Below are 70,027 nucleotides of genomic sequence, written 5' to 3'. Positions count from 1 at the left end.
CTTGTTGTGCTATTCTTATAACAAATGTAAAGCACTTTGGCCAACGAGAGTTGTTTTTTAAATGTGCTATATAAATAAATGTGACTTGACTTGACTATGATGATCCCAAACCAGCATCTGCAGCTCCTGAGTCCCACACAGACAGTACACGAGATGAACCTACGATGTCAGACACGTCCGGCCCGGTCAGCTCCCCCTTGCGTTGCCCCACGTTGTCCAGCACGGCCTGTGTGCGGGCGCAGACGGTGCCCATGTCCAGGCAAGGCCTATCGGAGTAGCCATCCCTCACATGGTCGTACAGGCTGCTCCTGCTACTCCTGCTGCTGCTGTAGCGGCGGCAACAGGCGGCCCGAGAGAGCCAGGGGCCGGGGACGAGCTGAGAGAAGGAGGAGACGCCGCCGCCGCGTAGCAACTGCCTCAACCTGCGGGCCGCCATCTTGGCAACCTTAAACCCCGCCCCCCCCCATGTGATGTGACCAAAGATCCTATGTGACCATTCAAGTCCATTCATTATTATGTGTGAGAAAGAACCAAAATATCATAAAAGATAATAGATTGACAATGAAAATAAAAAGGAGACCTTCAGTTTCAGATAAGGAAAGAGGAGCAGTGATTATTATTAGATTATGAGAAGGAATGGGTGACATTTCGGGTCGAGACCCTTCTTCAGAAGGTACAATACAATACAATACAATACAATTTATTTGTTGTCATTTGAACCTCATTGAGGTTCAAACGAAATTTGGTTTCTGCAGTCATATACACGAGGAAAAGAACCAAGACACAACACAATTTACACAAACATCCATCACAGTGAATCTCCTCCTCGCTGTGATGGAAGGCAAAGTCTTATCTCTCCCCTGCTCTCCCCATTCTCCTCCCGATGTCAAAGCCAAAGCCACCGGCGGGCGATGGTAAGTGTCCCGCGGCCATTAAAGCCGCGCCGGGCGATGCAAGGCCACGCTCCGGGTATTAATGGTATTAAATTGTTTAGTTTACTATTGTCATGTCCTACTCCAGCAATGTTGTGTCTTTCTTTGGTCTAAACCAGCATCTGCAGTTCCTTGCTGTGTCTATCTTCGATTTAAACCAGCATCTGCAGTTCTTTTTTGTGTCTATCTTTGGTTTAAACCAAATATACTAGCTCCTCTAGTATATTTGGTTTAAACCAGGTCCTGCAGTTCCATTTTGTGTCTATCTTTGGTTTAAACCAGCATCTGCAGTTTCATTTTGTGTCTATCTTCGATTTAAACCAGCATCTGCAGTTCCATTTTGTGTCTATCTTTGGTTTAAACCAGCATTTGCAGTTTCTTTTTGTGTCTATCTTCGATTTAAACCAGCATCTGCAGTTCCATTTTGTGTCTATCTTTGGTTTAAACCAGCATTTGCAGTTTATTTTTGTGTCTATCTTCGATTTAAACCAGCATCTGCAGTTCCATTTTGTGTCTATCTTTGGTTTAAACCAGCATTTGCAGTTTATTTTTGTGTCTATCTTCGATTTAAACCAGCATCTGCAGTTCCATTTTGTGTCTATCTTTGGTTTAAACCAGCATCTGCAGTTCCATTTTGTGTCTATCTTCGATTTAAACCAGCATCTGCAGTTCCATTTTGTGTCTATCTTTGATTTAAACCAGCATCTGCAGTTCCTTCTTGCACACTTGACTCTGACCTACTCCATCCAGCATTGTGTGTCTATTGACATTTGAAGGACAGGTCCCCATGCCCCCCCCCCCCCCCCCCCCACACGTGACGAGTGGAGCGGCTTCAGGGAGGAGGGAGGCAGGAAGTGACGAATACAGGGAGGGGGGCGAGCGGAGGGAAGTGACGCAGCGCTGGGGGGGGGGGGGGAGAGCGAGAGAGGGGGGAGGGGGCGAGCGGGGTCAGACATGGACAACTCAGCGAAGGAGCGGGAGGCGCTGGGCCTGGTGGCCGAGGCGGAGCGGCGCGTCCGCGGGGCCAAGTCCTTCATGGCCGCCCTTTTCGGGTGAGAGGAGGCGGTGGCGACTTCCGGGGGGAGGGGAGGGGAGGGAGAGAAGAGGGAGACAGACGTCCGACTTCCCCCTCCCCCCCTAATTGTTGAGGGTGCCCCTTCCCTCCTTATTGTTGAGGGTGCCCCCCCCCATATTATTGAGGGTGCCCCCCCTCTTGTTGTGGGTGCCCCCCCCTCTTGTTGTGGGTGCCCCTTCCCTCCTTATTGTTGAGGGTGCCCCCCCCCATATTATTGAGGGTGCCCCCCCCTCTTGTTGTGGGTGCCCCCCCCCTCTTGTTGTGGGCGCCCTTTCTCTCCTCTTGTTGTGGGTGCCCACCCATATTGTTGTGGGTGCCCCCCCCAATTGTTGAGGTGCCCCCCCCTCCAATTGTTGAGGGTGCCCCCCCCATATTGTTGTGGGTGCCCCCCCCCAATTGTTGAAGGTGCCCCACCCATATTGTTGAGGGTGCCCCCCCCCTTGTTGTGGGTGCCCCCCCCCCAATTGTTGACGGTGCCCCCCCCATATTGTTGAGGGTGCCCCCCCCATATTGTTGAGGGTGCCCCCCCCTCTTGTTGTGGGTGCCCCCCCCAATTGTTGAGGGTGCCCCCCCATGTTGTTGAGGGTGCCCCCCCCTCTTGTTGTGGGTGCCCTCCCTTATTGTGGGTGCCCCCCCTCTTGTTGTGGGTGCCGGGCCCCGGGCGGGCCACAGCTGGTCAATGAGCCCAGACCGACAGGGTGGGGCAGTGTTGTGTGTGGGGTGGTACAAGAGAGGGACATCATGGTGGTGATGTGGGTGGACGTTGCTTACAGTAGCGTCGGGTGGGGGAGGGGGGTGCGAGTAGTTTACATTCTGATGAAGGAGGAGGGGTGGGGGGGTGTGGTGAAGTGTTGTTGATGTGCGATGTGTTGTGTAGGAAGGAACTGCAGATGCTGGTTTACACCGAAGATAGGCACCACAAAATGCTGAAGTAATTCAGCGGGGCAGGCAGCAAGAAGTCTATAGAAGGGTTTTAAGCAGATTGTTGTAACATATGGTTGAAATCTTTTCTTTCCAGTGAAGAACTACACTAATCACATCAGTGTGTAGAAGCTAAAATGCTCTGTGTATTTCAGACTTAATTTTGTGAAATTAAACACTACTTTCTCCCAAGGGTCTCTCTATTTACTGAATTGCTCGTGACATGATCAAGTCTATCACGGTTCTTTGTAGAAAATACATCGCAGTCCATTTCTGTTACTCCTTTCCCATAATCATGTAGAATGTTTTGTCTATCCAATTTTCTTTTGATAGCCCTTTTATTTTCCTTTGGGGGACCCTTGTTATTTTCCAGCTTGTAACCTGTCCATGTACTTATTTTTATAAGAAAACCAATTTCCTCTCCTCCTATGTAGGAAGGAACTGCAGATGGTGGTTTAAACTGAAGATAGACACAAAGCTGGAGTAACTCAGTGGGTCAGACAGCATCTTCTCCTTATCTTTTGCTGATCACTGAATATAACCTTGTAGTGCCCGAGTCATTCACTGATGGGACCAACATTGGCACTGTTGGTGATATGGTTGCATTAAGTCACCGTAGTTACTTTCAGCAGTATCTAAACCATGATGTTTAAGAAGGAACTGCAGATGCTGGAAAATCGAAGGTACACAAAAATGCTGGAGAAACTCAGCGGGTGCAGCAGCATCTATGGAGCGAAGGAAACCTGTCTGAAGAAGGGTTTCGGCCCGAAACGTTGCCTATTTCCTTCGCTCCATAGATGCTGCTGCACCCGCTGAGTTTCTCCAGCATTTTTGTGTACCTTCTAAACCATGATGTATCGGTCCACAGACTATCTTTCGCTTCAAAGCAAACAACCCCAGTATTTCCATTCCAACATTGATCATCCATGCAACCATTACAGTCTGAAGAAGAGTCTCGACCCAAAATGTCATCTATTCTTTTGCTCCATAGATGCTGCCTGTCCCGCTGTCTTTCTCCAGCATTTTTATCTACCAACCATTACAGTAAATCTTTTATGCGCTCAAAGACCCAGAAAACCTCCAGGTGTGGTGACTAGCTTTACTAGCTGTCTTTCAACTCCTATCCTGACCCCTGGTGCTATCAATGTGAAGTTTGCATGTTCTTACGATCACAGGAGATTCCCCCGAGTGCTCTGGTTACCTCCCATGTGCCAAAGAGATGCAGGTTGGTAGGTTAGTTGGCCACTAAACTGCCCCGGGAAGTGTAGATGGCCAATGGAAGAGGTTGGTTTGCGTTATGGTTTAGGCCGCGTCTACAATTTCTTGCGGTTGTAGATGGCGCTGTTCCCAAGCCATACTGTGATGCATCCCGCTAAAATAAATTCTACGGCACATCTGTAGAAGTTGGTGAGAGTTGTTGGGGACATGCCGAACTTCCTAAGCCTTCTAAAGAAGTAGAGGCATGGGTGTGCTTTCTTGACCATTGCTTTGATGTGGCTAGTCCAGGATAAGTTGCTTGTGATATTTACACCTAGCAACTTGAAAGCTCTCAACCATTTCTACTTTGGTGCCGTCAAGGTATGTGTATCACCTTGCTTCCTGAAGTCGGATCACTCCTTTGTGTAGGAAGGAACTGCAGATGCTGGTTTATACCGAAGATAGACACAAAAAGCTGGGGACACTCAGTGGGTTCAACAGCATCTTTGGAGAAAAGGAATAGGTCCCTATCTCCTTTGTCTTGCTGACATTGAGAGAAAGGTGGTTGTCTTGACACTAGGTTATGAGGTTCTCAATCTCCTTCCTGTAGTCCGTCTCCCCTTTATTTGATATTGGGCCCACTACAGTAATGTATTTGTAAATTGAGTTGGATTTATGTTGGGCTGCACAGTTGTGAGTGTATTAGGAGTAAAGGGGGCTGAGAACACATCCTTGCGGAGCACTGGTGATGAGGATTGCAAGAGGCAGGGCGGTCATTTAAAGCTGAGGTATGTGGTGAATCCCTGGAATTCTCCATAGCAAATGTAAAACCATTTGTACTGAGCCATTGGGCAGTAAACCCCCTACTCATCGGCTCCAATAATGAACTGTTGGTGCCAGCTCTTGCTACTGAGTCTCAGCATCTGCCTAAGTCGGGAGGTCTGAAATATCCTCAATCATTTCCTGTTTTTCTCCCTTTTAGCAGGCTTCTTTTGGCATTTGTTCTAATATGTTGCTCAATGTCAAAGTATTACTGCCACAAAAGGGTGGCATGTGATTCTTAAGAACAGCACATTTTCTTCAAGCATTTTGTAGTTCTAAGTAAAATGCTTTGTGGTGCCTTGCTATCAATTGTTCTATAGAAATGCATAACATTGAGGTTAAGGAATCTCTCCCATCCTTTACTTTCCTATTTGACTGGTATGGTAATGTTCCTTGTAATCTCAACCAAACATTAATTTTCTCTTCCTTTCCTTGAACAAGCCTTTGACCCACCAAGTTCACGCTGACCATCGATCAGCTGTTCTTGTTAGTTCCGTTATCCCATTTTCTCATCCACTCCCTACATGGTAGAGGGAAATTTTAGCAGCCAATTAACCGAGAAACACATGTGGTCACAGGGAGAACATGCAAACTCCACACAGATAGTAGCTGAGATCAGGATTGAACTCTGGCCTCTGGTGCTGTAAGTCAGCAGCTCTATTAGATGTGTCACTCTGCTGTCCCATGTCTCTGAGGGAGCCATGCTCCAAAGATATACAGGATTGTAGGTTGATTAGCTTGGTATAATTGTAAATTGTCCCTAGTGTGTATAGGATAGTGTTAGTGTGCGGGGTCGGCGCGGACTCGGTGGGCCGAAGGACCTGTTTCCACGCTGTACCTCTAAACTAAACTAGTCGTACAGCATGGAAACTAATTATTTGGTCCAACTTGCCCATGCTGACCAAGATACCCCATTCACACTAGTCCCACCTGCCTGCGTTTGGCCAATATCTACTGTTCTGTGAATATGCCACATTGTAGAGCCAAAATCTCCCTTCAGATCTTTGTGTTAATTCAAAGTATTTCACTAACAAAGTACTTTTGAAGTATAGCCACTGTTGGAATGTAGGCCCCCCTCGGTCATGACTGACCATGGGTAATGCATCCTGGTTGGATGCAAGCCTGGGCGATATCATATGGAGGCCAGGCTGTTGCCCATGCAGCACGTCCCCCTCTCCACGTCGCTGATCGATCCAAAGGAACAGCAGGGCCGTTAGAGTTTGGCACCAGCGCCGTCGCAGGAGCTGCCAGAGCGAGGTTGTACACAACGACGAACTGCCTTACGGGCTCCGACTCCGGATTTTCTTGAGGTTTACTCCTGGAGCCTTTGGCCATGACTGGATATGGCCACAAGGCAGTGGAGGTTTTAAATCAGAGTTTTCCCTCTCCTAGATGGACTGCCTTCCCAGGCTGATGAGCCCCATCTGCCCGAGGCTCGAGGGGGCGGGAGCGTCTACCTTCCCCTGCAGGTCTATAGCACCTGCCCACTGCCCAGGATTAGTAGCCCTTAAAAGAACCGTTTGTTCTTGGTGGAGAGGTGGAGTTTAGGCGCGCTCCACGCGGATGCGGCGGGCCAGCTGGATGTCTTTGGGCATGATGGTGACTCGCTTGGCGTGGGTTGCGCACAGGTTGGTGTCCTCAAAGAGCCGCACCAGGTAAGCCTCGCTGGCCTTCTGCAGGGCTAGGACGGCCGAGCTCTGGAAGCGCAGGTCTGTCTTGAAGTCCTGAGCGATCTCCCGCACCAGACGATGGAAGGGTAGTTTGCGGATGAGCGGCTCGGGGGATTTCTGATAGTGCCGGATCTCCCTGAGAGCCACGTTGCCGGGCCGGTAGCGATGAGGCTTCTTCACTCCGCCCATGGCTGGAGAGCTCTTTGGAATATAGTAAATAATAAAAATGATGCACAGACAGCTGTGTGTTTTGCACAGTAGTCCGAATGTGGCTGGATGCTCTACCTTGCAAGTTGCAAAGGAATAGAGGATGGCAAGAACGCCGGAGATCTCTTGCCCTCTGGATTGCAGTGTCTTAAGTTTTGAACATCCATTGAAGTAAAAACTTTGTGACAAGTCTCCATAAATTCTTAACGGTTATTAACAGAACCAGAGTTCATAAACTCTTGTTGTTAATATATGATCCAAACCATGTTGCTCATTCACAATCGTGTAGGAAGGAACTGCAGATGCTGGTTTAATCCGAAGATAGACACAAAAGGCTGGGGTAACTCGGGTGCCCCGCTGAGTTACGCCAGATTTTGTGACTAATTCACAATCCTCAGTCTTTGCTTTCTTAATGTAGGATCTAGAGACGGTTTTCACATCTTGATTTTGATCTTTCATTTTGTTTTAGAGGGTCTTCAAAACTGGAAGAAGCATGTGAATTGTACGCCAGGGCTGCTAACATGTTCAAAATGGCAAAGAACTGGAGTGGTGAGTGCAGATACTAAATACTCCTTTCACAATTGTACTGATCAGCGTCTCTAACAATGAATGAATAACACGCGTATTGCCTGAATTGAGTTTGTAGAAATGAGATCATGTTTGGATCAGGCATGCCTTGCCAATTGTGCGTTTGCCCGTGTTTCAAGAGCTTTTATCTGTTATAGGAACCAGAACAATGAAACAATGACTTTAGAGATACAAAGCGGGCCCTTCAGCCCACCGTGTCCGCACCGAGCAGTGATCACCCTGTACACTATCCTACACACACTGGGGACAATCTTACAACTTACTGAAGCTAATTAACCTACAAACCTCTATGTCTTTGGAAGAAACTGGAGCGCTTGGAGAAAACCCACGCGGTCACAGGGAGAACGTACAAACTCCGTACAGGCAGATCCTGTAGTCGTGATGGTACACAGGTCTCTGGTGCTGTAAGGCAGCTCCTCCACTTTGCCACCCACAAATAAATTCTTATTTGCTGTAGCTTTACAGTCCAATCCTCCCCTCCCCCCCCCCCCCCCCCCCCCCAAACCTCCAGCCTTCAAGAGACAACAATCCAAGTCTGTTCAACCTCTCCCTGTAGCTAACACCCCGTCAGACTGAAGAAGGGTCTCGACCCGAACGTCGCCCATTCCTTCTCTCCAGAGATGCTGCCTCACCCGCTGAGTTACTCCAGCACTTTGTGTCCACCTTCGATTTATACCAGCATCTGCAGTTCTTTCCAACACCCGGTAATCATCTATAAAGGGGCCTCGTTCTGGTAAACCTCCTCTGCCCTCTTTCGAAGTCTCTCATATCCTTCCTATAATGGGGTGGCCAGAACTGCATGCAATATTTCAAATGTGGCCTAGCCAAACTCCTATAAAGCTGCAGAATGGCAAGAATCTTTTTTGAAGTGTATATGTCAGCTGCCACTTCCACTTAGCACGGTTCCCTCACCTGAAAGAACAGTTAAGTGAACACACAAACATGCTGGAAGAACTCGACTGATGCTGGTCTTGACCCGATACGCCAATTTAACCTTTTGCCTTCCTAGAACTCCCGCTGAGTTCTTTCGGCATTCCTTTGTTTGTTCCTGATTCCGGCATCTGTGGTTCAGTGACCTGCTGGTTTTCAACTGAGTAACAAGGCAACCTTTTACAACATGGCTCAAATTGAGAGCTTTATCAAAGCACCTGCTTGCCTGCCCCTGTATTTGAATTCTACTGGCAGCTCTCTGCAGGCTGGCTTTTATTTTGTTCTATGGGGAAGGCAGATGGTGTGAAACTCAGTTGACAGCCACATTAATCTAGCGCTGTTTCAGACGGCTTTGAGAAATAGTCTGGTTAACACGGCCTGGCTCATTTAATCTGTCCTGTGTTGCGTGTGTGTGTGTACATGTCCCGGGTTCATTCCCCGGCATCTCCACTGGTTTATGGGATGACAGATGGCACAATGGGCTAAGTGTTCGGAAGGTAGCCGGTTCGAATCCCGCTTGGAGTGCATACTGTCGATGTGTCCTTGGGCAAGACACTTCACCCACCTTTGCCTGTGTGTGAATGTGTGTGAGTGATTGGTGGTGGTCGGATGGGCCGTAGGCGCAGATTGGCAGCCACGCTTCCGTCAGTCTTCCCCAGGGCAGCTGTGGCTACAGAAGTAGCTTACCACCACCGAGTGTGACTGAGGAGTGAATGAATAATGCGATGTAAAGCGCCTTGAGTATTAGAAAGGCGCTATATAAATCCCATCCATTATGGGATTTGAGTTATATAATTATTATTATTATTACATTTGCAATTGTTCTTATTCTGCTGATACCCACGCATGATGCTTTGTCTTCAGCCGCAGGCAATGCCTTTTGTGAGGCGGCTAAACTCCACCTGCACTTGCAGAGCAAGCATGACGCTGCAACAAACTTTGTGGATGCAGGAAATGCCTTCAAGAAAGCCGATCCTCAAGGTAACTTTTACACCATATTTAACTTGCAAGTATTTGTCAGGAATGCCAAGCAAGACAAATTCTCAATGCTTAAAATTGACCGTTTTCCTGAAATAACTCTCAATAGCATTGTATTTACAATGCACCGTGGAATCAATATCAATTTACAAACTTTAGAGATACAGCGCGGAAAAGGGCCCTTCGGCCCACCGAGCACGTGCTGACCAGCGATCGCCCCTTACACTAACACTTCATTACTCACTTGACACACAGTTTACAATTTTACTAAAGCCAATTGTTCTTGGGGAATGCAATTATTCCACAGTTTTAAAATATCTTTTAATGAGGATGCTTATTTTTTACAGACTAATAGATTCCCTAACTAATATTTAGTTAAATTGTGCACCAGACACATATTATGAGGAAACGAGGGGCTGATTGCAATTGGCAAATTGCAACGGTGAATAAAGATCGCTTAATTAGGTTATGCATTTTTTAACTGATGTTAAATCTGTTTTCTCCTCTAGAGGCCATTAATTGTTTGAACAGGGCTATAGAGATTTATACAGACATGGTAAGCAACTGTTGTCGAGTAAACATCAAATCTATTGCTTGCATGTTTGAACTTGCTTTCATTGTCCCAGTGGTTTGCAATGAGTCCAAAGGCCAAATCTAAGTTCTGATTAATGTATCAATATTCCAATCTGAATGGAGTTCTTATCCTGAGACAACTGCCCTGTGTTGGAGTTTCTTAGTATTAGAGATACAGCGCGGGAACAGGCACTTCGGCCCACCGTGTCCGCACTGACCAGCGATCCCTGCACACACTAGGAATAATTTATACTACGTCAATTAACCAACAAACCTGTACGTCTTTGGAATGTGGGAGGTAACCGAAGATCTCTGAGACTACCCATGCAGTGAAGGTACAAACTCTATACAGACAGCACCCGTAGTCAGGATCGAACCTGGGTCTCTGGCGCTGTGAGGCAGCAATTCTACAACCGCTCCACTGTGGTTGTGTACTTTCCAGTAACGGAAATGGCCTCAAAGTTTACCCTGTCAAACTCTTTAAATTTCCTTTCTGTGAGATCACCCCGATGGCAGCTATGGCTGTTAGCTTTTTCAACAGGGGATTCCAAGTTTTGGATATTCGTTCTGTTCTGATATCCTGAGACTAGATGTTATTGCATCCCCCGTTTCCCCCAAGTGCTGACGTGTGTTCGTTTGTGTTTAGGGCCGGTTTACAATTGCAGCAAAGCATCACATATCGATAGCGGAGATCTACGAGAGCGAGCTGGTGGATATTGAGAAAGTAAGTATCCGAGACACTCTAAACCTTCTGCAGATGCACCACAAGAAACATACTAGACACAAAATGCTGGAGTAACTCGGCGGGACAGGCAGCATCTCTGGAGAGAAGGAATGGGTGACGTTTCGGATCAAGACATGGAAAACATTCTGTCAGCTTGCATCACAACTTGGTTTGGGAACAGCTCTGCCCACAACTGTAAGAAGCTGCAGTTATGGATGTATACCAGTCTATCACAGAGACTAAACTCTCCCACCATTGACTCCAGCTACATTTTACTGTTCCTTAATGCTGTCAGTTTGTGAAATTAGTTTCAAAAATGCATGTTTTTCATAATTGTATTTATGATTTCAAGCTGCTCCAGTCTTCCTTGTGAAATATCTCGTGTTATGGGGGAAAATTCTTAACGGGCAATGTGTCTGTTCCGACCAAATGTACTCATTGACATGCTGTTATTTTTCAGGCAATCGCACATTATGAGCAGGCAGCAGATTACTACAAGGGTGAAGAATCCAACAGGTTAGTGACACGATCTCTTTATTTTAATGTAAGTGGTTTAACATTCATGATCTGGGCACTTGTATATTCTCTGGTGTTCCTCACTGTCTGTTTGTGACTGCAGTTTGCAAGTATAAGTACTAGGGTTCAGTTACCTCCCTCCGCTCAGTCCGTCTTCACGTACATGATCTCCCGGTGGCTCAGCACTTCAACTCCCCCTCCCATTCCCAATCTGACCTTTCTGTCCTGGGCCTCCTCCATTGTCAGAGTGAGGCCCAGCACAAATTGGGGGAACAGCACTTCATATTTCGCTTGGGTAGCTTACACCCCAGTGGTATGAACATTGACTTCTCTAACTTCAGATAGCCCTTGCTTTCTCTCTCCATCCCCTTCCCCTTCCCAGGTCTCCCACTAGTCTTACTGTCTCCGACGTCATTCTATCTTTGTCCTGCCCCCTCCCCTGGCATCAGTCTGAAGAAGGGTCTCTACCTGAATCGTCACCCATTCCTTCTCTCCAGAGATGCTGCCTGTCCTGCTGAGTTACTCCAGTATTTTTGTCTATATTCAGTTACACTTTCTATTTTTTGCAATTTATTGAAATGTTTATATGTAACTGACTCAAAGATCAAAGCGTGCACTGATGTTTAAAAACATTCTATACATTAGTTCATATGATTATTATAAAGGTGCAGATGTTCCATAGAATGTTCAAGAGTGTATTAAGCCTATGGATTGATTTATAGACATACAGCGTGGAAACAGGCCCTTCGGCCCAACTTGCCCAAACCAGCCAACATGTCGCATCTACCCTAGTCCCACCCTGCCTATCCCAATAAACCTATCTTATCCATGTACCAGTTTAAATGTTTCTTAAATGTTGCAATAGTATCTGCCTCAACTACCTCCTCTGGCACACAAAATTGCTGGGGAAACTCAGCGGGTGCAGCAGCATCTATGGAGCGAAGGAAATAGGCGACGTTTCGGGCCGAAACCCTTCTTCAGACTGATGGGGGGTGGGGAAAGAAAGAAGGAAAAAGGGAGGAGGAGGAGGAGGAGCCCGAGGGCGGGCGGATGGGAGGGTGGGAGGAGACAGCTAGAGGGTGAAGGAAGGGGAGGAGACAGCACGGGCTAGCCAAATTGGGAAAATTCAATGTTGATGCCATAAGGACGCAAGGACCCCAAACGGAATATGAGGTGCTGTTCCTCCAATTTCCGCTGTTGCTCACTCTGGCAATGGAGGAGACCCAGGACAGAGAGGTCGGATTGGGAATGGGAGGGGGAGTTGAAGTGCTGAGCCACCGGGAGGTCAGGTAGGTTATTGCGGACTGAGCGGAGGTGTTCGGCGAAACGGTCGCCCAACCTACGCTTGGTCTCACCGATGTAAATCAGCTGCATCCGCTGCTCTAGATGTCAGCTGATTTACATCGGTGAGACCAAGCGTAGGTTGGGCGACCGTTTCGCCGAACACCTCCGCTCAGTCCGCAATAACCTACCTGACCTCCCGGTGGCTCAGCACTTCAACTCCCCCTCCCATTCCCAATCCGACCTCTCTGTCCTGGGTCTCCTCCGTTGCCAGAGTGAGCAACAGCGGAAATTGGAGGAACAGCACCTCATATTCCGTTTGGGGTCCTTGCGTCCTTATGGCATCAACATTGAATTTTCCCAATTTGGCTAGCCCGTGCTGTCTCCTCCCCTTCCTTCACCCTCTAGCTGTCTCCTCCCACCCTCCCATCCGCCCGCCCTCGGGCTCCTCCTCCTCCTCCCTTTTTCCTTCTTTCTTTCCCCACCCCCCATCAGTCTGAAGAAGGGTTTCGGCCCGAAACGTCGCCTATTTCCTTCGCTCCATAGATGCTGCTGCACCCGCTGAGTTTCCCCAGCAATTTTGTGTACCTTCGATATTCCAGCATCTGCAGTTCCCTTTTGAATACCTCCTCTGGCATCTCGTTCCATAAATCTGCCACCCTTTGCATTTATAAAATATTAAAAAAACACTCAGATTCCCATTAAATCTTTCACCCGTCAAGTTAGACCTGTGTCCTCTGGTTCATGATTTCTCCTACACTGGGCAAGAGACTCTGCGTCTACCCGATCCATTCCTCTTATGATTTTATACACCTCTATAAGATCACTTCTCATCCTCCTGCACTCCAAGGAATAGAGTCATAACCTACTCAACTTCCTATAGCTCAGGCCTTCGAGTCCTGGCAACATCCTCGTAAGTTATTTTGAATTTGTGTCCACGACTTTATTGCTAAAGGAATTTCTTTTGCTCTTTAGTTCTGCGAATAAGTGTCTATTGAAAGTCGCCACATACGCTGCACAGCTAGAACAATATTTCAAAGCCATCGAAATATATGAACAGGTAAGTGTTTGTTTTCGCGTGGGTGATATTTGCCTCCCAGCTGTTCATGCTTTAGCTGAGGGAACCTGAAGCTCATCCTTCAGCTGAACTCAAAGACAAGCAATTGTCAAGGGAAGACGCAATGCTGGAGTAACTCAGTGGGTCGGGCGTCATTCTGGAGAACATGGATAGGTGATGTTTTAGGTTGGGTCCCTTTTTCAGACTGATTGCAGGGGAGGGTGGTGGGGGGTAAGAAACCTCGAAGAGTGGAGGGGTAAATCAAAGCATGGCAGGACATAGGTGAATACAGGTAAGGAGGGGGTTTTAATAGGCAGATCGCTGGGCAAAGGCCAGCACAAGGTGTGAGACAAAATGATCAGAATTGCAAATTGTGAAGCTGGAGGATTGGCAAGGTGCGAATTGTTTAGGAATGTAGATGGAGGCAGAAGGGAGAGATGGGTGCAAAGACAGTTGGGGCTCGAGAGGGAGGGTGTTTATGGGGGGGGGGGGTATTTTGTAGAGCTCGCCTAAAGTTTGTTACCAAGCAATTTTCAGTCTGGTCTGAGCCGTTGCAAACATCTAGGATGTGCTTTGAGACCACACAGAATGCAAGGTAGATTAGTAATTCGGCGGGCAGACAGCATCTGTGGAGAACACCGAAAGGTGACATTTTGGATCAGGACCTTCTCAGACTCAGTAAACGCTTCAACTCAGTTAGTACCAACTCCCCCTCCCATTCCCAATCTGACCTTTCTGTCCTGGGCCTCCTCCATTGTCAGAGTGAGGCCCAGCGCAAATGGGAGGAACAGCACCTCATATTTCGCTTGGGCCCCTTACACCCCAGCGGAATGAACATTGACTTCTCTAACTTCAAGTAGCCCTTGCTTTCTCTCTCTCTCTCTCTCTCTCTCTCTCTCTCTCTCTCTCTCTCCCTCTCTCCATCCCCTCCACCTCCCCAGTTCTCCCACCAGTCTTACTGTCTCCGACTACATTCCATCTTTGTCCCGCCCCCTCCCCTGACATCAGCCTGAAGAAGCGTCTCGACCCGAAACGTCACCCCTTCCTTCTCTCCAGAGATGCTGCCTGTCCAGCTGAGTTACTCCAGCACTTTTGTCTACCTCCGATTTTCCAGCATCTGCAGTTCCTTCTTAAAAACTGTTAGTCCAGCCTGTTTTACTGTTCTAGCAATATTGTGCTGCATCTCGTAGCTGAATAGTTTAATAATAATAATAATGGATGGGATTTATATAGCGCCTTTCTAATACTCAAGGCGCTTTACATCGCATTATTCATTCACTCCTCAGTCACACTCGGTGGTGGTAAGCTACTTCTGTAGCCACAGCTGCCCTGGGGCAGACTGACGGAAGCGTGGCTGCCAATCTGCGCCTACGGCCCCTCCGACCACCACCAATCACTCACACACATTCACACACATTCACACACAGGCAAAGGTGGGTGAAGTGTCTTGCCCAAGGACACAACGACAGTATGCACTCCAAGCGGGATTCGAACCGGCTACCTTCCGGTTGCCAGCCGAACACTTAGCCCATTGTGCCATCTGTCGTCCCGTTTGAGTTACCATGTAGATGCCAGGAACTGCAGATGCATTCTGGTGAAGGGTCGGGGTGCAAGGATACTTTCCTACCCCTTTCCCATCCTTTTATGGCCATGAACTAGGTTTGAAGTTGATGTCTTGATCGCTAGAATTCCATAGGATATCCGAAATTACCTATGGTCACCAGCTTGTTGCAGTCTGGGTTTGACTGTACAAAGGTTGCCATGTTCGCTGGTCTTTACCTCCTGTCCTTTCGTTTTGCATTCCATGTACATTCATGGCTTAATACCTACGGTGAATTTGTACTTGTCTGCTCCGCAGGTAGGCACAACAGCCATGGACAGCCCACTACTCAAGTACAGTGCGAAAGAATACTTCTTCAAAGCTGCTCTCTGCCATTTCTGTGTCGACGTGTTAAATGCTAAGGTACGCGAGTGTTGAAGTCCCTCTGTTTGGACAGGAGTGCAGCAGTGCAGTTAATGGAACTGCTCCCTTGGATCCAATGCAACCCTTGGGTTCAATCCTAACCTCTGCTCTTTTGTAGAGTTTGTACATTCTCTCTGCCTGCAAGGGTTTCCTACCAGTGCTCCAGTTTCCCCTCAATTGCCAGGATCACTAGTCAGCTACTAAATGTTCCCTAGTATGTAAGTGAGTGGTGGAAACAATGTGAAAACTGGGGATTAGTGTAGATGAGCAATGGTCAACATGGACAGAGTGGTATATGACTATGTGACTAATATTATCATCTGAATGATTTAGTGCGGCACTGGGGCGCAGAGGTAGAGTTCCTGTCTTACAGCGCCAGAGACCCAAGTTTGATCCTGACTACGGGTGCTGTCTGTAGGGAGTTTGTATGTTCTTCATGTGACTACAAGGGTTTTCTGAGAGTGCTCCCATACTCAAAAGGTGCACATGTTTATAGGTTAATTGGCTTCCACAAAATTGTAAATTGTCCCTAGTGTGTGTAGGATTGTGTTAGCGTGCAGACTCGATGGGCTGAAGGGCCTGGTTCTAAGCTGTATCTCTAAACTAAACCATACATAGTCTCCTTCATTGTCCACTATATTACCAATTTTGATGCAATCTTTTAATACTATCTTTTTTTCTCGAATTTATGTGCTTTTTGTTTAATCGATTTTGTGTCTCTTCTGATTGAGAATGGTAGTGGTTTGGTTTGCTTAGCAGAATAGGCATTCACTTTGTACCTTTTTGTAATCGCTCTGCCCGAGATTGTCTTTACCTCGTAAGAATAGTTTTCATCCAGAAATCTTTCTCATTCCACAGTTGGCTGTAACCAAATACGAGGAGATGTTTCCAGCCTTCTCAGATTCCAGGGAGTGTAAACTTGTCAAGAAACTCCTGGATGCTTTTGAAGAAGAGAATGTTGATGCCTACACTGATGCAGTAAGTGTTTCGAGATTGCAGCCAATATTTCCATTGCACCAAGTGACATATGCACATACTGAGAGTGAAATAAGCAAATGTTAGAATATTCAGCATGTATGGAAAAATTAAACTGCTAGTGTTTCATCAGATATAATCATTTGAACTGAAATGTTATCATCGCATCGTGTTCCTAGGAAATGGTTTGATATCTTGGACAGCAGTGTCTGAACTGGGAACAGTCTGGTTAAACATAGAAACATAGAAAATAGGTGCAGGAGGAGGCCATTCGGCCCTTCGAGCCAGCACCGCCATTCATTGTGATCATGGCTGATCGTCCCCTATCAATAACCCATGCCTGCCTTCTCCCCATATCCCTTGACTCCACTAGCCCCTAGAGCTCTATCTAACTCTCTCTTAAATCCATCCAGTGACTTGGCTTCCACTGCCCTCTGTGGCAGGGAATTCCATAAATTCACAACTCTGGGTGAAAAAGTTTTTTCTCACCTCAGTCTTAAATGACCTCCCCTTTATTCTAAGGCTGTGGCCCCTGGTTCTGGACTCTCCCCACATTGGGAACTGTGGGCCGAAGGGCTTGTTTCTATGCTGTATCTCGAAAGTCTAACGGTACTGGAGTAACTCGTCAGGTCAGGCAGCATGTCTGGAGGATGGGCTCGGTGACATTCATGTTGATTGCAGTATCGGGCGGGGAAGAAAGCTGGAAAAGAGTTGGGGTAGAACATAATCTTGCAAGTGCAATTGGAAGTGTTTGAACATTAGTCTGGGTGTCAGAGGTCATGGGGAGAAGGCAGGAGAATGGGGTTAGGAGGGAGAGATAGATCAGCCATGATTGAATGGTGGAGGAAACTTGATGGGCCGAATGACCTCATTCTTCTCCTATCACTTATGATAAGTGGTGGGTGGATATAGATGGGGAGAGTTTTCATTGGCAGGTGGGTGGACAAAAGACAGGTGAGAAGGAGACATGGGTGACATTGCTTTTCACTGTACCTCAGTACACGCAACAATAAACTGAACTGAACGATGGAATGTAAAGCCAGAGGGAGGGATATAGGCAAAATGGGGTGGGGGGGAGAGAAGAAAGGGGAGCAGGACAGTGAGAGAAAATGATGCGCCCCAGGGTGGAGGGCCACACAAGTCAGTGCTTTAGTGATGATTATGAGTTTCTATTTGAAAGTAACTCTTTCTCCTTGCAGGTGAAGGAGTACGATTCCATCTCGCGGTTGGACCAGTGGTTGACGACTATGCTGCTGCGAATCAAGAAGACCCTTCATGCAGAACCGACTGACCTATGTTAGGCAGAACTGTTAACAACAATCTCTGGTCAAAATCTGGAAGGGGGGGGGGGGGGATGGGAATAAATGGTTTTTGATTTTTTTTTTTTTTTTTTTTTTTAATCTGCAAATTGGAACGTGAAGATGCATTCCAGAATTGGAAGTGTTTGAACATTTTTTTTGCATTTAAGATAAATATTCTGCTTGCAGGTTGGACTATAGTAAGCTGTAATTTTTGAAGCAACCATAATTTTTCCCCCAACCATCCTTTTTCCTCTCTCCTTGCAAGAGTTCTCTGTATAAATGCAAGTTGCCCTCTGTGTGGCTTTAATGATTATTATATTATAACTGTAGCAATATAAACTAATCCAGCGCATGAAGATTGGGCGAGTGCCTCGTGATCATCTGGTTTGCTCTGCTCAGGTTAGTCTTCCTGCGTTTTGCTCGTCATTCTGGCGCTAGCTGCCTTGCAGACCCTTGCAGAAAATACAGGACCAGATCAGCCTTGGCTACGATGCCTTCTGCAGTTGAACAGCTGGCCATTGTTACCTTGGGTTCCCCCAGGGATCAACCAACTCAAAGTAAATATAGTTTTATTTCTGGAGGTCGGAGGGGAGGTGGGAAGGAGGTGTGGATGTAAGTAGGTCAAAGGGTTTTGGAATATGTTAAAACTATTAGGCAAAATATTTTAACCTGAATTTCCCTGTCTATTTGATTAATCAGTTGTACACTTAAGTTATTTTGGGAGGGTTTTTATAGTAGCACTTGTCACAGATGTGTGGGACATGTACGCTGTCTAAATAAGCCAGCTAAAGGTCATGTATATTCACTGCACAGGTAGCCAGCCGAGAGGGAGGTTGTTCCGTGTGGTTACAAGCTGAACTAGTTGCACCCATGTATAAATACACATTATAATTTTTAGATCTGAATAAATAATGGCAGTTGTACCACCTTGTGTCGTTTTAGAGTGATTATTATTTATTCTCAGAGGAAGGGTGCCATTGCAAGACCTGTTATTGAAATTCAAAATTGCAAATGCTGGAGGTTGATCAAGCGACACTGGACAAAGGAATGCAGGCCACACTCAGCTGAATTCCAGATATTAAAGATATTCTTTCCTACCCTAATAATAAACTGCTTTTGGTATGGTGGTAACACACAGTGAGACACCAAACAGTAGTATTTAGTTTCATTTTAGAGATACAGCGCGGAAACAGGCCCACCGTGTCTGCTCTGACCAGTGATCCCCGCACATTAACACTATCCTACACACACTAGGGATAAATTTACATTTATACCAAGCCAATTAACTTACAAACCTGTACATGTGTGGAGGAAACGGAAGATCTCGGAGAAAACCAAAGTCACGGGGAGAAGGTACAAACTCCGTACAGGCAAGTCCCGTAGTCAGGATCAAACCCGGGTGTCTGGTGCTACAAGGCATTAGCTCCACCACTATGCCCCCCCCCCCCTTCATGGTCAAAACCTTGGTGAATTTTGCAGATCAGAAATACAATGGAATGAGCTGCCATTAAGCCCTTCAAGTCTGTTGCAGTTGTAGAAGACGTTAGTGAGACTGCATCTATAATATTGTGTTCAGTTCTGGGCACCATGTTATAGGAATGATATTGTCAAGCTTGAAAGGGTTCAGAAAAAAATTACGAGGATGTTGCCAGGACTAGACGGTGTGAGCTGTAGGGAGAGGTTGAGCAGGCTGGGTCTCTATGCCATGGAGCGCAGGAGTATGAGGGATGATCTTATAGAGGTGTACAAAATCATGAGAGGAATAGATTGGCTAGATTCACAGAGTCTCTTGCCCAGAGAAGGGGAATTGAGGACCAGAGGACATGGGTTCAAGATGAAGGGGAAAAGATTTAATAGGAATCCGAGGGGTAACTTTTTCACACAAAGGGTGGCGGGTGTATGGAGCTGGCTGCCAGAGGAGGTAGTTGAGGCTGGGACTATCCCAACATTTAAGAAACAGTTAGACTGGTCAAGTCAATCCGGTAGGCGGCGCGACTCTCGTCAGCTGCGGCCTCTGCAGTCCGTCTGCGTTTTTATTATTTTATGTCTATGTTTTTATGTAGTTTTTGTTATTTTTGTTGGGGTATGTGGGGGGGGTAACTTTTAAATCTCTCCCTGCACGGGAGACCCGACCTTTTCTTTGTCGGGTCTCCGTTGTCGTTGGGGCTGCAACGAGGACGGCCTCCAACAGGAAGACCGGGTGCTGTGGTGCCGACTACCCACCTCACCGTCGCGGAGCTGGCCGAGTCCAGAGCGGGTGGAGCGGTGGTGGACGCTGCTGCGGCCCGACCCCCGGAGATTCGTTGGCTGCAACTGCGGGTTTGGCGGACGGTATCACCGGGAGCCCGCGGGTCCCTGGAGGGAGACCGCTTTTCGGGGCTTCCGCAGCGGCGACTTCTCCCGCCCGAGTTGCGGGGTTGAAGAGCACCTGGAGCGGGGCCTTACAGCACCGCCCCGCGCGGCTTGGAATGGCTGCGGGCTGTGAGCGCACGCCGGGGGCTCTAACACCAAGACCCGGTGTGCGACCTTGCATCACCCTGCGTGGCTTTAATGGCCACGGGACAATCGCCATCGCCCGCCGGGGGCTTTGACTTTGACTCTGACATCGGGGGGGAGAGTGCAGTGGAGAGAGAAGTTTTTTTGGCCTTCCATCACAGCAATGTAATGGATGTTTATGTAAATTATGTTGTGTCTTGGGTCTATTTGTTTGTAATGTATGGCTGCAGAAACGGCATTTCGTTTGGACCTCAAGGGGTCCAAATGACAGTAAATTGAATTGTATTGTATAAGTCAAGTCAAGTCAAGTGAGTTTATTGTCATGTGTCCCTGTATAGGACAATGAAATTCTTGCTTTGCTTCAGCACACAGAACATAGTAGGCATTTTCTACAAAACAGATAAGTGTGTCCATATACCATAAATATAAATATATACACACATGAATAAATAAACTGATAAAGTGCAAATAACAGAAAATGGGTTATTAATAATCAGAGTTTTGTCCGAGCCAGGTTTAATAGCCTGATGGCTGTGGGGAAGTAGCCATTCCTGAACCTGGTTGTCGCAGTCTTCAGGCTCCTGTACCTTCTACCTGAAGGTAGCAGGGAGATGAGTGTGTGGCCAGGATGGTGTGGGTCCTTGATGATACTGCCAGCCTTTTTGGGGCAGCGACTGCGGTTTGGAGGGATGTGGCCCAAACGCAGGCAAGTGGGACTAGTGTACCCGGGCCGGTGTGGGCGAGTTGGGCCGAAGGGCCTGTTTCCACACTGTGTACCACTCTGTAGCTCTAAACAGGCCCTTCAGCCCATCTTGCTCATGCTGGCCAACAAAATGCCAGAGGCCACCATCTTTGATGCCAGAGGCCACCATCTTTGATGCCAGAGGCCACCATCTTTGAGAGGGGCAAGTAGCCGAGACTGCTGAGACGTCATTTTAAAGCGACAGTTGGGGGCGAGTTCCGTGCCGGCCGCCATCTTTGTGAGGGGCGTCCGAGCGTGGTTGCGTCATATTCGGGCGCCCCCGCCGCTGTTGAGGCCCCCCCGGGTGTAAGTGGGCTGTCGAGCGCCTGATTCCGGCCATGGACGGGCCGCCGAGGAGTCTGCGCGGCTCCTGCCCCTTTGTGGAGGACAGCTTCAGCCGCCTCTCCTCCCAGACCAACATCTACGGCCTGAGCGCCTTCCCCAAGCCCAAGGGCGGCTGCGACCTGCTGACGGCCACCCTGAAAGGGAAGGTCATCTGCTTCAGGTACCAGAGCCTCCGGCAGAAAATCCGGCCTGTGGCCAAGGAGGTGCAGTTCACCTACATCCCAGGTAATGAATGTTCGGCCCATCGTGCCCCTGCTATCCCAGCCAGGCAGCTCCCCAATGGGTGGCCGGTCTCCTGTGGCCCTGTCACCCACTTCCCAATCCCAGCCATGGATTTCCCAGACATTTATGGTCCTGTCACTACATTCCCAATCCCATTGGGAATTCCCAATCCCAGCCATGGATTTCCCAGTCATTTATGGTCCTGCCACCAGATTCCCAATTCCATTGGAGCATTCCCAATCCCAGCCATGGATTTCCCAGTCATTTATGGTCCTGCCACCAGATTCCCAATCCCATTGGAGCATTCCCAATCCCAGCCATGGATTTCCCAGTCATTTATGGTCCTGCCACCAGATTCCCAATTCCATTTGAGCATTCCCAATTGGAATCACAGGAGATCCCACCTGTGATCCAGCCACCAACTTCACAAACCCAGCCATGGATTTCCCAGACATTTATGGTCTTGCCACCAAATTGCCAATCCCATTGGGAATTCCCAATCCCAGCCATGGATTTCCCAGCCAGTTATGGTCTTGCCACCAGATTCCCAATCCCATTGGGAATTCCCAATCCCAGCCATGGATTTCCCAGTCATTTATGGTCTTGCCACCAGATTCCCAATCCCATTGGAGCATTCCCAATCCCAGCCATGGATTTCCCAGTCATTTATGGTCCTGCCACCAGATTCCCAATTCCATTGGAGCATTCCCAATCCCAGCCATGGATTTCTCAGTCATTTATGGTCCTGCCACCAGATTCCCAATCCCATTGGGAATTCCCAAACCCAGCCATGGATTTCCCAGCCATTTATGGTCCTGTCACTACATTCCCAATCCCATTGGGAATTCCCAAACCCAGCCATGGATTTCCCAGCCATTTATGGTCCTGTCACTACATTCCCAATTCCATTCGGAATTCCCAATCCCAGCCATGGATTTTCCAGACATTTATGGTCTTGCCACCAGATTCCCAATCCCATTGGGAATTCCCAATGGATCCCACCTGTGATCCAGCCACCAACTTCACAAACCCAGTCATGGATTTCCCAGTCATTTATGGTCCTGCCACCAGATTCCCAATCCCATTGGAGCATTCCCAATCCCAGCCATGGATTTCCCAGTCATTTATGGTCTTGCCACCAGATTCTTGGTCCCATTGGGAATTCCCAATCCCAGCCATGAATTTCCCAGCCAGTTATGGTCTTGCCACCAAATTCCCAATCCCATTGGGAATTCCCAATCCCAGCCATGGATTTCCCAGCCATTTATGGTCTTGCCACCAGATTCCCAATCCCATTGGGAATTCCCAATCCCAGCCATGGATTTCCCAGCCATTTATGGTCTTGCTACCAGATTCCCAATCCCATTGGAGCATTCCCAATTGGATCCCACCTGTGATCCAGCCACCAACTTCACAAAGATGTTCTCCTCCTCTCTCCGAAAAAGAAGGGTTTCGGCCCGAAAAGTTGCCTATTTCCTTCGCTCCATAGATGCTGCCGCACCCGCTGAGTTTCTCCAGCTTTTTTGTGTACCTACCAACTTCACAAACCCAGCCATGGATTTCCCAGTCATTTATGGCCTTGCCACCAGATTCCCAATCCCATTGGAGCATTCCCAATTGTAATCACAGAAGATTCCACCTGTAATCCAGCCACCAATTTCCCAATCCCAGCCATGGATTCCCAGTCATTTGTGGTCTTTTCATGTTGTAAACATGTTTACAACTAGGTTCCCAATAACAGTGTTTAAGAAGGAACAGCAGATGCTGGAAAATCGAAGGTAGACAAAAATGCTGGAGAAACTCAGCGGGTGCAGCAGCATTTATGGAACGAAGGAAATGGGCAACGTTTCAGGCTGAAACTATTCTTCAGACTGATGGACTAATCTTCATCCATGGACTAAATCAGTCTGAAGAAGGGTTTCGTTTCGGCCCGAAACGTTGCCTATTTCCTTCGCTCCATAGATGCTGCTGCACCCGCTGAGTTTCTCCAGCACTTTTGTCGACCTGAGAATTCTCATGGGAACGGGTGCTCTTCCAGGCGAGGCGTGGTGAGTGAGATTCAACAATACCAATAATCTGGAGAGTAAAGGGCGTGCACGCAAGTGGGAGCTTGTTTTCTGGCAGGAGGTTTGCAGTGTTTGATCTGAGAGTGTCTTCTTTTTATGCTTCCCCCCACTCCCGTCTCCGCGCAGTTGATGCAGAGATCGTGTCTATTGATGCTTTCAACAAGTCACCCCCAAAGAGAGGTCTGGTCGTGGGAATAACCTTCATCAAGGTGAGGTCACGTGCCAGCTGGCTTATTGTAATACACATCAAGGTGCAATAAAACTTATATGTTTGCATGAAGCCCTTACATGAGGGCTTACAGCGTGAATCAGCCTTCCTATTGTGAAGTTAATGCCACTGTGTGTTCCTGTCTGTACAGGACTCTGGGGATAAGGCCAGTCCCTTCCTCAACATTTACTGTGACTATGAGCCAGGCTCAGAGTACAACCTGGACTCGATCGCACGTGAGTATGTGATCGTAACGGGGGTTCAACTCATTGAAGATTTGATTCCAGGACCCGTATTCCTCTTGAAAAGCAGCAGCTTATCTGACAGTGCGGCGCTCCCCCACCCCCCCTCTCTCGCTCTCCCATGACTCCCCCCCCCCCACATCACCCAAGCCCGCGCTCACTCCCCCTCCCCCACATCCATATGTTCACCCACGAACCCCTGAGCCTTCAAACCCCTACCCCTCCCCCCCGCACCTTCATCCCCCCCTCCCTGGCTTTTATTCCCCCCTGACCCCTACCTTCCCCCACTAACCCCCCCCCCCCCCAGCCTGTACTCCCCACCCTCCCACACATTCCCCCCTTCTCCCCCACCCCTATCTCTGGCCTGTACCCCCCTCCCCCCATCTCTGTGCTCCTATCCCCTAATCCCCGATGCCCCCAGCCCCTATCCTCCTTCACCCCCTGACCCTATGTCTCCCTTGCTTTCCCCACCCCACCTCCAACCCCTGTCCCAATGTCTCCCCTGCTCCCCAGCACTACAGTAGGAGCATTAATACTGGTTTTATGCTCCAAATACCATGTCTGCCTGACTTGGGGGGGTAAGTTGTTGCACATCGAGACTTGTGGCAGGCGGGGACGGTTGGGGGGGGGGGGGGGCTCGTTTAGTTCCCCCTCACTCTGCCCCGTGTGTTTGCTCCGTGTTGGCGGAAGGCGGGAGGGAACCGGAGCGCCGTGCGGTGGGTCACAGTGTGAGAGAATGAGTTCCGACGTTTGTTTGCAGAGAGCTGTCTCAACCTGGAGCTGCAGTTCACGCCGTTCCAGCTTTGCCACGTGGAGTGAGTATTGCCGTTCGTTCATTATTACCGCGGTACAGTGAAAAACGTTGTGTTGGAAGGAACTGCATCGAAGATGGACACAAAAAGCTGGAGCAACTCGGCGACACCAAATGTCTGCCTCTAGTACCCCTCTCCCTGAGTCTAAAGAAGGGTCTCGACCCGAAACGTCACCCATTCCTTCTTCTTTTGTGTGGCGTGCGCAGCCTAAAGTTGTTGGACAACTTGTTCTATTTGATATTCCGTTTGTGCACGTCGAGTTGATTGTATTAGTCGAAACAGGGCGGACCACGTGAAGGTTGCAATCTTCCACCCCACCCATTCCTTAACCTTGAACCTCTGGATCTCTGGTCCTCGATTCACCTACTTTGGGCGAGAGACTCTGTGCCCCTACCTCATGATTTTATACACCTCTACAAGATCACCCCTCATCGTCCTGCGCTCCAAGGAATAGAGACCCAGCCCGCTCAACCTCTCCCTACAGCTCAGACCCTTTAGACCTGGCAACATCCTTGTAAATCTTCTCTGTGCCCTTTTCAGCTTGACAACATCTTTCTTCTAACATTGTGCCCAAAACTGAACACACTACTCTGAAGAAGGGTCTCAACCCGAATTGTCTCGACCCAAAATGTCACCCATTCCTTCTCTCCAGAGACGCTGCCTGTCCCGCTGAGTTACTCCAGCTTTTTGTGTCTTTCAGTGAAAAGCTTTGTTTGTGTGCTATCCAGGTAAATCACACTGCACATGAGTACGGCTATGGTGCTTCAGATGGTGGGTACCAGACGGGTGGAACCGCTGCCTCACAGCGCCAGAGACCCAGGTTTGATCCTTACCTCAGGTGCTGTCAGCGTGGAGTTTTCCCACGTTCTCCCTGTGACTGCGTGGTTTTCCTCCGGGTGCTCGGGTTTTCGAAGGATGAGAGGTGATCTCATTGAAACATATAAGATTGTTAAGGGCTTGGACACGCTAGAGGCAGGAAACATGTTCTCGATGTTGGGGGAGTCCAGAACCAGGGGCCACACACAGTTTGAGAATAAGGAGTAAGCCATTTAGAACGGAGACGAGGAAACACTTTTTCTCACAGAGAGTGGTGAGTCTGTGGAATTCTCTGCCTCAGAGGGCGGTGGAGGCCGGTTCTCTGGATGCTTTCAAGAGAGAGCTAGATAGGGTTCTTAATGATAGCGGAGTCAGGGGATATGGGGAGAAGGCAGGAACGGGGTACTGATTGGGGATGATCAGCCATGATCACATTGAATGGCGGTGCTGTCTCGAAGGGCCGAATGGCCTCCTCCTGCACCTAGTGCCTATTGTCTATTGTTTCCTCCTGAGTTGCTCCAGCACTTTGAGTCTAACTCCCTTCCTATTGCAGGGTGGCCAAAACAGCACGTGGCCTCCCCAGATGACAACGGTGCTAATGTAGTGGGAGACGCTGGACTTGATTAGCGCGGCGTGTGTGAATGTTCTGCAAGTGTGACCGCTCTCTCCATAACACAGGGTTCAGGAGGGGAGTGGGCGTGAGACCGTCTTCTTGCTCAGCGGCCATGACCACCAGATCCACCTTTACAAAGAGGTAAGCTGTTCCCCCTCCTGGCTCCAGGTCCCTGCTAACGCGAGCTGCAGTGGCCAGCAAGAGCACCAACTAGAATGAATTAATTAATTAATTAATTAATTAATTAATCAATTAATTAATTAATTAATTGGTTGATTAATTGGTTAATGGATGAATGAATGAATGAATGAATGAATGAATGAATGAATGAATGAATACTTGATTGTTGCCTGTGACAAGTCACAGTGATATTATTTGTTTTGCATACACAAGGTATGCAAAGAGGAGCCACGTAAAGGGCATTGACAAAGTTACTAAGTATCCCACGCCATGTTTCTTCCTCCACCCTAGCCGCCCCTCCCCCACCCTAGTCTCCCCCCCCCCACCCTCGTCGCCTTTCCCCCACCCTAGTTGTCCCTTCCCCACCCTAATCCTGCTAGTTCCACTGTTCGTATCCCTTCGTTATCTCTTCACCTCTTCCACAGCCAACAATGGACCATTGTGGGCTCCACCTTTCCTGGATCATTCTAGGCTCTGATTCATTCTTCGTGCCTTCTCATGCCTCTAGTTTCCCTCTCCCCTGAGTCTTAGTCCAAAGAAGGGTCTCGACCCGAATCGTCACCCTTTCCTTCACCTTAAACCTCTGGACCTCTGGATTCCTCATGATTTTATACACCTCAATAAGATCGCCCCTCATCCTCCTGCGCTCCAAGGAATAGAGTCCCAGCCTGCTCAACCTCTCCCTGTAGCTCAGACCCTTTAGCCCTGGCAACATCCTTGTAAATCTTCTCTGTACCCTTTTCAGCTTGACAACATCTTTCTTATAACATTGTGCTCAAAACTGAACACACTTCTCTGAAGAAGGGTCTCAACCCAAAACGTCACCCATTCCTTCTCTCCAGAGATGTTGCCTGTCCCGCTGAGTTACTCCAGCATTTTGTGTCTACCTTTGATTGAACGCAGCATCAGCGGTTGCTTCCTACACATCACTCTAAATGTTTCTTTCACCCTAGAATGAAACACTGCATCAATTTGAAGAGCAGCCGGTGGAATTCTTCTTCCCAGAGTTGACAAACTTACCCAGCCAGTAAGTAATCATTGTTTATTCCAGTGTCAGGTTTGGACGGGGGGGGGGGGGGGGGGGGGGGGGGGTGGATGGGAGGGAGCTTGAGAGAGCAAGAGGTGGCGAGGGAGAGGGTTAGTGTGGAGAGAGACGGAAGGGTCAGGAGAAAAGGAACGGGTGACGTTTCGGGTGATGAAGGGTCTCGACCCGAAACGTCACTGATTGGGGATGATCAGCCATGATCACATTGAATGGCGGTGCTGGCTCGAAGGGCGAAATGGCCTACACCTGCACCTATTGTCTATTGTCACCCATTCCTTCTCTCCTGAGATGCTGCCTCACCCGCTGAGTTACTCCAGCATTTTGTGTCTACCTTTGATTTTAACCAGCATCTGCAGTTCTTTCTTACACAAGGTTCAGAATGAGCTCAGGTAGTACTGAAGTGTTGTGTATGTATTGGCTGTGTACTGGGTCTAGTGCAGGGGCCAGCAACCTGCGGCCCCTGGGCCGAATGCGGCCCGCAACCCGAAATCGTTCGGCCCGCAGGCGTTTTTTCCCCCCGTAATTATCCAGCCCGCAGATCTCCGGTACCTCCCGAGGCCGCGGCTCCCAGGCGCGGTGATGCATGGAGGCATACGCTAGCGGCTGCAATGGCGGAACTGCCGAGCAGCGCGGGCGAGCGCCGTGCGGCGAGCTCTGGATGTACCGCATCCTGCGCAAAGCCACCTCCACGGCCGCCCACCTGTGTCCGGGCTTCACTGTCGGGATCGGGGTTGTCAATAGGCCTGAGATAATAGACAATAGACAATAGGTGCAGGAGTAGGCCATTCGGCCCTTCTAGCCAGCACCGCCATTCAATGTGATCATGGCTGATCATCCCCAATCAGTACCCCGTTCCTGCCTTCTCCCCATATCCCCTGACTCCACTATCTTTAAAAGCCCTATCTGACTCTCTCTTGAAAGCATCCAGAGAACCTGCCTCCACCGCCCTCTGAGGCAGAGAATGTGGCCCGCCATCCCTCACAGACATGCGTCCTGGCCCCTATGCAGAACAAGGTTGCCGACCCCCCTGGTCTAGTGGAAGGTGTTGACGTGTGTTCACCTGACGCCCAGGTTTAAGCGGTGGGTCTGATTGTTACAGCGTCCTCTGGCTGGATGTGGTCAACATTCCCGACTCTACCCAGCGGCTGACGGCTATCGGTTGTCAGAACGGTTTTGTGAGAGTTTCGCACGTGGATCAGAAATCCAAAGGTTAGTGCCGTCACCACTGGGAAGTCGTTGACCCCCTGAAGACAGACACAAAAGCGGGACAGGCAGCATCTCTGGAGAGAAGGAATGGGTGACACTTCGGGTCGAGACCCTTCCTTACCCGGAAACGTCACCCGTTCCTTTTCTCCAGCCCATTCCATCTCTCTCAACACTAACCCTCTCCCTTGCCCCCTCTTGTTCTCAAGCTCTCTCTCCTCCCATCTCACACGCCGGTTGTCCCCACTCCTTCTCTCGTTCACTAGCTCTCTCCCATCCACCTCCACCCCCCGTCCCCCTGTCCCCACTCCCGTCCCCACCCCTCCCCACCACCCACCCACCCACCCTGGGCTCTCAAAATCTCGCTGCACCCTCCCGCACTCTTGTATTCTTCGAGGCTTCTGCTTGGTCCCAATATTCATGAGTTATAGGGGAAGAATTAGGCCATTCGGCCCATTGAGTACACCACCATTCATTCTTCTTCTTCTTCTTCTTGTGTATGGTGTGCACAGCCTAAAGTTGTGGGACAACTTGTTCTATTTGATCTTATTTGATTGTGCACGCCGGGTTGATTGCATTTGTCGAAACAGGGCGGACCACATGAAGGTTGCAGTCTCCCACCCCACCACCATTCATTCGTGGCTGATCTATCTATCTCTCCCTCCTATCCCCATCCTCCTGCCTTCTCCCCATAGCTCCTGACACCCGTACTAATCAAGAATCGGCCAATCTCCGCCTTAAAATTGCCCATCTTACTTGGCCTCCACCGCCATCTGTGGCCATGAATCCCACAGATTCACCACCCCCTGACTGAAGAGTCTGACAGTGTTTCTGCGACGTGTTGAGTGACCGCTGGTGTTCTCTGTGTCTCGGGCAGTGGTCCTGCAGAGTTGGCACGTTCAACAGGACGGCCCGATATCCACCGTGCTGCTCTTCCGGTTGCCGAGCGACGGGCGCGGCGACACGAGAGGTGGCTCCACTACGGGTGAGTAGCGGGAGAGTCTGTCCCCACGTCCCTCAAAGCGGCCACAGCAGCAGCAGCAGCAGCACAGAGGGATCTCTGCAGATAATCACTGCATCTGTCTACTTACAGCCATTTGTCCTTGACATCTCTCTGCCCCTGTCTCTGTCCCTCTCTCTGCCCATCTCTCTTCCACTCTCTTCCACTCTCTCTGTCCCTCTCTCTTCCACTCTCTCTGCCCCTCTCTCTGTCCCTCTCTCTGCCACTCTCTCTTCCACTCTCTCCGCCCATCTCTCTGCCCCTCTCTCTTCCACTCTCTCTGTCCCTCTCTCTGCCTCTCTGTCTGTATCTCTCTCTGCTCCTCTCTCTGTCCCTTTCTCTGTCCCTCTCTCTGCCCCTCCCTCTTCCACTCTCTCTTCCACTCTCTCTGCCCATCTCTCTGCCCCTCTCTCTTCCACTCTCTCTGCCCCTCTCTCTCTGTCTGTGATTCTCTCTCTGTGTGTCTCTTCGTATGTGTCTCTCTCTCTGACTCTCTGACTTCTTTCTCTCTCTCTCTCTCCCTATATATATATATATATATATATATATATATATATATACATATATATATTCTGCACTGTATCTTTCAGTTTGTTCTACCTATTGTAAAATTGTCCTTTGGTCTATCTATTGCCTGTGAGTTTGAACTGAACATGTATGGAATATCTGATTTGCTTGGATGACATAAAAACACAAAGCTTTTCACTGTACCTCAGTATATGTTACAATAAAGGGCCTGTCCCACTTACGCGATTTTTTTCGGCGACTTGCTGGCACCAGTCATAGTCGCAACAGGTCATCGAAAATATTCAGGCGTCACGTGTCGACATGTCACGGGGTGACGCCTGTACGGTCGTGAGTAATCGCCCAAAGAGTCGTACCTTGTTCTGGTCGCCGCTGGTTTTCAACACGTTGAATATTTTCGGTGACCTGCTGCGACTATGACGGGTGCCGGCAAGTCGCCAAAAAATCGCGTAAGTGGGACAGGCCCTTAATGAACCTCAATGTACAATTCCTTTTCTCCATTCATTCAGTTTGCCAAATATGTAGGAAGGAACGGCAGAAGCTGGTTTAAACTAAAGATAGACAAAAAAAAAGCTGGAGTAACTCAGAGGGTGAGGCAGGATCTTTGGAGAGAAGGAATGGGTGATGTTTGGAGTCGAGACCGCAACATCACCCATTCCTTCTCTCCAGAGATGCTGCCTGTCCCGCTGAGTTAATCCAGCTTTTTGTGTCTATCTTTGTATTCAATTCATTTTCTGACAATGTGTCTGTCATTGCCACTCATATTTCTTCCTTAAATAATTAACTGGCAAAAGGATTTAATAATGAACTCCTCAGATACTGCTGTATCTATTTTTGCGTTTATTGTACAATATCCTCTCTCCTCTCAGATCCTTGCCCTGGTGAGGTTCAGGCCTGTCTGGGCAATTATGATTTGCTGGTGACGTCTGCAATCGAACTATCAGTTGTGTACAGGTGAGTCGCTGAGATCAGGTAAAGGATCCTGGATCCATGGCCACAGTTAAAGCCACACCTGCCGCACCAGTGCTTTTAGAACGACGGTGCTGTGTTATCCGGCGCCTCGAACGTTTAAAAAACGAGTATTCCTTGATTTTTACTTTTACAAGTAAAATGTCGATTTTATACCCCGTTTATTCAGCTATGTTTAGTTTATAGATACTGCACAGAAACAGGCCCTTCGACCCACCGAGTCCATGCCGACCATCGATCACCCATTTACACTAGTTTTATGTTATCACACTGTCATCCACTCCCTACACACTCAGGGCAATTTACACACTCAGGGCAATTTACACACGCGGGGCAATTTACACACTCAGGGCAATTTACACACTCGGGGCAATTTACACACTCGGTGCAATTTACACACTCGGGGCAATTTACACACTCAGGACAATTTACACACTCGGGGCAATTTACACACTCGGGGCAATTTACACACTCGGGGCAATTTAAACACTCGGGGCAATTTACACACTCGGGGCAATTTACACACTCGGGGCAATTTACACACCGGGAAATTTACACACTCAGGGTGATGTTCACAATCGCGGCAATTTACACACCCGGTACATTTTATGCAATCAGCAATTTAAACACCGGGAAATTGACACACTCGGGGGTAATTTACACAATCGGGAAGATTTTCATAATCGGGACGATTTACACAATTGGGGCAATTTACACAATCAGGACAATTTACAAACTCTGGCGATTTACACAATCGGGACAATTTATACCCACAGAATTCAATTCAGCGGTGGAACTTTGATTTGAGAGAACGGGGAGAGAGAGCGGGGAGACAGATGGAGAGAGCGGGGAGAGAGAACGGGGTAGAGAGGGGGGGAGGGAGCAGGGGAGGGAGAGAGAGAGTGCGGGGAGAGAGGGGGGGAGGGAGCAGGGGAGGGAGAGAGAGAGTGCGGGGAGAGAGGGGGGGAGGGAGCAGGGGAGGGAGCAGGGGAGGGAGAGAGAGAGAGCGGGGAGAGAGGGGGGGAGGGAGCAGGGGAGGGAGCAGGGGAGGGAGAGAGAGAGAGCGGGGTAGAGAGGGGGGGAGGGAGCAGGGGAGGGAGAGAGAGAGTGCGTCAGGAAGAGAGAGCTTGTGAACATGGACGGGTGACGTTTCGTGTGGGGACACTTCGTCAGAGTTGCGTTCCTGTGTGATTGCAGGGACGTGCTGAGGAAGGGTCTGGATGACCAGGTGACACTGCCGGACAGTGACCAGTACGACAGTGTGCTTTGTGCGACGGTGGCTGACGTGGACTTTGACGGAGTAAAGGAGATTCTCCTGGCGACGTATGGACAGGTGAGGAGTTTAATGCTCCATCTTCCATCCCAATCACCCTCAACGTGACCTGATCCAACAAGCTGCTCAAGCCAGGCGAGCCCTACGTTAGAGGGAATAACATTTAGATGCAGGAGTAGGCCATTCGGCCCTTCGAGCCAGCATCGCAATTCAATATGATCATGGCGGATCATCCAACTCAGTATCCTGTACCTGCCTTCTCTCCATATCCCCTGACTCTGCTGTTTTTAAGAGCCCTATCTAGCTCTCTGCCCCTCTCTCTGCCCCTGCTTTCTCCCCATATCCCTTGATTCCGTTAGCCCTAAGAGCTAAATCTAACTCTCTCTTGAAAACATCCAGTGAATTGGCCTCCAATGCCTTCTGTAGCAGAGAATTCCACAGATTCACAACTCTCTGGGTGGAAAGGTTTTTCCTCATCTCAGTCCTAAGTGGCCAACCCCTTATTCTTGAACTGTGTGTGACCCCTGGTTCTGGACTCCCCCAACATCAGGACCATCTTTAGTGCAGTTAAGTAAAGTCCGATTTGGTTTAAGTAAACCTAAAAAGCTGGAGTAACTCAGCGGATCAGACAGCATAGAGTCATAGAGTGATACAACGTGGAAACAGGTCCTTCGGCCCAACTTGCCCACACCGGCCAACATGTCCCAGCTGCACTAGTCCCACCTGCCATCATTTGGTCCATATCCCTCCAAACCTGTCCTTTCCACATACCTGTCTAACTGGTTCTTAAATCATGCAACTGAACCATCCCAGCAACAAGTAGCGTGCAATCCTGAGCCACTATCTGCCTCATTGGAGAGCCTCGGACTATCTTTGATCGTAGATTACTGGACTTTATCTTGCACTAAACGTTATTCCCTTCATCAATATGATCATGGCTGATCATCCAACTCAGTATCCTGTACCTGCCTTCTCTCCATATCCCCTGATCCGTTAAGCCACAAGGGCCACATCTAACTCGCTCGTAAATATAGCCAATGAACTGTGGACTCAACTACCTTCTGTGGCAGAGAATTTCACAGATTCACCACTCTCTGTGTGGATTTTATTTTCTCATCTCGGTCCTAAAAGATTTCCCCCTTATCCTTAAACTGTGACCCCTTGTTCTGGACTTCCCCAACATCGGGAACAATCTTCCTGCATCTAGCTTGTCCAACCCCTTAAAGGGACAGTGAACCCCTTTTCACTGTACCTCGGTACACGGGACATTAAACATTGTTCCCACAGCCTCTGGGCCGGAGTCACGGACCTCTCTCCTCTCTCCCCGCAGGAGCTGCTGTGCTACAAGTCGTGCCTGGGCGGTATTCCCGACCCGGAGGCGGTGGAGTCGGGATTGTCCTCCCAGCTCCGGGGGGAATTCCGGCTGTTGTGGCAAAGGAGTTTCCGGAGCCCCCTGCTGTCCATGGCCTACGTCGACCTGACCTGCGACGGCGTCTGTGAACTCGCTGTCGAATCCCTGAAGGGCTTGCACATTCTGCAGGTAAGCCCCCCCCCCCCCCCCCCCCCCCGGCCATGGTTAGCTAGTGGTCCCCACCCTGACCAACTCTGGGCAGCGGTAGAGTTGCTGCTTCACGGCGCCAGAGGCGGGGGTTCGATCCTGACTACGGGCGCTGTCTGTACAGAGTTCGTACGTTCTCCCCGTGACCTGCGTGGGTTTTCTCCGGGTGCTCCGGTTTCCTCCCACACTCCAAAGACGTGCAGGTTTGTTGGTTAATTGAGACTTTGGTATATTGTAAAGTTGTCCATAGTGTGTGTTGGTTAGTGTACGGGGTGATCACTAGACTATTTTTATAAAACAAGACTATTACACCAAACTCAGATTTTCACAAAATAAATTAAAAATATCTTAAACTACATTTCACTTATGGACATTACTGCACGGACTCGATAGACTCAAGGGCCTGTTTCCATGCTAAAGATCTACACTAAGTTAATCTTCTCCAGTAAGCCCATTCTCAGCTCATTTTATAAAACTATTTTCTCCGAGTATTTTAAAATTCTATTGGTAATATCAAATAATTATTCTGCCCTCAGACTTTCCCTCAAATGTTGTTACTTTGATATTGATGCCACCCGGCCCTTCATCCGTCTCCTATCCCTTTCCCTCTCCACCTTGGATTAAGACCAGAAACTTAAATACCAATGTAGAAAGTAAACATTAAGAATAAGGGGTTAGGCCATTCAGAACGGAGATGAGGAAAAACTTTTTCACCCAGAGTTGTGAATCTGTGGAATTCTCTGCCTCAGAGGGCGGTGGAGGCGGGTTCTCTGGATGCTTTCAAGAGAGTTAGATAGAGGTCTTAAAGATAGTGGAGTCAGGGGATATGGGGAGAAGGCAGGAACGGGGTACTGATTGGGGATGATCAGCCATGATCATTTTGAATGGCGGTGGTGGCTGGAAAGGCCGAATGGCCTCCTCCTGCACCTATTGTCTATTGTCTATATTGAATGGCGGTGCTGGCTAGAAGGGCCGAATGGCCTCCTCCTGCACCTATTGTCTATATTGAATGGCGGTGCTGGCTAGAAGGGCCGAATGGCCTACTCCTGTACCTGGTGTCTATTAAGCATACTAACCATGCGTTTTTTTTTGTGCCGTAGCACAGTTTAACCAGCACGGCCGCCCTGGTGATGGACAGACTCCGGTGCAGAGTTCCGCTGCTGGACAACCAGGGATCGGGCGAGAGGGCGGAGACCGAGGCTGACGGACATCTGCCGGAATCTCCGGGGACCGTCACGGAGACGGATCGGGAGCAGACAGCCGAATGTATTGGTTGACGTTCAACCCACTGAGCTCCCTCTGCAACTGGTTCCCCCCCTCCTCCTCCCCCCTCCCCCCTCCTCCCCTTCCCGAACCGCTGATTCTTCCCGGGAAGTTTGGGTGGGACGTCCTCGCCGGTCGTGATCGAACGGGAAGGAGTGCCGGCTTGTTGGGCCGGACCGAGACTGCTGGACATTCTGCTTCGGACAGAGCGGGGGGGGGGGGGGGGAGGGGGGGGGGGGGTTGATCAGTGGTGCCATACTAAACCAGCACTCCACCTCCCCCCCCCCCCCTCCCCCCCCCCCTAACCAGCCCCATCAATAGTCTCCCTGTGACCTGCGTGGGTTTTCTCCAGGGACTCCGCTTATCTCCCACATTCCAAAGACGTGCAGGTTCATCGGCTTGGTGTAAAATGTTCCCTAGTTCAAACTCAAGTTACATTTATTGTCACATGCATCAACTGGTACAGTGAGATTTGAGTTGCCGTGCAGCCATACAGGTTAAAAAAGAACACGATAGAATTTAAAAAAAAAAAATTTTGATTTATTAGAAGCGAATGTACAAAAATAAAACCAACGGCAAATAAAATTATACAGTTATTGTACAATTGTAACTTTTTAGCTTTGAATTAGAGGAAAAGAACGGAAAAAAAGGCTAGTGAGGGAAAGAGTGAGATGTGCAAAGATAGGATCCCTAGATTACCAAAGTAGTGTCGCCTAAGAGTGAATAAAAGAAAGAAAGAAGAGAGGAATAGAAAAAAAATAAAAGGACAAAAAGAAAAAGAGAGAAAAATGAGGTGATATACCTGCCTCTCATCCCTCCCACACGATAGAATTTCACATGAACATCCACCACACAACAGAAACAACCTTCCCCACTCTGAGGGAAGGCAATAAAGTTCAGTCAACTTCTTCATTGTTCCCCCGTGGTCGTGGACCTTTGAGCCCCCCAGGCAGTCGCCGCTACGAACGGCCCGATGTTTCAAGCCCTCTCGCTGAAGTGTGTGTGTAGGATGGAGTTAGTATGCGGGGATCGCTGGCCGGCATGGGCTCGGTGGGCCGAAGGGACTTTCTGTATCTCTAAACTAAACTAAACTAAACTAAACATACAAGGATGTTTGGTAGACAAAAGTGCTGGAGAAACTCAGCGGGTGCAGTAGCATCTATGGAGCGAAGGAAATAGGCAACGTTTCGGGCCGAAAACCCTTCTTCAGACAACAAGGATGTTTGTATACATATATACATTCAAGAACCCATTCCTTTTCTCCAGAGACACTGCCTGTCCCACTGAGTTACTCCAGCATTTTGTGTCTATCTTCGATTTAAGCCAGCATCTGCAGTTCTTTCCTACACATACAAGGATTATAGCCACGTTTAAGAAGGAACCGCAGATGTTGGAACAATCGAAGGTGAGCAAAAATGCTGGAGAAACTCAGTGGGTGAGGCAGCATTTGTGGAGCGAAGGAATAGGTGACGTTTTGGGTCTCGACGAGTTTCTCCAGCATTTTTGTCTACCTAGGATTATAGCCATGGTGTTGGTGGGAAGGGTTGCCTGAGCTGCAACTTGTCTTTATACCAGCAGAGGGCAGGATAGTGCTCACTATTGAACACTGCAGCTCATGGTCTGAAGAAGGGTCTCGACCCATTCCTTCTCTCCAGAGAGGGTGCCTGTCCCGCTGAGTTACTCCAGCTTTTTGTGTCCATCTGCAGTTATTGGGCTGTTCTTTAGATTAGAGATAGCACCGCCTGCTGCTGAAAGACTCATCCATGCCTTCATCTCCTCCCGACTGGACTATTGCAACTCACTTCTCCTTGGCATCAGCTCCACCTACATCAACCGACTCCAACTGGTCCAGAACGCAGCCGCCCGACATCACCCACACCAAATCCTGGCATCACATCACTCCAGTCCTCAAAAAACTTCACTGGCTTCCCATCTCCCACCGGATCACCTACAAAATTCCTGGTCCTCACCTACAAAGCCCTCCACCATCTGCCCCCCCCCCCCCCCCATATCTCACTGACCTCCTCTCCCCCTACCAACCCTCACGGTCCCTCAGATCCACATCAGCCGGTCTCCTCTCCATCCACAAGTCCAACCTCCGCAGTTTTGGGGACAGAGCCTTCCCCAGGGCAGCTCCCAGGCTCTGGAACTCCCTCCCCCAACTGATCCGCAATTCCGTGTCCCTCACCATCTTCCAGTCCCGCCTCAAGACCCATCTCTTCACCTCTGCCTATCCTTAGCCCCACGTCCCCCTCCCTTTTCATCTGTGCATTAATTGCCTCATACTGTGTTTTGTATTGAATTCTGTCTTTACTTTGTGTACTAGTCATGTCTCTACTATTTATTTCATTCCCCTTACATGTTTTTCCTCTACATGCTCAATTTTTGTAAGGTGTCCTTGAGACTCTTGAAAGGCACCCATAAATAAAATTTATTATTATTATTATTATACAGCGCAGAAACAGGCCCTTCGGCCCACCGAGTCGCTGCTATACCAGCGATCATCCCGTCACGAGCATTGTCCGACACACACTAGGGACAATTTACCATTTTTCCAAACCCAATTAACAAACCCGCACGTCTTTGGGTTGTGGGAGGAAACCGGAGCACCCGGAGGAAACCCACGCGGTCACGGGGAGAACGTGCAAACTCCGCGCAGACAGTACCCGAGGTGAGGATTGAACCCGGGTCGCTCGCTGTGAGGCAACAACTCTGCCACCGTGCCATCCTTGGGAGTTGAAAGAATCTCGGACACACAGAGTGAGAGTAATTTACATTTATTTAAGAATCTTTACAATGTGCTGTATGTAACAAATTATAAAAGCATAATATATAATTTATCTGTACGGCTGTGACAAGTTGAACATTTCTACACAAATGCTGCATCTGTAACACTTTAAACATCATCCAATATTTCTCTGCTGTACAAGGCTGTATGTCACCGTATCTGCCCACGCTATGTCCACTTGGCACAAACACTCGACCATCTGGCTGTGGCCTCTAGCACAGATCGGTCTGATTCTCCTCTGCTCCCTGCATCAATGAATTGTCCGTTGGCAGGTAAAGTAGTCTGAAGAAACACAGAAAATAGGTGCAGGAGTAGGCCATTCGCCCCCTCGAGTCTGCACTGCCATACAATATGATCATGGCTGATCATCCCCAATCAGTACCCTGTTCCTGCTTTCTCCCCACATCCCTTGATTCTGTTAGCCCTAAGAGCTCTATCTAACTCTATCTTGAAAACATCCAGTGAATTGGCCTCCACTGCCTTCTGCAGCAGAGAATTCCACAGATTCACAACTCTCTGGCTGAAAAGGTTTTTCCTCGTCTCAGTCCTAAATGGCCGACCCCTTTTTCTTAATAAATGTCCCAACCCAAAATGTCACCTATCCATGTTCTCCAGAGATGCTGCCTGACCCGCTGAGTTACTCCAGCACTCTGGTTACTCCAGCACTTGGGGAATAAGTAAACCAAGTTGTCTAGGTTGGTAGCAGAAACAGCAGCACAAAGTCATGCAAACTCCTCACGGACAGCATCGGAGGTCGGGACTGAACTTGCATTGTGAGTTACCCACTCTACAGGAGCCCCAGCTGGTGGCTGGTGATGGGGCATCTTGGACGAGTTGGGCCGAAGGGCCTGTTTCCGTGCTGTGCAACTCGATAACTCTAACCTACTGGTGGGTGGAATGGAACGCGGATGACGCGAGCCATCGCTCAGCTTGGTGGAGCAGGTGAGTGCTAGCAGGCGGCTTGAGGGCCGAATGGCCTCCTGTTGTTCCCAGTCTGACGCCGCCGCTCCAGGTCTCTGCCCCACAGCCTCCGCTGTGCTTCCTCCGACTTGCCGTGCCTCAATATGTTCTCGGAGCAGAGTTGGGCCATTCGGCCCATCAAGTCTACTCCACCATTCACCATGGCTGATCTATCTCTCCCTCCCAACCCCATTCTCCTGCCTTCTCCCCACAACCCCTGACACCCGACCCATCAAGAATCTGTGACTATCCAGGTTGTGGCTTGGCTTTGTCCAGGGGTGGTGTGGGGTGGGACGGGGCAGGGTGGGGACATCTCACAAGGGGGTCACCTCCTCCTCTGGTGGAGACGGCTGCGGTTCGCCCCCTCCCGTCACCCTGTAGACGAAACTAAAGCCGGGCTGGTCCTGCTGGGCTTCCTGTTTGACCAGCTGGGGGCAGGCGTCTAGCTCCAGCGGCTGGTACACGCCTCCCCTCTCCACAAACAGGCCGTAGCTCTCGGGGTCCGGAACCTCGAACCTCTCGGCACACGCCTTGCACACCTCCACCACCGTCACATGCGATGGTGCCAGCACGGTGACCTGGTTACCACCCCGCTCATGCAGGTAAACCTTCAGCAAATCCTGTGGTAGGAGAGGAGGTAAACAGGTTAGTGATGGTGACCAGGTTAGTGATGGTGACCTGGTTAGTGATGGTGACCAGGTTAGTGATGGTGACCAGGTTAGTAATGGTGACCTAGTTAGTGACGGTGGCCAGGTTTGTGATGGTGACCTAGTTAGTGATGGTGACCAGGTTAGTGTCATTGACCAGGTTAGTGATGGTGACCTAGTTAGTGACGGTGACCAGGTTAGTAATGGTGACCTGGTTAGTGATGGTGACATAGTTAGTGATGGTGACCAGGTTAGTGATGGTGACCTGGTTAGTGATGGTGACATAGTTAGTGATGGTGACCAGGTTAGTGATGGTGACCAGGTTAGTAATGGTGACCTGGTTAATGACGGTGACCAGGTTAGTGATGGTGTCCTAGTTAGTGATGGTGGCCTGGTTAGTGACGGTGACCTGGTTAGGGATGGTGACCTGGTTAGTGATGGTGACCTGGTTAGTGACGGTGATCTGGTTAGTGATGGTGACCTGGTTAATGACCTGGTTTGTGACGGTGACCAGGTTAATGATGGTGACCAGATTCGTGACAGTGACCGGGTTAGTGACGGTAACCACGTTAGTGATGGTGACCTGGTTAGTGACCTGGTTGGTGGTGTTGACCTGCTTAGTGACCTGGTTAGTGATGGTGACCACGTTTGGTGTCCTGGTTAGTGACGGTAGCCAGGTTAGTGGCAGTGATCTGGTTAGTGATGGTGACCTGGTTAGTGATGGTGACCAGGTTAGTGATGGTGACCTATGCAATTAGTTTTACCAACCCACTGAGATAAGAAATTCCTCCTCTGTCTCAAATGAATCACCCCAGATACTTCTCCTAATTTTAGATTCCCCACCAAGAGTAACGCAGTGGGTCAGGCAGCATCTCTGGAGAACATGGACAGGCGACGTTTTGGTCGAGACCGATTGGGAGGAGGAGGGGCAGGACAAAGTGTGGCAGGTAACAAGTTGATACAGGTGAGGTGAATTTGACAGATGTACAAAGGCTGGAGTAACTCAGCGGGACAGGCAGCATCTCTGGGGAGATGCTCTGGGTGACGTTTCGGGTCGAGACCCTTCTTCAGACAGGTAGTGGCCAGAAATTGAACATGGGGTCTAGGCTACCGGGCAAAGCAGGGAGGGGTCTGAGGACGCCAGCCCCCCCCCCCCCCCCCCATCTCCCGAGACACCAACCTGTGCCGATCGCCTGCGGGATTGGTTGTGGTGCAACGTTCTCCTCCGCCTCCACTGGCACAGGGACGACTTGGCTTCATCGCTCATCTGCCGGCTCAACAACTTGGGCTGGAAGGTGCTGATGTGGAACAGAGCGCCGAACATGGTTGTCAAGTAATATCCCCCTGCACAAGGAGGAAACACCAGGCTGTAAGGACAATAGGTGCAGGAGTAGGCCATTCGGCCCTTCGAGCCAGCACCGCCATTCAATGTGATCATGGCTGATCATCCCCAATCAGTACCCCGTTCCTGCCTTCTCCCCATATCCCCTGACTCCACTATCTTTAAGAGCCCTATCTAGCTCTCTCTTGAAAGCATCCAGAGAACCGGCCTCCACTGCCCCCGGCAGAGAATTCCACACTCACAACTTTTTGTGTGAAAAAGACCCTTCTTCAGGCGTTAGGCATTGTTAGGTCTAACGGACCCTGAGTTTACCCAGACCTAGGTTTAGGTTGAACCCCCCTGTGTTACTCCAGCATCTTCTGTCCAAGCCTGGACAATGTTGACCGCACTGCGATCCGTCTGCGGCCGGGTGGCTGGATGGCTGGATGGGCGGGCAGATGACCCTTTGCCGTCCATGCTGACCAGTTGCATCGTGGCCTGGTTCGGCAACTTGAGCGCCCAGGAGCGGAAAAGACTGCAAAAAGTAGTAAACACTGCCCAGTCCATCATCGGCTCTGACCTCCCTTTCATCGAGGGGATCTATCGCAGTCGCTGCCTCAAAAAGGCTGGCAGCATCATCAAAGACCCACACCATCCTGGCCACACACTCATCTCCCCGCTACCTTCAGGTAGAAGGTACAGGAGCCTGAAGACTACAACGTCCAGGTTCAGGAATAGCTACTTCCCCACAGCCATCAGGCTATTAAACTTGGCTCGGACAAACTCTGAACATTAATAGCCCATTATCTGTTATTTGTACTTTATCAGTTATTTATTCATGTGTGTATATATTTATACAATGGTATATGGACACACTGATCTGTTCTGTATTCATGCCTACTATGTTCTGTGTGCTGAAGCAAAGCAAGAATTTCATTGTCCTATCTGGAACACATGACAATAAACTCTCTTGACTTGACTTGGCCTGGTGGGGCCCACCTTACCTTCTCCCTGAAGCTGGCTCTGATCCAGTATCTCCATCATGTACTCCACGTCCAGGCTGAGGTTGGTCAGGTTGCTGGTGGCCAGCACGTAGGTCAGCACCGGCAGGAAGTCGTCTGCTCCGTAGGGCTTCCCTGCAACAGCGGAGTCAAACGTCATAATAATAATACAATAACAATAATGATAATAATACTCTATTGTCATTGTAAATACATACAACGAAATTTCAGGCCCGAGCGGAGCGCCAACGTATCAGATAAATAATAACGAATAGGAGCAAGCCATTTAGAACGGAGACGAGGAAATCTCACAGAGATTTGTGACTGTGGAATTCTCTGCCTCAAAGTGGAGGCAGGTTCTCTGGATGCTTTCAAGAGAGAACTAGATAGGGGTCTTAACGATAGCGGAGTCAGGGGATTATGGGGAGAAGGCAGGAACGGGGTACTGATTGTGGCTGATCAGCCATCATCATATTGAATGGCGGTGCTGGCTCGAAGGGCCAAATGGCCTACTCCTGCATCTATTATCTATTGTCCATATCTCTCCAAACCTGTCCTATCCATGTCCCTGTCTAACTGTCCACACTGGCCAACATGTCCCATCTACACTAGTCCCACCTGCCTGCGTTTGGTCCACATCACTCTAAACCTGTCCTATCCATGTTTCTTAAACGTTGGGATAGTCCCAGCCTCAACTACCTCCTCTGGCAGCTTGTTCCATGCACCATGTGTGGAAAATCTACCCCTCAGATTCCTATTAAATCTTTCCTTCCTCACCTTAAACCTATGTCCTCTGGTCCTTGGTTCCCCTTCTCTGGGCAAGAGGCTCTGTGCATCTACCTGATCTATTTCTCTCCTGATTTTATACATTGGGATATTGTCCTTACCTGATGTTGCAGACATGGCCTCGTAGATGAGCTTGCAGGCTTTCAGGAGTTGTGCCACTTTCTTGAAGGGCGAGTAGGCCAGGTGCATAGCGCTCAGCCGCTGTTGGATCTTCTCCAGTGCCGGGGCATCAGGCACACTGGCCATCACGCCCAGCTGGGCCAAGCTCTGGGTCTGCAGAACCAGCTGGTTATCCGTCAGCTTCCTCAGGGAGCCATCCTTGCTGTGGAAATCGGCCAGGCAGGAGTAGATGTGGTCTTTCAGTGGCTTCAGCACGCACTTATGCAGGGCCTTTTGGATGGACATCTCTGCAGAGACGGGGAAGAGTTCAGAGTCAGAGGGAAGTATTCACAAGGAGGATTAGAAACTCTGGTTAGAAGGCGGGAGAATGGGAACTGCAGATGCTGGTTAATGCATGAAAGGACACAAAGTGCTGGAGTGACTCAGTGGGCCAGGCAGCATCTCTGGAGAACATGGATGGGTGACGTTTTGGTTTGCAGACTTTTACTTGCATTTATAATTCTTGCAGTAGTATAACAGTAAACACATGTCTATCTGTGGACTTTGGAAGGATGGGGACCCCCAGTCCCGTTTATATGGTGGATTGGGTCAAGATCTTCAAATTCCTGGGCGTGCACATCTCTGAAGATCTCTCCTGGTCCTAGAACACTGATGCAATTATAAAGAAAGCACATCAGCTCCTCTACTTCCTGAGAAGATTGCGGAGAGTCGGTTTGTCAAGGAGGACTCTCTCTAACTTCTACAGGTGCACAGTAGAGAGCATGCTGACCGGTTGCATCGTGGCTTGGTTCGGCAAAGACTCAAAAAGTAGTAAACACTGCCCAGTCCATCATCGGCTCTGACCTCCCTTCCATCGAGGGGATCTATCGCAGTCGCTGCCTCAAAAAGGCTGGCAGCATCATCAAGAAGATGACAAATAATTAACTGTAGATTAAATTATAACCTAGTGGAGGGAGATTTGATAAACAGCCGTCGGTGTAAAACATGGTTTGATGTCAGCCTTGTTAATGGTTCAGAATTATGTTGCGAGTTTTGCTAATCCCTTTGGAACCACAGGACGTTGTAGATGCTGGAATTTGGAGGAAAATAGAGTTTGCTCAAGATTTCAGCAACTGAAGAAGAGCCTCGACCTAAAGCATCATCTGTTTAGATTCATAGTGTGGAAACAGGCCCTTAGGCCCAACTTGCCCACATGTCCCATCTACACTAGTCCCACCTGCCTGCGTTTGGTCCACATCACTCTAAACCTGTCTTTTCCATGTACCGATCTAACTGTTTCTTAAACATTGGGATAGTCCCTGCCTCAACTACCTCCTCCAGCAGCTCGTTCCATACACCCACCGCCTTTTGCTTTAAAAAAAGTCACTCCACAGATCTGGCCTCACCCTATCATTCCTGATCCACCCCCTTATTGTCTAATCCACCTCCCCCCCCACCCCCCCCAAATTCTGATGAAGGGCTTTTGATCCACAGCAGGAACTGGTCACCACCACAAGCGATCTCTGACCCACAGAGGATTTACTTTCTGTTTTTGCTCTAGGTTTTCAGCGGCTGCAGGGTTTATTTTTGGACTTCAATTCCTGTCGGTGGCCATGGTGGCATTTCCAGTGTAAACCCACGGCAAGATATGGGTGATGTGGCCATGACGTGCGTGGGCGCTCAGGAGAGTAACAGTAACAATAGATGAGGAGGAATTTCTTCAGTCAGAGGCTGGTTCATCTGAGGAATTCATTGCCACAGGTGGCTGTGGAGGCCAAGTCAATGGTTATTTTTAAGACCGAGATAGATAGATCCCCGTTAGAGAGATAGAGAGATAGAACCAGTCCCGTACAGGATCTGCACTCGAAGAATTATTGATTGTTCCTTAACACCCCACAGATGCCGCTCGACCTGTTGGGTAACTCCAGCAGATTGTCCAGCAGCCCTCCACCCCCCTCCCTCTCCTCTCCCCCCTCTCCTCCTCTCCCCTCCCCTCCCGTTCTCTTCCCCCTCTATTCCTCTCCCCCCTCTCACCCTCTCCCCCCTCTCCTCCTCTCCTCCTCTCCTCCTCCCCCTCCTCCTCTCCACCCCTCTCACCTCCTCTCCCCCTCCTCCTCTCCCCCCTCTCTTCTCCTCTCCTCCCCCCCTCTCGTCCTCTCCTCCCTCCCCCCCTCTCGTCCTCTCCCCCCTCTCCACCTCCCTCTCCTCCCCTCACCTCCTCCCCCTCTCCTCCCCCCATCACCTCCCCCCCTCTCGTCCCCCCCTCTCGTCCCCCCCTCTCCTCCCCTCTCTCCTCCCCCTCTCCTCTCCTCCTCCCCCTCTCCTCTCCCTCTACCACCCTCTCCTTCCCTCTCCTCCACCTCTCTCCTCTCCCCCCCTCTCCTCTCCCCCCCTGGTGGAGAGCGTAGGAATAGGTGACGTTTCGGGTCCATAGATGCTGCCTCACCCGCTGAGTTTCTCCAGCATTTGTGTCTACTGTCCACTCTAAGCAGCATCGCTTGTATCTCTAAAGTCTAAAGTACGTGGGTTTGGGGGGGGGGCTCATTGAAACTTACCGGATAGTGAAAGGCCTGGATAGAGTGGATGTTTCCACTGGTGGGAGAGTCTAGGACTAGAGGTCACAGCTACAGAATCAAAGGATGTTTCTTTAGGAAGGAGGTGGAGGAATTTATTTAGCCAGAGGGTGATGAATCTGTGGAAATCCTAACATGGCTTTAACTCTTACATTCAATGCCCTGGTTAGTGAAGGCAAGCCTCTTTCACCACACCATCTACTGATGTTGCCACTGTCAGAGAATTCTGGACTTGGACCCCAAGATCCGTCTGTAAGTGTGATGTCCATCACACAACCCCTGACCTCCACACAGAGTGGTGAGTCTGTGGAATTCTCTACCTCAGAGGGCGGTGGAGGCCGGTTCTCTGGATGCTTTCAAGAGAGAGCTAGATAGGGCTCTTAAAAATAGCGGAGTCAGGGGATATGGAGAGAAGGCAGGAACGGGGTACTGATTGGGGATGATCAGCCATGATCAGATTGAATGGTGGTGCTGGCTCGAAGGGCCGAATGGCCGACCCCTGCACCTATTGTCTATTGTCTATTGTCTTTAACCTGTGCACCCTGAGCCTAAGCCTAGAAGAGTATCATTAACAAGGAAGATTGACACAAAATGCTGGAGTAACTCAGCAGGTTAGGAGAAGGAATGGGTGACGTTTCGGCTCAAGACCCTTCTTCAGACTTTGGAAATGGCACCCATTCCTTCTCTCCATAGATGCTGCCTGTCCCGCAGAGTTACTCTAGCATTTTGTGTCTATCTTCGGTGTAAACCAACATGTGCAGTTTCTGTCTGTACATTAACATGGTCAGTCTAGGTCTAGGGTGCTGGAAGCCCATCTTAGGCACCGTGAGGCTTGGACTCAGAGGTGTCTGACATGCAGGAAGTTGATAAATATTTTTATCTGAGCTCTGACACAACGCCCGGAAAACCACACAGTCCGACTTCTGTATATCGCCTTCCTCTGGCTGCAGAGGCTCTTTGTAGGTGAGTGACTTAACTTCTGGCCTGAGTACATATATGGATCTGTGACAATCCTACTCTGGGTTTCATGTGAATTCCCCTCAAGGTGGTTAGAGAAAGGGTGGCTGGAACGAAAGGGAAGTTGATTTAAAACTTCTCCATAAAATCCCTGTACCCTAGCGCGCAGCGCCAGAGACCTGGGTTCCATCCTGACCTTGTGTGTGTGTGTGTGTGTGTGTGTGTGTTTGTTTGTTTTGCATGTTCGCCCGGTGACCGCGTGGGTTTCCTCCGGGTTCTCCGGGTTCCTCTCACACCCCAAAGACGTTTGTGGGTTTGTAGGTTATTTGGCTTCTACAAAGTGGGTAGGGAGTAGATGCGAGAATGGGATAGCATAGAACTTGTGTGAATGGTTGATCGGTGTGGGCTGAAGGGCCTGTTTCCACGCCGTGTCTCTAAACTGATCTAAACTAAACCCGCACTTGCAGGAATAAATTCTCCAACGTTAGGTAACCCATCTTTCCTTCCCTGTCTATCAGAATCTGCTCGCGATGCGGGTTCGATCCTGACCATGGGCGCTGTCTGTACGGAGTTTGTGCGTTCTCCCCGTGACCTGCGTGGGTTTTCTCCGTGCTCCGTGCAAACTCCGTACAGTCAGCACCCATGGGTCAGGTTCGGGCCCGGGTCTCTGGCGCTGTGAGGCAGCAGCTCTACCCGCTGCGCCCCTGTGTCACCCTAGAGACGCATAAAACCAGAGGCCGGTGATGTCTGCACAGAATCTCAGAGGGACTTCCTTCACCACAAGAGGGTTGAGAATGTGGAACGAGGGGGGTGTTTGAGGTGTTTAAAGGGGAACCAGGGTTTCATCAGAAGGAGGAAGGGTTGCAGAGGAGAGGGTATGGGAATAAGATCGTCCCATCAACAGAAGGTTAGAGACCCCCGACTGCCGGAGGACAAAGAAGGGAAGAGATTGAACCTTTTTTTCGCCTTCCATCACAGTGAGGAATGTTGAGGGGTCACTGTGGTGGATATTTGTGTTAAAATGTATTTTGTGTGTTCTGTTTTTTATTGGTATGACTGTATGGCAAATCCGACCCGAAACGTCACCTATTTTCTTCGCTCCATAGATGCTGCCTGTCCCGCTGGAGTTTCTCCAGCGTTTTTGTCTACCTTCGATTTTTCCAGCATCTGCAGTTCCTTCTTAAACAGGTATCAGACCCAATTGCCTCTTGAGAACACAGTGTATCAATTTCAGTGTTGCTACTTTAGAGAGTTGTTTTGTATTGATACTTGAACAATGATACTCTGTAAAATAATGTAACAACTACTGATATACTTTAAGTCCATCGAAACCAGCCATTGAGTGTTGGACTTTCTGATTCTGTGCCATTGTAAATAGGCAGAGAGAGGAATGGCAACAGACAATTTGTTACAATACAGTGAAGGTTATGGTCACCATATTGTGCGATTTTGTGTCTTCTTTTTGACTATGGACAAAATTGTCTGATGATTATAGAAACATAGAAAATAGGTGCAGGAGTAGGCCATTCGGCCCTTCGAGCCTGCACCGCCATTCAATATGATCATGGCTGATCATCCAACTCAGTATCCCATCCCTGCCTTCTCTCCATACCCCCTGATCCCTTTAGCCACAAGGGCCACATCTAACTCCCTCTTAAATATAGCCAATGAACTGTGGCTTCAACTACCTTCCATGGCAGAGAATTCCACAGAGTCACCACTCTCTGTGTGAAAAATGTTTTTCTCATCTCGGTCCTAAAAGACTTCCCCCTTATCCTTAAACTGTGTGACCCCTTGTTCTGGACTTCCCCAACATTGGGAACAATCTTCCTGCATCTAGCCTGTCCAAACCCCTTAAGAATTTTGTAAGTTTCTATAAGATCCTCCCTCAATCTTCTAAATTCTAGCGAGTACAAGCCGAGTCTATCCAGTCTTTCTTCATATGAAAGTCCTGATATCCCAGGAATCAGTCTGGTGAACCTTCTCTGCACTCCCTCTATGGCAAGAATGTCTTTCCTCAGATTTGGAGACCAAAACTGTACGCAATACTCCAGGTGTGGTCTCACCGAGACCCTGTACAACTGCAGTAGAACCTCCCTGCTCCTATACTCATCTCGATACCAAGGTAGGCTTGGCGATCGCTTCGCTCAACACCTCCACTTGGTTCGCATTAACCAACCTGATCTCCTGGTGGCTCAGCACTTCAACTCCCCCTCCCATTCTGAATCCGACCTTTCTGTCCTGGGCCTCCTCCATGGCCAGAGTGAGTCCCACCGCAAATTGGAGGAGCAGCACCTCATATTTCGCTTGGGCAGTTTACACCCCAGCGGTATGAACATTGACTTCTCCAATTTCAGGTAGACCCTGCTTTCTCCCTCATTCCCCTCCCCTTCCCAGCTCTCCCTCAATAGGTGCAGGAGTAGGCCATTCGGCCCTTCGAGCCAGCACCGCCATTCAATGTGATCATGGCTGATCATCCCCAATCAGTACCCCGTTCCTGCCTTCTCCCCATATCCCCTGACTCCGCTATTTTTAAGAGCCCTATCTAGCTCTCTCTTGAAAGCATCCAGAGAACCTGCCTCCACCGCCCTCTGAGGCAGAGAATTCCACAGACTCACCACTCTCTGTGAGAAATAGTGTTTCCTCGTCTCCGTTCTAAATGGCTTGCCCCTTATTCTTAAACTGTGTGTGGCCCCTGGTTCTGGACTCCCCCAACATCGGGAACACGTTTCCTGCCTCTAGCGTGTCCAAGCCCTTAACAATCTTATATGTTTCAATGTTTCATTTTTGTCTACCTTTGGCTAATAAAGTATGATGATGCTTTACACAAAGTCTTACCGGTGTCACAGTCCTCCTGGTCGCTCTGGTCGAGGATGTGAGTGAGCTCAGAGCTCTGGGTCAGGTAGTTACGGAGGCTGGTGATCATTTGTTGGACTCCCTGCAACATCTCGGTGCTGCTGGCGTGCTTGTTGCCGCTCTGCGCGGTGTAGGAAACGAAGCCTTGGACCAGGCTGCCGAAGTAGCAGTCCTTGTTGTGGCCCAGCTCCTCGATCCTGTTCCTGACACGACGGTCGGGCGACACCAGGCCGCCGAAGGCGTGGCTGACGGCCGACAGGCGGTTCTTTACCTTGTCGGTGAGGGCGTGCGAGTGGCGTTTGTGGCGGTGCCGAGGCGGCAGGATCAGCGCCCCCACGCTCTCCTCCTCCACGCTGCTGATAGACAAGGAGTCCAGCTCGGAGATGGGCGGCAGCGTGGGACTGTCGCAAGCCAGCAGAGACGTTTCGGAGTGAGCCTTGCGGAGGGTGGAGGAGCCCCTGAGCGCTCCGGTCTCTGCCCAGGAGGCTCGGTAGTTAGGGGGCAAGGTGGAGCTCTCTCTGGCCATCGCTGGACCCCGTTCCCCGGGACACAGGGATCCGGCCGTCTCTTCTCGCCGCTCCCCAGAATCCGATTCCAAATCCTCTCCCCAGCTCCAGGCCGCTCGCTGGGTGAAGATCTTCCTCCTCAGCACCGTGGAAAGAAGCTCCGGGTTAGGCTCGGGGTGGGGAACTGCAGAGAGAGAGTACACAGTTCAGATTATTGTCCCGTGTGCCGAGGTACAGTGGAAAGATGTTTGTTGTGTGCTGTCCAGTCAGCGGAAAGACAATACATGATTACAATCCTGGGATCATTCCTATAAACCTCCTCTGGACCATCTCCAGCCCCAGCACGTCCTGCCTCAGATTATGGGGCCCAAAACTCAAGATTCAAGAGAGTTTATTGTCATGTGTCCCTGATATGACAATTAAATTCTTGCTTTGCCTACAATAACTGCTCACACTACTCCAAATACACCAGGCCCAGGTTCAATCCTGACTACGGGTGCTGTCTGTGTGGAGCTTGCACGTTCTCCCCGTGACCTGCGTGGGTTCCCCGGGCGCACCGGTTTCCTTCCACACTCCAAAGACGTACAGGTTTGTACGTTGATTAGCTTGGTAAAATTGTAAATTGTCCCTAGAGTGTGTGTGTGTAGGATAGTGCGAGCTTACAGACAATAGACAATAGGCGCAGGAGTAGGCCATTCGGCCCTTCGAGCCAGCACCGCCATTCAATGTGATCTTACCCCATTCCTGCCTTCTCCCCATATTCCCTGACTCCGCTATCTTTAAGAGGCCTATCGAGCTCTCTCTTGAAAGCAACCAGATAACCTGCCTCCACCGCCCTCTGAGGCAGATAGATAGATAAGGTAGATAGTAGTTCGGCACTGCTCTCTGGTTGTGGTAGGATGGTTCAGTTGCCTGACACAACGTTTGCACGCGTATAGAATATTTTGTTATATATAATTTGTGTTGACTGTTCTGTTACTGCAGGTAAGCATTGTAAATGCAAGTCAAAGTCTTAAGAAGGTTCTACACCCAAAATGTCACCTATCCATGTTCTCCACAGATGCTGCCTGACCCGTTGAGTTACTCCAGCACTCTATGAAACGTCATCTATCCATGTTCTCCACAGATGCTGCCTGACAAAGTCTGTGGAATTCTCTGCCTCAGGGTGGAGGCCGGTTCTCTGGATGCTTTCAAGAGAGAGCTAGATAGGGCTCTTAAAAATAGCGGTGTCAGGGGATATGGGGAGAAGGCAGGAACGGGGTACTGATTGGGGATGATCAGCCATGATCACATTGAATGGCGGTGCTGGCTCGAAGGGCCGAATGGCCTACTCCTGCACCTATTATCTATTGTCTATTGTCCCGCTGAGTTACTCCAGCATATAACCATATAACAATTACAGCACGGAACCAGGCCATCTCGGCCCTTCTAGTCCGTGCCGAACACTTATTCTCCCCTAGTCCCATCTACCTGCACTCAGACCATAACCCTCCATTCCTTTCCCGTCCATATACCTATCTAATTTATTTTTAAATGATAAAATCGAACCATCCTCCACCACTTCCACTGGAAGCTCGTTCCACACAGCCACCACCACCGAGTAAAGAAGTTCCCCCTCCTGTTACCCCTAAACTTCTTGTGTCTTACCTTTAAACATCTCGTCTTCATCTACACTCCTCCCCGAATCCGACTTCTCGCTGTCATTCCTCTCCAGGATCTCCGGCTGCTTGTGCGGGGAGTCGGGATTCCTGGCGCTTCCCGCCGAGCGCTTCCTGCATTTGGTGGCCACCCGGGATCGCCGGAGGCTGCAGGGAGAGCCCTGGCCCAGCCAGCCGTCGCCGTGTTCCTTCAGGAAGAGCGGGTTGATGAAGAAGAGCGCCCCGTTCTCGCCGGTCACCTGGATCGAGCACATGGGCAGCTGTTGCTGCTTCAGGAGTTGCGTGGTCGGCGCGGCTTCGATCACCGCCGACCCACCCGGGGAGTCCCGGTTACACGAGCCTTGTTGCTGGTTCATCGGCTGATCCCAAAACTCTGCGGGGAACAAGCCAGGGGTTATTTAGAGGGTTTAGGAATAAGGGGTAGTAGGCCATTTAAGACTGAGATGAGGAAAATACTTTTCCACCCTGAGAGTTGTGAATCTGTGGAATTCTCTGCCACAGAGGCCAATCCACTGGATGTTTTCAAGAGAGAGTTAGATATAGTTCTTAGGGCTAAAGGAATCAAGGAATATGGGGAGAAAACAGGAACGAGGTACTGATTCGGGATGATCAGCCACGACCACATTGGCGGTAGACAAAAGTGCTGGAGAAACTCAGCGGGTGCAGCAGCATCTAAGGAGCGAAGGAAATAGGCAACGTTTCGGGCCGAAACCCTTCTTCAGACTGATGTAGGGTGGGGGAGGGGTGGGGGAGTGGGAGGGGGGGGAGAGAAGAAAGGAAAATGCATGGTGGTGCTGGCTCAAAGGGCCGAATGGCCTATTGTCTATTGTCTTGTGGGTTGCATTTGAACCATTTAAGGTTATCCCTCACCTTCAACGTTAGATTCGAGGATATAGGGCACTTGTAAAGGGCAGGGAGGTGTCCACGCCGCGTTGACATGTGTAGCTGGGTCTGGGCTACAAGGGGTGCAGCTGCCTGCTGTGGAGGGCCGGAGAGGGGAGGTGGGCCGCGGCCACTGGCAGGCTGGTGAGAGCACAAGAGTCCGGCATCAGCCCCCTGTGGTTAGAGAAGGCAGAGCTGAAGCGAGAGCCGCGAGGAGGAAGCGCAGAGCAGGAAACAGGCCCCGAGCAAAGAAACCCGTGCAAACTAAACACGAAACAAGTAAATGTGGTGAGTTGAACTCACGCATGCCGAGTACTGAGATCCTCTCCAGTTCCTCCTTGTCGGTCGAGCATAGGATGGCAAATGGCAGCAGCAGCCGAGAGGGCAGGACATCCCTGTAACAGAGAGTGGGGTACGTGTGTTATAGAGAGGGCGTGCAGACACCCAATGCACAAGTTCCTTATTCCACGTTAGAGGTTCCTGTGTTTTGCAATTACAGAATACGCAAACATTGGTGATGGTTTTTTCCCTTAATACTCCCTCAACGAGCGACGGTCTCCACTGTAAATACTTCCCTGTATATGCGGTATGCATGATGTGAACGCAGATTGGGTGAGATGCTAACATTTGCTAATAGCGGTCGGTGTTACAGTAACTCGCCTTTCATTGCCAAGTACTGCCCTGATCAAGTGTTTTACAGAAAGTAACCATGCAGGTTCAGCAGCAGGCAGTGAAGAAAGCCAATGGCATGTTGGCCTTCATAACAAGAGGAGTTGAGTAGACAATAGCCAATAGGTGCAGGAGTAGGCCATTTGGCCCTTCGAGCCAGCACCACCATTCAATGTGATCACGGCTGACCATCCCCAATCAGTACCCCGTTCTCCCCATATCCCCCGACTCCGTTATCTTTAAGAGCTCTATCTCTTGACTGGACTCCCACAACATCGGGAGTCGCGCATGGCCAGTTGGCCAGGCCCAGTCGCAATCCAACCAGGACATCCTATCTACCTCATTTGGCAGCTCGTTCCATACACCTACCACCCTTTGTGTAAAAAAACGTTGCTCTCAGTTTCATATTAAACCTTCCCCCCCCCCCCTCACCTTAAACCTGTAACCTCTGGTGTCGGAAGGAACTGCAGATGCTGGCTGAAACCGAAGATAGACACAAAAAGCTGGAGTAACTCAGGGGGGCAGACAGCATCTTTCTGGAGGAAAGGAATTAGTGATGTTTCGTGTCTCCTACTCCTATTCTCCAGAGATGCTGCCTGCCTAGCTGAGTTACACCAGTGTTCTGTACCCTCTGCTTCTTGATTCCCCAACTCTGGGTAAAAGACTCTGTGCATACAGCACGGAAACAGGCCCTTCGGCCCAACTCGTCCGTGCCAGCCAAAATACTCCATCTAAGTTAGTCCCTCATTTGACCCATAGTCCTCTAAACTTTTTTCCATCAATGTACCTGTCCAAGTGTCTGTTAAATCTTGTTATAGTACTTGCCTCAATTACTGACAGCTCCCTCCATACACACACCATGCTCCAGGTGAAAACGTTCCTGTTAAATCTTTCCTTCCTCACCATCCCCCTTTCCCTCCGATACTTCCATATCAACGATCTCTTCAAGTCACCGAGTCATACAGCACGGAAAGAGGCCATTCGGCCCAACCCGGCCATGTTGACCAAGGTAAGGTGCCCCATCTAAGGTACTCCCACTTGTCCGCATTTGGTCCATATCCCTCATTATTTCATTGAAACTGCAGGGATGCAGGTAGACTCACCTGCTCACACAGTAGTAGCCAATCAGCTGGAAGATGCTGGTGAATCCCAGGTAGGAATGTTCCAGGTAATAAACTACATGGAAAACAAGAATGAATTTGGGATCATTTGGGATAATCGGGTGACTCAGCGCTAGAGTTGCTGCCTCACGGCGCCGGAGACCCGGGTTCGATCCCGACTGCGGGTGCTGTCTGTACGGAGTATGCACGTTCTCCACCTGACCTGCGTGGGTTTTCTCCGAGATCTCCGCTTTCCTCCCACACTCCAAAGACGTGCAGGTTTGTAGGTTAATTGGCTTGGTGTAGAAGTATAGAAGCTGGGATGTAATGTTAAAATTGTACAAGGCATTGGTGAGGGCAATTGTGGAGTATGGGGTACAATTTTGGTTGCCCAATTATAGGAAGGATGTCAACAAAATAGAGAGAGTACAGAGGAGATTTACTAGAATGTTGCCTGGGTTTCAGCACCTATGTTACAGAGGAAGGTTGAACAAGATAGGTCTTTATTCTTTGGAGCGCAGAAGGTTAAGGGGGGACTTGATAGAGGTCTTTAAAATGATGAGAGAGATAGACAGAGTTGACGTGGATAAGCTTTTCCCATTGAGAGTAGGGAAGATTCAAACAAGAGGACATGATTTGAGAATGAAGGAACAGAAGTTTAGGGGTAACATGAGGGGGAACTTCTTTACTCAGAGAGTGGTAGCTGTGTGGAATGAGCTTCCAGTGGAAGTGGTGGAGGCAGGTTCTATTCTATCATTTAAAAATAAATTGGATAGTTGTATGGACGGGAAAGGAATGGAGGGTTATGGTCTGAGTGCATGTAGATGGGACTAGGTGAGAGTAAGTGTTCGGCATGGACTAGAAGGGCCGAGATGGCCTGCTTCTCTAACGGCAGTTCCTTCCTGCATATTTTGTCTGGTTTTACAATAACATGTTTTTTTTGTACCATCTACATCTTGGATTACATTAGTCACTTGGAATTAAATTAAATTATTTCCTAGCTACACGAGTAAACTTCCTCTTCAGGTGGCTGAGCCACACGTAGTATTTGTCTCCTCTGTTCCACCCACGGTGCAGTTAATGTGAATGCAGGTAACGCCTCCCTTGTCATCTTGTACAAGAGATAGTCATCATTTCATAACTCTTCTCACTAATTTTCCATTTATTTTGCATTTAAGTTTCCCTTTATGAGTATAATTTGACAATGGTTCAAAAATAATATTTTTATCTTCTTAAAATACCAATTCAGTCAAAGACTTAAATCATTCACACGGATTACTGGCTGGTAATTTACAATGGGATAGGTCCATTCAGGCTGGGAGTGTTAGCTCAGGGCACCGTGGCTCGGCGGGTTGGGCCGCCGCCTCACAGCGCCAGAGACCCGGGTTCGATCCCGACCTCGGGTGCTGCCAGTGTGGAGTTTGCATGTTCTCCCCGTGGCCGCGTGGGTTTCCTCCGGGCGCTCCGGTCACCCCCCACATTCCAAAGGGTTTCTAGGTTAATTTGCCCTCTGTAAAATGCCCTGAGTGCGAACGGTTCAGGATTGATGGCCAGCATGCACGCGGGAGAGGAGTGAGAACAGGACAGGCCCTTCGGCCCACCGAGTCAGCACCGACCAGCGACCCCCGCACACTAACGCCATCCTACACACACTAGGGACAGAGATGCTAACCCGCAAACCAGGGGGTCTCGACCCGAAATGTTACCTATTTCCTTCGCTGCATAGATGCTGCCTCCTCACCCGCTGAGTTTCTCCAGCATTACCTGCAAACCTGTACGTCTTTGGAGTGTGGTAGGAGACCGGAGATCCCGGAGGAAACCCACGCAGATCACGGGGAGATCGTACAGACTCCGTACAGACAGCACCCGTAGTCAGGATCGAACCCGCGTCTCTGGCATTGTAAGGCAGCAACTTTACCGCTGCGCCACCATAGAAACATAGAAAATAGGTGCAGGAGGTGGCCATTCGGCCCTTCGAGCCAGCACCGCCATTCATTGTGATCATGGCTGATCGTCCCCAATCAATAACCCCGTGCCTGCCTTCTCCCCATATCCCTTGACTCCACTAGCCCCTAGAGCTCGATCTAACTCTCTCTTAAATCCATCCAGTGACTTGGCCTCCACTGCCCTCTGTGACTTGTTGAGTTACTTCAGTGTCCACTCTGCACCGTGTTCATTAGCTCCTGCAGGACCCTGGGGCAAGGTAGTCATTGAGGTGAGCTTACCTGAACCATTCTCTTTGACAATAAAGTCCTCTGTCTCACAAGTCTGGTGGTCCAGGCGAACTGTCAGGATCTTATGCTTCCCACCATTATTACTCCAAACCAAAAATGCCTGGAGATACAGAGGATAATAAAACACTTAGTTCCGTTTAGTTTCTTATTGTCACGTGTACCGAGGTACAGTGAACAGCTTTCATTTGTTGACCAGTCAAAGAAAGAACTACATGTATACAATCAAACTGCCACTGTGCGGATATAAAGGATAAAAGGGACAACATTTAGGTAATAAGGTCATAAGTGATAGGAGTAGAATTAGGCCATTCAGCCCATCAAGTCTACTCCGCCATTCAATCATGGCTGATCTATCTCTCCCTCCTAACCCCATTCTCCTGCCTTCTCCCCATAACCTCTGACATCCTGTACTAATCCAGAATCTATCTATCATGGCCATGATTGGATGCCAGAGTAGACTTGATGGGCTGAATGGCCTAATGCTGCTCCTATCACTTATGAATATGAACTTGGGGAACCGTGATCTGTGGGGCCGCCAGCCGATGGTGGGGTTAGGTGGGCTTATTGTCTCTTCCAACACAGACATGATGGGCTGAATGGCCTACACCTGCACCTATTGTCTATTCTAACACAGGCATGATGGGCTGAATGGCCTACGCCTGCACCAAATGTCTATTCTAACACAGACATGATGGGCTGAATGGCCTATTCCTGCACATATTGTCTATTCTAACACAGACATGATGGGCTGAATGGCCTATTCCTGCACCTCTGGTCTATTCTAACACAGACATGATGGGCTGAATGGCCTATTCCTGCACCTATTTTCTATTCTAACACAGGCATGATGGGCTGAATGGCCTATTCCTGCACCTATTTTCTATTCTAACACAGGCATGATGGGCTGAATGGCCTATTCCTGCACCTATTTTCTATTCTAACACAGTCATGATGGGCTGAATGGCCTACTCCAGTGCAGCAGGCTACCCAGAGTCAGGGACTTGGTGAATTGGCCACGCGGTGGACTTACCCCGGCGGGCTGGCATCTAAGGATCTCCTTGACTTGTTCCGGGTCGACTCCCAGCTGCAGCCAAACCTGGTGGGACAGCAGCAGCTTGTCGAAGAGACTGAGTTTAGCTGGAGTCGCTGGGTTGCCCTGGTTCTCCTCCTGCCAAGGCCGGCGATATCCTCCATTGCACAGTTGCCTTTGTGGGCTGTAGGGACTGAAACAACGTGAGAATGTTACGGACGGTACAAGGAACGGCAGGGCCTGTCCCACTGTACGAGGTAATTCAAGAGTTCTCCCTAGTGTTCCCCTGATTCGAGCTCGTGTAATGTACGTAGGAGCTCGTGGATGTCTCGTAGCGGCTCGTACGAGTAACGGTAGGTACTCGGGAAATCCGGTAAAATCGTGACGTATTTTTCAACACTGTGAAAAATGTCCACGAGTAAAAACATACTCGCGATGAAAAGAAATGTTACTTTTTACTCGTACGAGCCGCTACGTGACATCCACGAGCTCCCACGTGCCCGCTACGTACATTACACGAGCTCGAATCAGGGGGAGAACTCGGGAGAACTCTTGAATTACCTCGTACAGTGGGACAGGCCCCTCGACCGAAACACTCTGGAAAATGCGCGCCTCACCTAATGCAAAAACACAAAGTGCTGGAGAAACTCCGCGAGTCAGGCAGCATCCGTGGAGGGAAATGGACAGGGGAGGATTTCAGGTCGGGAACCATCTTTCAGACTCGTGTCTCGACCCAAAATGCTGCCCATCCATCCCATTCCCTCCACAGATGCTGCCTGACCCACTGAGTCTTAAGAAGGGACCTGATCCAAAACGTCGCCTGCCCATTCCCTCCACAGACGCTGCCTGACCAGCTGAGTTACTCCAGCACTTTGGTCTTTGTTCAATATTGCAGCATCTGCAGTTTTTTGTGTCACCACGGCAAATCTGACTGTGACTTTGCCCATAACCCAAACGCCCCTACCGACCAAAAATATACAATTTCCATCTTAAATATATCCAATGATTCATAGCCTTTACTAGTTCCATCCGCACTTACTGGATATCATTGTCTCATTGTTTCCTGCTTACTGCGCGGGTCCTGTATATATCTCCACGTTTATTAACTCAGCAGTCTAACCCACATTAGACTCTCCAGCACAAATATTTACCCAGAACATACAGAGCAGTGCGGGAATATGCCCCATATGTTTGTGCCGAAAAATAATGCAATGAAGGACATCCTTGTGATTGAGGCATTGCAGCGTAGGGTCACGAGATTGATCCCTGGGATGGCGGGACTGTCATATGAGGAAAGATTGAAAAGACTCGGCTTGTATTCACTGGAGTTTGGAAGGATGGGGGGAAATCTTATAGAAACATATAAAATTATAAATGGACTGGACAAGCTAGATGCAGGAAAAATGTTCCCAATGTTGGGCGAGTCCAGATCCAAGGGCCACAGTCTTAGAATATAGGGGAGGCCATTTATGACTGAGGTGAGAAAAAACGTTTTCACTCAGAGAGTTGTGAATGTATGGCATTCCCTGCCACAGAGGGCAGTGGAGGCCAAGTCACTGGATGGGTTTAAGAGAGAGTTAGATAGAGCTCTAGGGAGTCAAGGGATATGGGGAGAAGGCAGGCACGGGTTATTGATTGGGGACGATCAGCCATGATCACAATGAATGGCGGTGCTGGCTTGAAGGGCTGAATGGCCTCCTCCTGCACCTATTTTCTATGTTTCTATGTTAAACTAATCTCATCTGTTTATCTATTCTTCGCATCTCCGTGAGCCCATCAAAAAGCCTCTTAAATGCCACTAATATTTCTGCCTCCACAACCACCCCTGGCAGCGCGGTCCAGGCACCCACTACCCCAAATATTTGATCGGTACGGGTGTCAGGGGCCATGGGGAGACGCCAGCAATGGCTACCTCGTCTGTCCTTTACTTATTTGTGTTTCAATGGATCCCTTCAGTTCCTATCTGCTGAGAAGCAACATCCATCTCTCCAGGTAAAGGACTTTGAAATCCAACCCTGGCAGACAAATGGTGTCAAATATCTTGTAGTTTGTGCAGTTTTATCTCTTGTGGGTTCAGTGACCTGTGCAGCAACGAGCGTTGGAGGCGTGAAACAGTCACAGAATAGAGGCGATTAGTTCTGAGCGGAGGAAATGTGTTCTGTAATATACAGGCTGGGGCCATTTCCTGCAGTTGTCAATTTTGATGAATGTGCTTCAAGACCGTCTAACCATCACCCCCGAGATAGACACAATATGCTGGAGTAACTCAGCGGGACAGGCAGCATCTCTGGAGAGAAGGAGTGGGTCTGAAGAAGGCTGATCTATCTCTCCTTCCTAACCCCATTCTCCTGCCTTCTCCCCATAACCCCCGACACCTGTACCAATCAAGAATCTATCTATCTATCTCTGCTTTTAAAAAATATCCATTGACTTGGCCTCCACAGCCTTTCCATGGCATGGAATTCCACAGATTCACCACGCTCTGACTCTCATCTCCTTCCTAAGGGAACGCCCTTTAATTCTGAGACTGTGGCCGCTGGTCCTAGACTCTCCCACTAGTGGAAACATCATCTCCTCATCCACTCTATCAAAGCCTTTCACTATTCATTTGGTCTCCTGTAGTAAGGAACTGCAGATGCTGGTTTATGCCGAAGGCAGAAACAAAATGCTGGAGGAACTCAGTGGGTCAGGCAACATAGAAACATAGAAACATAGACAATAGGTGCAGGAGTAGGCCATTCGGCCCTTCGAGCCTGCACCATTCGCCATTCAATATGATCATGGCTGATCATCCAACTCAGTATCCTGTACCTGCCTTCTCTCCATACCGCCTGATCCCTTTAGCCACAAGGGCCACATCTAACTCCCTCTTAAATATAGCTAATGAACTGGCCTCAACTCCTTTCTGTGGCAGAGAATTCCACAGATTTACCACTCTCTGTGTGAATTTTTTTTCCATCTCGGTCATAAAAGATTTCCCCCTTAACCTTAAACGGTGACCCCTTATTCTGGACTTCCCCAACATCGGGAACAATCTTCCTGCATCTAGCCTGTCCAACCCCTTAAGAATTTTGTAGGTTTCTATAAGATCCCCCCTCAATCTTCTAAATTCTAGCGAGTACAAGCCGAGTCTATCCAGTCGTTCTTCATATGAAAGTCCTGACATCCCAGAAATCAGTCTGGTGAACCTTCTCTGTACTCCCTCTATGGCAAGAATGTCTTTCCTCAGATTAGGAGACCAAAACTGTACGCAATACCCCAGGTGTGGTCTCACCAAGACCCTGTACAACTGCAGTAGAACCTCCCTGCTCCTATACTCAAATCCTTTTGCTATGAATGCTAACAGACCATTCGCTTTCTTCACTGCCTGCTGCACCTGCATGCCTACTTTCAATGACTGGTGTACCATGACACCCAGGTCTCGTTGCATCTCCCCTTTTCCTAATCGGCCACCATTCAGATAATAATCCACTCATCCACTCTATCCAAGTCTTTCACTATTCATGTGATCTCCTGTAGGAAGGAACTGCAGATGCTGGTTTATACCGAAGGCAGACACAAAATGCTGGAGGAACTCAGTGGGTCAGGCAACATCTCTGGAGAAAAAGGAAAAGGTGACATTTTGGGTGGGACTTAAAGATAGAGAGGGCCAGTACAAAAGAGGACCAGCAACAGATGACCTCGGGAAGGGTGTAGTCCAGAATAGGCCATTGTTAGCTGGGGAAGATGCACTAACATCATGGATACAAGGGACACAAGACAGGAACACGTGAAAGAGTCTCGTAAGGTGGCAGCAGGAAAGGTTTTTCCACTTGTAAGGCAGTACATCAAAAATCCACCAGGAACCTCCAGAGAAATCCCTCTCCTGGATGGTTGGTGTGGACACGAGAGTCACATTCATCCCAAGATCACAACATTGACAGAGACAAAAATGCTGGAGAAACTCAGCGGGTGAGGCAGCATCTATGAAGCGAAGTCGAGACCCTTCTTCAGACTGATGTGGGGGTGGGGAAGAAGAAAGAAGAGATATGACGATAGGAAGAGTTGAAGAGAGGATGATGTTGGGTGGTGGGCCGAATGGCCTGCCTCGATGCTACAAATTCTATACAATTCCAAGGATAGAGAGGAAAGTTCGGAGACCTACCTCATTTGTTCCTCGGAGTTTGTAGTATCCTGGATGGATGTTCTCAGCATTTTTTTGTCCAGACGGATCTTCTAGTCACGGAGGTGGCTTGTTGGCCAGGCCATGCTGTGCCTCGAGTCCCTCCTGTTCCTGCACGCACTAACACACACACTCACACACACCCAGCCACCACGGAATGGGGGGAGGAGATACAAGGGAAATCTCGGCCAAAACCTCTCTGCCCGTCAATAGAGGCTGGTGATCCGAGAATTGGCCAGAAGGTGGTATGTTGGGAAACAGGAACGGTTCATGAGCTGGTCCCAAGATTGAGCTGTTGCTGCAGATGAGGTTATTTCCGGAGCTGCTTTCTCTTTCTCTCTCTCTCTCTCTCTCTCTCTCTCTGCCGACAATCCACTCGAGCCTGGGTTTTGCTGTGAGCTGGGTTTTAACAAGAGTGAACCACAAGCAGCGCGAATGTGGTCACCTCACTCCGTGCTCTGCTTCCCCAGCCAATGGGCGCACGTACAGACAAACTGTGTGACCCAATTTAAAGATGGTTTCAGTTGGGTTTCCAGATAACACTTGAAGCCCTTGCTCCTCTCAGACATGGAGTCTTCTCCTTGATCCAGGGGGAGACCTCAAAAACTCGCTCATAATTCAGGATCATCAACAAATGTGACCGTCTTTCCTTTCATTTCCCTCCAGTTTCCATTCCCCCCTCTCTCTCTTAATCCCAAACCCTAGCATTCCAATTCCAATCCTCTCACTCAAATCTGAAAGCATCACCTGCCGAACGTAGAAGAGAGCGAGGCGGAGGAGAGAGAGAGATAGAGAGCGAGAGCGAAGCGCGAGAGCGCGAGAGAGCGGCGAGAGGCGAGCGCGCGCGCGCTGAGCGACGCGCGTAGGCGGGCGAGCGCTGCGCGCTCGCGCTAGCTGCGCGCGCTCGCTCTCGTCTCTCGCCTCTCGTCGCGCGCCTCTTCCTCTCTCATGCTCGATGATCTATCTATGCTAGCGATCGATACTATTAATCTATCTAATCTACGATCTACTATCTATCTCTCTTATCTGTCGTATCTATCTATCTATCTATCTATCTATCTATCTATCTATCTATCTGTCTGTCTGTCTGTCTGTCTGTCTGTCTATCTATCTATCTATCTATCTATCTATCTATCTATCTATCTATCTATCTATCTATCTATCTATCTATCTATCTATCTATCTATCTATCTATCTATCTATCTATCTATCTATCCCTCTTTCTCCCCCTCTCTCTCCCTCCCCCCTCCTCCTCAGTTCATGTTAGTTTATTGTCACGTGTACTGTCATTATCAGGGTGGAGGAAAAATGTTCAACCAATACTCATAGAGGATCTGCCAGTGGAAAGATTGTAATAGAACATCTTAGTCAAGTGAGTGGGATCAAAACACAGTGAGTCAAACAGTGGGGGCGATGGGGAATACAAGAACATTGCAGGGAGTGAGGATGGGTTAGTCCAGCACAGATTCAGCACTTCAATCCTGATGTTGTTTAAGAAGGAACTGCAGATGCTGGAAAATCGAAGGTAGACAAAAAATGCTGGAGAAACTCAGCGGGTGCAGCAGCATCTATGGAGCGAAGGAAATAGTCTGAAGAAGGGTTTCAGCCCGAAACGTTGCCTATTTCCTTCGCTCCATAGATGCTGCTGCACCCGCTGAGTTTCTCCAGCACTTTTGTCTACCTTCAATCCTGATCTTGCCTGTCAGGATTGAACTGAGATCTCCAGTGGCGAGAGGCCGTGTCACTATGTATCCTCTCTTCTTAAATATTCCCTTAGCTCAGGGATAAATCGGGAGGTGTAATTAATGCTGGTGGACAAAAATGCTGGAGAAACTCAGCGGGTGAGGCAGCATCTATGGAGCGAAGGAAATAGGGCCGAAACCCTTCTTCAGCACCCTTCATAGCAAGAGGATTTGAGTATAGGAGCAGGGAGGTTCTACTGCAGTTGTACAGGGTCTTGGTGAGACCACACCTGGAGTATTGCGTACAGTTTTGGTCTCCTAATCTGAGGAAGGACATTCTTGCCATAGAGGGAGTACAGAGAAGGTTCACCAGACTGATTCCTGGGATGTCAGGACTTTCACATGAAGAAAGACTGGATAGACTCGGTTTGTACTCGCTAGAATTTAGAAGATTGAGGGGGATCTTATAGACACTTACAAAATTCTTAAGGGGTTCGACAGGCTAGATGCAGGAAGATTGTTCCCGATGTTGGGGAAGTCCAGAACAAGGGGTCACAGTTTAAGGATAAGGGGGGAAATCTTTTAGGACCGAGATGAGGAAAACATTTTTTTCACACAGAGAGTGGTGAATCTGTGGAATTCTCTGCCACAGATGGTAGTTTAGGCTAGTTCATTGCCTATATTTAAGAGGGAGTTAGATGTGGCCCTTGTGGCTAAAGGGATCAGGGGGGTATGGAGAGAAGGCAGGTACAGGATACTGAGTTGGATGATCAGCCATGATCATATTGAATGGCGGTGCAGGCTTGAAGGGCCGAATGGCCTACTCCTGCACCTATTTTCTATGTTTCTATGTTTCAGACTTCAGACAATTAATGATGGCGCCGCCACATCCCTGAATAAATAACTAGATTCAAATCCCATCATCCAGCAGAGGAGTTTCAGTTGTTGAATTATTTTAGAGATGTTCTTGAGCTGATGTTATTAGGAATATTTCACTAAAGGCTAGCACCTTCTGCCTCGCGTCCCCAGAGGGCTAGCAGAGCAGTAACACAGCGCTGATGATGTACCATCCAACATCAGAATTGGCCTCTTCCTATCAGAAGTACCCGCGTTCCTTCAGCGTGTTAATTGGGTAGGTGCTAATTCAGAAGCTGGCGCATCGTTCAGGATTCAAGAGGCACTCGGAGAGAGAGAGGTTGGAGCAGGAGCGACCTCGTAAACTGGTCTTCCCGAGTTTTCAACTTGGGGGCTTTTTTTTTTGGACTTGTTGCTGGAAGATCTTTCCCGACGAGATGCCCAGAGGATTTCTGGTCAAGAGGAAGAGGAGGAGGTGGTCACATAGCGGGCCGACAGGGAGACAGGTCGTGGGGTGCGACTGTGTTGAGAGGGGTCCCTGTCCGTGGCCCTTGATGGGAGGATGGGAAGCAGAGCAGACCGGGGGTTGCAACACAGAGAGGTTCTGGAGCCAACATGCTCCCTCCGCTGGATTCCCAGTTCCAGATGACGGGGCTCAGCCCAACACTGGAGCCCTGACCACGGAGATTGTGTCATCTGCAACCCTTCAGTCAACGACAAAGGCAACTCGCCCTGAGGCACTGGGACAGAGGAATGTGGACCGGTTGGTGGAGGAACCAAGGTTTGTGGGGAGGCAAGCCCGAGGAGGCGAGGAGGCGAGGAGATGGGGCGGTGGTGTCCTGGGGGCGTTTGTCTGCCAGTTGTGTGGGGAGGAATATCCCGACTGCTTTGGCCTGGCCCGACACAGATGCCCTGGGATAGTCCAGGTGGAATACCGATGCTGGGACTGCGGCAAGGTCTTCGGCTGCCAGGCTAACCTTGCCTCGCACCGCAGGTGGCACCGGCCCCGTGGCACAAGCCCCGCCAACAACCAGGGCAAGAACAGGGAGGTTCTCCACAGCCCGAACAGCCGCGCTGATATCAAGCAGAGGTCGATGGGCCCATCGAGACCAAACCTGCCCCAGACTCAAATGGAAGAGGAGTTGAGGATCCAGCAAGCCCACGGCCACCAGCTAGAAAGAATGGAGATGTTTGGACGTGCTGCCCCGATGTATTGGATGGACAACAGTCTCTATTCCGGACACTTCAGGGGTCTTGTGTGCCCACTGGTTGCCCAGTGGGTATCGGGTGATCCTTCCAGAACTGGGGGCTCCCGTAGTCTGTACCAGGCAGGTGAGATCTTTGGGGAAAGCATCCATGGTGAGATCTTTGGGGAAGGCATCCATGGGATCGATGTTTCTCCACGCACGCTGGAGGCCGTTCCTTGCAGGTGCTGCCTCGGCGGGTCACCTGAAGCATCGAGGCAGGTGGGCCAACCTGCGCCGGTGGACAACAGGCAGGTGGTGCTTCAGCTACAGGAGCGACCAGGTTGTTAGATGTGCAAGGTACTTGATCAGTACTGTAGATGCCTCATCTCCATAAGTCTGAATGGAGACTGGCTGGCTCGAATGGTGCTGGCTCGAAGGGCCGAATGGCCTCCTCCTGCACCTATTTTCTATTTTCTATGCAGGATGTATGTGGTTGTGCTAATCCATTCTAGAAACATGGAAACATAGAAAATAGGCGCAGGAGGAGGCCTTTCGGCCTTTCAGGCCAGCACCGCCATTCATTGTGATCATGGCTGATCGTCCGCTATCAATAACCCGTGCCTGCCTTCTCCCCACATCCCTTGATTCCACTAGCCCCTAGAGCTCTATCTAACCCTCTCTTAAATCCATCCAGTGATTTGTCCTCCACTGCCCTCTGTGGCAGGGAATTCCACAAATTCACAACTCTCTGGGTGAAAAAGTATTTTTTCTCAACTCAGTCTTAAATGGCCTCCCCTTTATTCTTAGACTGTGTGTGGCCCCTGGTTCTGGACTCAGCATCGAGCTTGGCCAGTCCTTTTATAATTTTATATGTTGGATATGATTTTATTCGTGGCTCTCTCATGCCTCAATCTGTTGTATTAAAGTTTTCTCATCGAGCCTCTGGTTTCCTTTGCCATTAATCTGGCCTTCAGCTAGAATAAATCAATCGTGTATAAGGTAGACAAAAATGCTGGAGAAACTCAGCGGGTGAGGCAGCATCTATGGAGCGAAGGAATAGGTGACGTTTCAGTTATGAGGGAAAAACACCTCTGCTCTTTCATCTAAAGTGGTGCAAAAGATGAGGCAGAGGATGGGCCCTTGGTTAGTCATAGGTTTAAGGTGAAGGGGAAAAGATTTAATAGGAATCTGAGGGGTCACTTTTTTCACTCAAAGGGTGGTGGGTGTCTGGAACAAGCTGCCAGAGGAGGTGGTTGAGGCTGGGACTATCCAAACGTTTAAGAAACAGTTAGACAGGTACTTGGACAGGTTTGGAGGGATATGGAGCAGACTCGGGCAGGTGGGACTAGTGTAGCTGGGACATGTTGGTCGGTGTGGGCAAGTTGGGTCGAAGGGCCTGTATCCACGCTGTGTCACTCTGTGACTCTTAATGCCCCTGTCCCACTTAGGAAACCTGAACGGAAACCTCTGGAGACTTTGCGCCCCACCCAAGGTTTCCGTGCGGTTCCCGGAGGTTGCAGGTGGTTGCCGGAGGTTGCAGGTGGTTCCCGGAGGTTGCAGGTAGTGGAAGCAGTTAGGGAGACTGACAAAGACCTCCGGGAACCGCACGGAAACCTTTGGTGGGGCGCAAAGTCTCCAGAGGAACTGAAAAGTCACATATCCACGCTCTCCAGAGATGCTGCCTGATCAGCTGATATGCCCAGCACTTTGTGCCTTCTGCTGCCACTGACTTTCTCTGGAAAGTTTAGTGAAGGGGTCTATCTCTTTAAGGTGCTGTGAATGCCAACACCCCTTATGAACTAAACAGCCCCAGCAGTTGTCTGTTATCAGAGGGTGTTTGAAGCTCACATCAATTCTCAGCTTTCCGCTCCATTGCCGAGTGTGTGCATGTTGCTATTTCCTACACTGGCAGCTTACACAATACAACCATGTTGAGATTCATGCTGAGCTTAACAGGAAATGAACAAGATACTTGCAGCCACACAAACCTCCTTCATGTTCAATTGAAAAGTTTAGCAGTTAAAATTATTAATTGTTCTCTCTCTGTTTTGCTATAAACCCGGTAAAGTATTCAAACAGCAGCGTGCGGCACCAGACAATAGGTGCAGGAGTAGGCCATTCGGCCCTTCGAGTCAGCACCGCCCGCCATTCACTGTGATCATGGCTGATCATCCCCAATCAGTACCCCGTTCCTGCCTTCTCCCCGTATCCATTGACTCCGCTATTTTTAAGAGCCCTATCTAGCTCTCTCTTGAAAGTATCCAGAGAACCTGCCTCCACCGCCCTCTGAGGCAGAGAATTCCACAGACTACACAGTCTGCGGATTCATTTGCTTTTAAAAAATGGAAGTGAGAGATGAAGAGACCACAACGCAGGAAAAATAACTTCCTCAATTGTTCTCTGGTTCCAGTCTCTTGCACAGCCCTGATTTTACCCACTCATCAATTGGCAGCTATGCATTCATCACTACAACCCCCCCCCCCCCCCCCACCCCCCGCCAAAACCTCTCTGCACCCCACTACCCCCCACCCCTCCCCACTCAAGCCATTTAACCCACAAAGCTGCACGTCTTTGGAGTGTGGGAGGAAACCAGAGCTCCCGGAGAAAACCCACGCGGGTCACGGGGAGAACGTACAAACTCCGTACAGACAGCACCCATAGTCAGGATCGAACCTGGGGCTCTGGCGCTGTGAGGCAGCAGCTCTACCCGCTGCGCCACCGTGCCTCCCTGTCGTGTTCTGAGACCAATAATAGCTATTAATAAATATTAATAAATAAACATTTGATCGGTATCACATTTCTGTTTGTGTCTGCTCAAGATGGTCCCTACACTACAACACTTCCTAAAACTGCTTTACTGGGTGTGTGAGGGGTTCTGAGACGTCCCAAGATTGTAAAAGGCATAGTAGAAATAAAAGTCAATTCTGAGGTTGATTCTGACCTCGGGTGCTGTCTATGTGGAGTTTGCCCGTTCTCCCTCTGACCACGTGGGGTTTTTCGTCCTGGGTGCTGTGATAGGCAGGTTCCCGATGTTGGGCGAGTCCAGAACCAGGGGCCACAGTTTGAGAATAAGGGGTAAGCCATTTAGAACGGAGACGAGGAAACACTTTTTCACACAGAGAGTTGTGAGTCTGTGGAATTCTCTGCCGGTGGAGGTCGGTGGAAACCGGAGCTCCCGGAGAAAACCCACGCAGGTCACGGGCAGAACGTACAAACTCGGTACAGACAGCACCCGTAGTCAGGATCGAACCCGGGTCTCTGGCGCTGTGAGGCAGCAACTCTACCCGCTGCGCCACAAGTACTGGAACTTGCTGATCAAGAAAGATGTGGTTCCCATTTACGGCCACTGATTGTTTAAGAAAGAACTGCAGATGCTGGGGGGAAAAATCGAAGATAGACAAAAAATGCTGGTGAAACTCAGCGGGTGAGGCAGCATCTATGGAGCGAAGGAATAGATCGAGTCTTAGAATAATGGGGAGGTTATTTAAGACTGAGGTGAGAAAAAACGTTTTCACCCAGAGAGTTGTGAATTTGTGGAATTCCCTGCCACAGAGGGCAGTGGAGGCCAAGTCAATGGATGGATTTAAGAGAGAGTTAGATAGAGCTCTAGGGGCTAGTGGAGTCAAGGGATATGGGGAGAAGGCAGGCATGGGTTATTGATTGGGGACGATCAGCCATGATCGCAATGAATGGCGGTGCTGGCTCGAAGGGCCGAATGGCCTCCTCCTGCACCCATTTTCTATGTTTCTATGTTTCTATTCGACCCGAAACGTCACCTATTCCTTCGCTCCATAGATGCTGCCCCACCCGCTGAGTTTCTCCAGCATTTTTGTCCACAGCCACTGATTTGTACCACATTTTTGACTTGCATTCGCCGTGGGGGGAGTGGAAGATAATTACAGTGCTTCAACGGCATAGTTTGAGCTGTATTTAACGAGTTAGTGAGAACGAAATAATTGCAACAGTCACACCGCACTCACCTACTTCCTATGGATTCAACACGGGAGAGGCAGAACATCTCCAGCGCGCTGGCCTGTCTCTGCAACTTGCCTCTCAATGCCTCGGGGGGTTCTCAGCAGCCAAAGGGCGAAGGGGAGGAAGCACAGAAGCAGTTTCTGCCCGGCTGAAAGACGAGCAGAGTAGAACGATCTGAAAGAAGGCTTTGACGTTTAAAAATAAAACAGTGTGTGTTGCTAGGCGAAGAGCGACGTGTGCTAAATTAAGAATAGAGGGTTTAACAAATGCTAATGTCAAGTCACTGTTTCCTGAAGTTTGGCTTTGAAACGCGGGTGGGGGAAAGCCACAGCGGACAGGAATGAATAATGAAGTTAGAGGTTGGGAAAGGTGTGAGTTGATGCATTGGGAAATGGTGGAAGCACAAGCACTGAATTGATGAAAGATACAGCGTGAAACCGCTGCATCACCGCGCCTGAGTCCCGGGTTCATTCCTGACCTCCGGTGCTTCTTCTGAGAAACATAGAAACATAGAAAATAGGTGCAGGAGTAGGCCATTCGGCCCTTCGAGCCTGCACCGCCATTCAATATGATCATGGCTGATCATCCAACTCAGTATCCCATCCCTGCCTTCTCTCCATACCCACTGATCCCTTTAGCCACAAGCCATTCAATATGACCATGGCTGATCATCCAACTCAGTATCCCATCCCTACCTTCTCTCCATACCCCCTGATCCCCTTAGCCACAAGGGCCACATCTAACTCCCTCTTAAATATAGCCAATGAACTGTGGCCTCAACTACCTTCTGTGGCAGAGAATTCCACAGATT

The 70,027-nt window shown here is 49.5% G+C and overlaps 4 protein-coding genes across 6 annotated transcripts in view; 2 read left to right on the top strand and 2 right to left on the bottom strand.

The window, feature by feature from the left end:
- sars2 (seryl-tRNA synthetase 2, mitochondrial) overlaps positions 1-436 on the bottom strand; it is a 23,925-nt gene extending 23,489 nt beyond the window's left edge. Inside the window, exon 1 of the mRNA XM_033014359.1 lies at positions 164-436. Coding sequence (XP_032870250.1) covers positions 164-436 — 273 coding nt within the window. The remainder of the gene's footprint in view (positions 1-163) is intronic.
- A 1,417-nt stretch (positions 437-1,853) lies between these two features.
- napa (NSF attachment protein alpha) lies at positions 1,854-18,638 on the top strand. Its single transcript, XM_033014496.1, has 10 exons — positions 1,854-1,984; positions 7,294-7,373; positions 9,207-9,323; positions 9,830-9,876; positions 10,540-10,617; positions 11,078-11,133; positions 13,390-13,474; positions 15,330-15,434; positions 16,293-16,412; positions 17,609-18,638. The coding sequence occupies exons 1-10, from the start codon at positions 1,887-1,889 to the stop codon at positions 17,708-17,710; spliced, it is 888 nt and encodes a 295-aa protein (XP_032870387.1). The 5' UTR covers positions 1,854-1,886; the 3' UTR covers positions 17,711-18,638.
- A 2,616-nt stretch (positions 18,639-21,254) lies between these two features.
- On the top strand, positions 21,255-36,081 carry kptn (kaptin, actin binding protein). Of its 2 annotated transcripts, XM_033014494.1 has the most exons (12): positions 21,255-21,518; positions 23,708-23,790; positions 23,941-24,025; positions 24,792-24,846; positions 26,338-26,413; positions 27,406-27,479; positions 28,597-28,706; positions 29,578-29,685; positions 31,095-31,179; positions 32,392-32,527; positions 33,798-34,007; positions 35,126-36,081. In XM_033014494.1, the coding sequence occupies exons 1-12, from the start codon at positions 21,287-21,289 to the stop codon at positions 35,300-35,302; spliced, it is 1,431 nt and encodes a 476-aa protein (XP_032870385.1). In that variant the 5' UTR covers positions 21,255-21,286; the 3' UTR covers positions 35,303-36,081. The 2 variants fall into 2 exon arrangements, with proteins under 2 accessions (XP_032870385.1, XP_032870386.1); XM_033014495.1 differs by lacking the exon at positions 33,798-34,007.
- Positions 36,082-38,693: 2,612 nt separating this feature from the next.
- On the bottom strand, positions 38,694-69,604 carry LOC116967861 (ras and Rab interactor 3-like). Of its 2 annotated transcripts, none has more exons than XM_033014493.1 (11): positions 69,222-69,604; positions 57,356-57,548; positions 56,317-56,425; positions 54,095-54,167; positions 52,626-52,717; positions 51,430-51,813; positions 49,259-49,966; positions 42,893-43,198; positions 42,009-42,140; positions 40,864-41,027; positions 38,694-39,656 (listed from the first exon to the last, which is right to left on the bottom strand). In XM_033014493.1, the coding sequence occupies exons 1-11, from the start codon at positions 69,257-69,259 to the stop codon at positions 39,351-39,353; spliced, it is 2,505 nt and encodes an 834-aa protein (XP_032870384.1). In that variant the 5' UTR covers positions 69,260-69,604; the 3' UTR covers positions 38,694-39,350. The 2 variants fall into 2 exon arrangements, with proteins under 2 accessions (XP_032870384.1, XP_032870383.1); XM_033014492.1 differs by lacking the exon at positions 69,222-69,604 and adding an exon at positions 61,500-61,813.
- Between the last annotated feature and the right edge of the window lie 423 nt (positions 69,605-70,027).

This window comes from Amblyraja radiata, chromosome 41 (assembly GCF_010909765.2).
Source record: "Amblyraja radiata isolate CabotCenter1 chromosome 41, sAmbRad1.1.pri, whole genome shotgun sequence".
NCBI classification, from domain to species: domain Eukaryota; kingdom Metazoa; phylum Chordata; class Chondrichthyes; order Rajiformes; family Rajidae; genus Amblyraja; species Amblyraja radiata.
Note: the sequence above shows the minus strand (reverse complement) of the source record. Positions and strands in the feature narration are given on the sequence as shown.

Coding starts and splice junctions, on each gene's coding strand:
- napa (XM_033014496.1), top strand. CDS start 1,887: ATGGACAACTCAGCGAAGGAGCGGGAGGCGCTGGGCCTGGTGGCCGAG. Junction 7,374..9,206: donor AATGGCAAAGAACTGGAGTG/GTGAGTGCAGAT, acceptor CTTTGTCTTCAG/CCGCAGGCAATGCCTTTTGT. Junction 13,475..15,329: donor CCATCGAAATATATGAACAG/GTAAGTGTTTGT, acceptor TCTGCTCCGCAG/GTAGGCACAACAGCCATGGA.
- kptn (XM_033014494.1), top strand. CDS start 21,287: ATGGACGGGCCGCCGAGGAGTCTGCGCGGCTCCTGCCCCTTTGTGGAG. Junction 27,480..28,596: donor TTGACAAACTTACCCAGCCA/GTAAGTAATCAT, acceptor TGATTGTTACAG/CGTCCTCTGGCTGGATGTGG. Junction 34,008..35,125: donor AGGGCTTGCACATTCTGCAG/GTAAGCCCCCCC, acceptor TTTGTGCCGTAG/CACAGTTTAACCAGCACGGC.
- LOC116967861 (XM_033014492.1), bottom strand. CDS start 61,549: ATGCTGAGAACATCCATCCAGGATACTACAAACTCCGAGGAACAAATG. Junction 49,967..51,429: donor TGAAGACGAGATGTTTAAAG/GTAAGACACAAG, acceptor CTCTCTCTGCAG/TTCCCCACCCCGAGCCTAAC. Junction 41,028..42,008: donor GAGCCAGCTTCAGGGAGAAG/GTAAGGTGGGCC, acceptor CTCCTTGTGCAG/GGGGATATTACTTGACAACC.